This window comes from Acromyrmex echinatior, chromosome 2 (assembly GCF_024713525.1).
Source record: "Acromyrmex echinatior isolate Ae372 chromosome 2, ASM2471352v2, whole genome shotgun sequence".
NCBI classification, from domain to species: Eukaryota; Metazoa; Arthropoda; class Insecta; order Hymenoptera; family Formicidae; genus Acromyrmex; species Acromyrmex echinatior.
Genome location: NC_141853.1, coordinates 1,903,262 through 1,974,483, shown reverse-complemented (window position 1 = coordinate 1,974,483; position 71,222 = coordinate 1,903,262). Strand labels below are relative to the sequence as shown.

The 71,222-nt window shown below is 30.9% G+C and overlaps 3 protein-coding genes across 12 annotated transcripts; 2 read left to right on the top strand and 1 right to left on the bottom strand.

The window, feature by feature from the left end:
- The first annotated feature begins 24,610 nt into the window (after window positions 1–24,610).
- On the top strand, window positions 24,611–35,715 carry spoon (A-kinase anchor protein spoonbill). Of its 5 annotated transcripts, none has more exons than XM_087402650.1 (7): window positions 24,611–24,840; window positions 29,227–29,282; window positions 31,671–32,462; window positions 32,560–33,150; window positions 33,215–33,430; window positions 33,549–33,679; window positions 33,754–35,715. In XM_087402650.1, the coding sequence occupies exons 3-7, from the start codon at window positions 31,715–31,717 to the stop codon at window positions 33,850–33,852; spliced, it is 1,785 nt and encodes a 594-aa protein (XP_087258776.1). In that variant the 5' UTR covers window positions 24,611–24,840; window positions 29,227–29,282; window positions 31,671–31,714; the 3' UTR covers window positions 33,853–35,715. The 5 variants fall into 5 exon arrangements, with proteins under 5 accessions (XP_087258776.1, XP_087258777.1, XP_087258775.1 ...); XM_087402651.1 differs by having other exon boundaries at window positions 29,159–29,282; XM_087402649.1 differs by lacking the exon at window positions 29,227–29,282 and having other exon boundaries at window positions 24,612–24,840.
- Window positions 35,716–37,309: 1,594 nt separating this feature from the next.
- Window positions 37,310–53,751, top strand: LOC105145610 (transmembrane protein 19). Of its 3 annotated transcripts, XR_846093.2 has the most exons (7): window positions 37,310–37,668; window positions 43,149–43,259; window positions 45,113–45,400; window positions 45,502–45,606; window positions 45,810–46,025; window positions 51,342–51,478; window positions 51,559–52,157. XR_846093.2 is itself a non-coding variant. In XM_011055285.2 (6 exons), exons 1-6 carry the CDS (start codon window positions 37,515–37,517, stop codon window positions 53,242–53,244), a joined length of 879 nt encoding a protein of 292 aa, XP_011053587.1. In that variant the 5' UTR covers window positions 37,310–37,514; the 3' UTR covers window positions 53,245–53,751. The 3 variants fall into 3 exon arrangements, 2 of the variants coding, with proteins under 2 accessions (XP_011053587.1, XP_011053584.1); XM_011055285.2 differs by lacking the exons at window positions 51,342–51,478; window positions 51,559–52,157 and adding an exon at window positions 53,240–53,751; XM_011055282.2 differs by lacking the exons at window positions 51,342–51,478; window positions 51,559–52,157 and adding an exon at window positions 46,158–46,481 and having other exon boundaries at window positions 37,311–37,668.
- Window positions 48,787–63,394, bottom strand: EloA (transcription elongation factor elongin A). 4 transcript variants are annotated; one of them, XM_087416802.1, is made up of 9 exons: window positions 59,107–59,793; window positions 57,058–58,186; window positions 55,419–55,597; window positions 55,161–55,330; window positions 54,972–55,063; window positions 54,698–54,897; window positions 54,294–54,576; window positions 53,927–53,989; window positions 48,787–51,681 (listed from the first exon to the last, which is right to left on the bottom strand). In XM_087416802.1, the coding sequence occupies exons 1-9, from the start codon at window positions 59,173–59,175 to the stop codon at window positions 51,668–51,670; spliced, it is 2,199 nt and encodes a 732-aa protein (XP_087272928.1). In that variant the 5' UTR covers window positions 59,176–59,793; the 3' UTR covers window positions 48,787–51,667. The 4 variants fall into 4 exon arrangements, with proteins under 4 accessions (XP_087272928.1, XP_087272930.1, XP_087272929.1 ...); XM_087416804.1 differs by lacking the exons at window positions 48,787–51,681; window positions 59,107–59,793 and adding an exon at window positions 63,231–63,394 and having other exon boundaries at window positions 53,693–53,989; XM_087416803.1 differs by lacking the exons at window positions 48,787–51,681; window positions 59,107–59,793 and adding an exon at window positions 62,649–62,848 and having other exon boundaries at window positions 53,693–53,989.
- Between the last annotated feature and the right edge of the window lie 7,828 nt (window positions 63,395–71,222).

The window sequence follows — 71,222 nt, the reverse complement described above, 5'->3', positions numbered from 1 at the left end:
GAAGCATAAGTGAAGGCTGTACGATTCTAAGGCCGATATTTATAGTACATTCTTATATTTACAATCATTTCAAATACAATCTTAAGAATTATAAGTCAATTATAGGCCAATATTCATAGTTGATTTAAATATTTAAGACTATTTTACTGGCTGAAAATATCATAAACTAATCAGAGAAGAGCTGTATTAGCATCTTAAGACATTACTTAAGACGATCTTAAAATAAGAATGGATTATGAACACCGATAATAAAATTACAAACAATCTTATTCAGAAAATAGCAGATTATATCCATTTGCAATTGAATCAATAATATTGCGTTTATCTTAGTTGAAAACGGTTACGGTTTCTTTGCGCTATTTTTTCTTTAATTAAGCAAATGTCGGCGAAGTATAGTAATGTATTTGATAGAAAATTATGATGTTATTCCTTTATGAAAACACAATATTACATTCAAATAATTTAGATTTTCTATTTTAAATTTGATATTAATTTTAAAAGTCAAAATACAATTTATACATTTTATATAGATTTATAATATCGATGTATCTATTCTACTTTTATTATTAAGTATTTATAAAGAGATAGAGCAAAAGTATTGATTAAAACATTTTACAGTAAAAATACTGGGAAATAATTTCCAAATTTTGAGACGAGGCGTTTACTCAGCGAAAACAATTGGTTAGTATTTACGTCTCTCGAAATGTTTTGGATTCGATTCCCGAGATCCATCTTAAATACTGATTTTTTTCTCTTTATGACATGAGATTTTCTTGTTGTTAATAATATTAAAGATTAGATAGAAGCTAATATTATAAAATACAGATTTAAGCCTGATTGTTGAGATATTTGTTACCTTTTAAGACGGCCACTTGTTGCGTATTCGCGCAACATTGTCTCGATTTATTTAAGTGACAATTATACTGAGAGATTCTATTTATTCAAACAAAATTTTTTAATTAAACGATTTTTTTCATTAAATTTATATGTTTGTATTAATCAAAAATTATGTTATCAGATACAAATAAAATGTTACTAACCAAAATTTTTGTTTGCATAGATTTGTTTGTTCAACAAAATTTCATAGTAACGACGCATTCATCTTACTGTATTTCAAATTATTTTTATTGAGTACGAGTTAATTGTAAACGAGATATAATAATAAGACGCAACGTTTTGCTAATTATTCATAAGACGTAGACGTATTCATTATACGCTAGATGTTTTTCCAAAGAAAAACACTTATGCATAATTATAAATAAGATTATTCTTGGCTAAGATATTTTTTAATAATAATAAGTTCATTGCGGGTTTTAAAATGTAATTTTAATAGTATCGAATTAACGATCTAATTTAATTTAATGTTATTTCAGTTTGATTGTGTTACAAGTCCGAAAGTAATCATATTTCTGAGAATTGTATTAACATTTTAAGCAATTATTTAAAATAGTTTAAAGTAAAAACGTAATATAAATATCGGCAAGACACGATTGATTACAAAATTTAATATGTGTATGTGCTTAATATCAGAATTTAACAATTTAAAAGTCATTCTGAGAAAGATCAAGAAGAAATAAATTTATTAAAAACGTATAACGTTAATATTAATCATGTAAATTGGCGTTCTAATTTTTAATTTTATCTTATTTAGCCAAGTAAGTCTTCATTACATTTAAAAAGATTGCATGTAGTTGGGAATGCGTTGACGTACGTGATACTATGACCTACTTCTACGCACGCACATACTACGCTTTCTCCTTTGCACGGGTCAGCTCAGTTCAAAACGAATGAATTATCCATCTTGCTCTCTTTCTCCACACACAAAACACACACACACACACACACACACACACACACACACACACGGATGCATACACAACCTTGAACCTAGCCGAAAGTGCAAGTGGATCGGCATCGTGGTAAACCATGGCAAGATGTCAGGCAGGGAGAGAAAGTAGAAGAGATTGAGAGAGACATGTACAGTTGCTGCCGACCGAAACGGTTTTTGGTCGCCTTCGACGAAAGTGAAACGGCCTTCGGGAAGGAGCTCGCCGCGTGCATATGGACGCCATTGAACTAGTGACCTTCATATGAGAACCGGTCTTTGTTCAGGGCCCTTAGAGTTAGCGACCTAGCTCGTTGTGGGCCCTACTAGGCCTACTATTTCTGACAACGAATCATTTACATGCGGCCAATTTGGATAAGATTACCCTTTATCCTTTTAATTGATCGATCGTTTCTGAATTTGACTTGAAAATTCATATACCTAATGAGACAAAATTTTGGTCAAAAATAATTGAATCAGAAAATTCTGGTTATCTCAATTAGAATTATAATTAATAGATTCAATTAGAAAATTTTGATTAAATTTATTCATTTTTAATCAGAATTCCAATTAATGCAACCGTTTTCTAATATAATGTTTGAATATATTTTTTGGATTAATAAAAATGAAACATCGTTTGACAACTTATTATCATTTGTAAACTTATTAGTAAGATTCATGAATTTTACCAAAAGCAGTTGTTTCACTTTTAAAATAAAATTTTGAAATTGATAAAAAAGCGAGCACGATAAATTTCTTCACGATAAGGCCTCAATAAAGTCAGGGTTGGTGTCTGGAAGGTTATCTAGGATGTTTTTGGCGATTTATATCATTAATAATGTGCTCAAAATTCATCTAATTTTCTTTAAATATGATATTTATCGCGATATAAATTTAAGTAATCTTGTGATTTCTGAATAAATATCCCAATATGCGTTATTATATATAGATACATATTAAGAAAAAAAGTAGTCACTACTTTCGCTACGATTATCTGTTTACGATACATATCTGGTCTATTCTTGGTATCAGAGTAAATCGCAATAGAAAGTATCTTTTTCTACACGAATATCATAATTTGAGAAAATATGAATTATCTTTAAATCGAAATTAAAATACAAAATAACTGTATTATAAACGCATTTGTTATTTTTTAATAATTAAACGGTATTGATAAATCGTTTTACGTTACAGAAACAAACTTGCTATCAAAAGGATTGTTGAAAGCACTTTTTAAGCTTACAGATATATTCATTTATAGATATATTCATTTACGTAACTGAACTTTTTAAAAATAAAAATAAATTTTAATATTCAGTTTAAATCTTGTTTGACCCAGTATTAAATCGAATTAAATGATCGAATTAAGATTATATAAATTAAATAGATAAGATATGTTTTCAATATATACATAACGATAAGACATGTCGAGTTTAATTTGTGCAATGATGAAATATAATTAATATAAGAAAAGTATGTCGTTAAAAGCTCGATAAATTTTTTGATTAACAGGTAGCAAACCATGACCTGACACAAACTGTCTTTTCCAGATTTTAATGAGATTTAATAGCATCAATACACATTTTTTGTACACTAAATGCATGTGAAATTATTTACGATGTGCATAGAATATCATGTAATCCAGTGATTTTAGGAACTTTTAATTTAATCGTGCATCTTTCGATTTCTGCGTAGATATAATTTTTTGCAGCATTTGTCATCGATCGAGATACAAATTCATAACGACGATTAAGATATAATCTAGAAATAAGTCAACTCCGAGACATGAGATGATGTAGACGTTAACGGGAAAAATAAATAGCTGGGTGGCGCGATTACGAAACCATCGCGCCGCGCCGTGTAGACGTCGGCGTAAGCTATGTCGTATCACCTGCGATAATTTGCGTTAACATTGAGACAGCGCATGCGGACAGTTAGAGGACGGTTCGACTGATATCATATCTGCAGACATGGATGCATTTCGTATCAAGTTTTTATTTCCTTAACCTTGTGGCCTTCATCTGTTTTAAGTAACAAGTATCTCGTGGACGGTGACAATTACGACGCAAGTACGACTTAATTGCTACACAGTTCAGATTCAGAAGATATTCACGGTATATAGAGAGTGCAATTTTTATATATATTTTTAGCTGAATCAATAAGTTCGTACAAGTTTGCCTTTACCATAACGATAGACGATGCATTACAAGGAAGTTATACATGATCGCGTAAGAATTTATTTCTACATCCAAATAATACGATGTCCCATAAAATTTGTATATCTATCTGATCTTAAGCTTAAAATGGATTTTATACCTGTATGCCGTCTAATTTTTATTTATTTAATGAGAGAAGAATGCTAAAAGATATTATTGTGAGCTAAGATACATATAAATATATATACAGAATGTCCTGAAATTTTTTGCCAAGCGCTCTTGTGTAGATAGACTAAACTGAGCCGAAAAGTCCTGTATCATTTTGCAATTTTCGCAATAGTTAACAAGATATTAATTACTAAAAATTGCCGAATATCGGTCTTCAATAATTTTTTTTTCAAATACTATCAACTTTACAGAAAAACTGCAAGAGACAAAAATTATTTATTTTTTTCTCATAGAACTCTAAGAATTTTTTCAGAATTTTTATTAACTTTTTAGTAATGCATTTTCTTATGGCAATTATTTTTATCATGAAAATATATGGCATTAAAAAATTCTAAAAAAATTCGCAGAACTTTATGAAAAGAAAATAAACAATTTTTGTCTCTTACTGTTTTTCCATAAAGTTGATGGTATTTGAGTAAAAAATTATTGAAAACCAATATTTAGCGACTTTTAGTAATTAATATCTTGTTATCTATTACGAAAATTGTAAAATGGTCAGGACTTTTCGATTTGATTCGCTTTATCTATACAAGAGCTCTTGGTAAAAAAATTTCGGGCCACCCTATATATATAATACTAAAACATTAAATTGAACGTCTTGTTAATTATTGAATGTAATTTCCCGTTGATAAAAATTTCACATATCTAACTTCAGAACATTAAAGAATATGAAGGCGGAGTTTGTATAAAGTCCTGACCTACCACAAAATGACGCGTTGCAATGTTAACATAATTATACTTTTTCAAATCGCATGATATCACATTTCGACTTTGACATTGAACTTCTTATCGACAAGCTGCACAGAATAGTCTGCAAAAACAACGATGTAGCGAATATTTACTTTAGAATCGAAAAATGATAATCTGCTGGCGGAAATGCAGATGTTGAAGTTTCGAAATTATTTAAAAGTATGACGGATTTTTTTTAATTTTTTGATATATGTAATGGAAAATAGAATACGTAAAAATTTCGATAAAAAAAAAATTTACTTTTGTAGAGAAATTTTATAGAAATTGTGTATGTATGTATATATGTATGTACATTCTTTAAAAGATTGAATTTATTATTATTATTACACATTTTAAAATAATTACATTCTTATCGTTACTTCCGGAGGAATATCCTGCACACGAATAGCGTGTCCACCGACAGTGAATGCATCGACGATGAATTGACCCCTTGCGACAGAAAGTCGATGTAATTTTACTCTCATATTCCCTTCAGTTCTGATGTTCTTTTCCAGATATCATGATTGATAACGTAGCAACTAATTCGTCAGAAATTACACATGCAAATCGTCACTGTTGACTGCGTTGTGTAACAGCCGGTAATAATTGGCTTGAAATTCAGTACTAAAATTGCAACCATTTATTTGACTAATTAATTGTCATAAAAGTAGTTGGTTGAGAAAGATAATACGATGTGGCAATATGGTTGATGATTATTATCAAGTACAAATGTCAGTGAGCGGTATAATAAATGTCAAAATTTAATTGATTAAGGACGCTCTGGTGTTTGCGATGGAAATTTTGTCAGAAAGCAAATGCATTCATGGGTTTAGCGTGACGCTTTGACGATGACGTGACCGGATTCTTGTCGCGGATGGAAGTCTCGCCAAGGGTGATCCGACGTTTTAGGAATCGCTATTGTCGCTCTACCTCCCTCTACACCTCCCATCGAACGCACGAGACGACGGCGCACAATGTGCTACACAGTCTCGCAAAAAGAGCTCGCAGTATAGCCTTGACTGCACGCGGGGGTTGCTATGGCGATAACCAGGTCCACACATACACATGCCCGTCGATCGCGCGCAACAGCCACCCCCGCGCGGATATAACTTCCCCTGTCTATCCTCCTGTCGACTCCCTCTCTCATAAGCGGCGACGACCAAGAGTGTGACCCCGACCTTTCAGGTGGATGACCTCCGCTGCATCGCGAATGCGCGCGCAACGGCGGACCTCACCTAGACGTGAACTCCCTCTATTTACCGGAGACACCCTTTGATGCGGACTTTGCTTGAGAACAGGGTCGAGAAGATCCGTTTGTAGATATGTTTAAATTTTGATAGGATACCGATGCTTTTAGTCAATTGATCTAGAGAATACGTTATATTTAAAGGGAGTAAGAAAAGAAGAGGAAGGGGGAAAGATAGAGGAAAGAAGAGAGAAAGGAGAGAGAGAGAGAGAGAGAGAAAGAGAGAAATACGATAGATCAATCCATTAAATCAATCGAGCGTTGCACTTAACATATATTCATAGCTAAAGACAAATGGACTATATTGTAATTAATAAAATAATTTACAAGAATTTTAGAAAATTAAATTGACATCAACATATCGTAAAAAAATCTTTCTCGATTTAAAATGCATACAGTTCTATCTTCAATTATGGTCAGCTCAAGTCTAAAGGTGCTAAAGGCTAAAATAAAAAAAATTTTACACATACAGAAAACGTTTCTATAAAAATACTTTTCAGGATTATTAATACTTCGTAAATTATTGAATATACAAATTGTACTTAATCTTAAAAAATAAATATATTTCTCAACAGAGCTAGATATTTAAATTTTCCTTTAGAGTAATGCACCTGTGTTCGTAGTACGATCGACAGGTGCAGAAAAAAGTTTATTCTCGTTGGGTATCATTGACCCGGTCACTACCCGATTGTATACGTGGTACACTACGCCTATGCGCCAGACGCCGAGGGGTTGCTCACCCCTTCCTGTCTGCACCTTCACATAGAAACGCGGCCGAGGCTTTTGCACGAATAGTACTATTCGAATGTTCGACCCCACACTATCCTTCTCTCTCTTCTTTCTTTCTCTCGTTGTCCTCGATATCTTTCTCCTTTTCTCTAAGTCGATTTCGCATTACTTAAGGAATTAAAAAGCTTAGTGGAAATTTTCATCATCAACAAAATTATATATTGTTTGAATTATCAGAATAATTTGTTATCAGAAAAATAAAATAGGAAATAATTAATTAGGCAAAAAATTTTTGTTTCTGTATCGCTTTTAAAAATTTTATATTAGAGAAATGACGAATTGCCAGTATAACCAAGAAGAATAAGAAATAAAAGAGGAAATAAGACGTATTCCATAAAAAGAAGCCGTACACTTTGTCATAAAGAACCCCTTATCTTTTCGATGAGCCAACCATTGCACATTAACTCCGATATTTGACCTATAGTAATAGTAGTTGTTTCAGTGTTAGTAATAAAACTATTTTATCTCTTATTTATTCCTTTAAAATACTGTATGAAGAATAAATATTAAGATTGAGAAATATTTGATTATGTGCAATCATACAGCAATCAGTGTTGGCAATTTGTATTTTTACGACGTCCATTATGAAATTATATTTAAAGTTATTATTTCTAATAGGATATTTTAAATCTTTGATATGTCCTTCATAGATAAAGAAAAATTCGATGGCAAGGAACGCTTGTACATTTTCGATTTTATCTTAGTTGGGAATTCTTCGGAAATCGAATAATAATGACGAGTAACAATAAGGGAGCTATACTCGACGACAAAGGGTCGATGAATACATATGTGAATGCATCCATGAAGACGTAGCTGGTGAAGCCTGGAGCTAAAGGGAAAAGATGGTAGGTTTTTGGAGGGTGTCTGTCTAGACGGATTGTCTGGAATAAGCCATGACCGCGAATCGACGCCTTGTTGTAACGGCAGGAAGAAGCGTAGGATTATATGAGCAATGCGTAGGAAGTATCATTGTATTCAAGTTTCGAAAGAATACATTACATAGTCCTTAATCACTGTCGATTAAGTTTTATAAAATTGTCTAACGTATTGTTCATATTATTTTAATCCTTATATTAATTGTTTTATTCGAAAACGTATTAAATCAATCATTATTTTTCACGTATAAACATAAACAAGAACTTTGCTCAAATTTACAAAGTATCTTTATATTTACCACAGTATCTTTTGCCAAAGAAAAATGAAGCAACATTATAGAATTATCTGTAAATGAAAAAATATGATAATTTGACTTAGAACTCTTCTTGTAAATTCAATTAAATTCTTTGGAATAAATAACAAATTTACTTTACATTACAGTAAAAATTTTTCATTAAACAATTAAGAGAATATATTCGAAAATGGCTGTTGCTGGCCAATGCCCCTGAAGCTTAATGACCTCGTGACTGTGTACACCAGCAGCTGGCCAAAGCCCCCGAACATTGTATGTGCACGCGAAACGATCATTGCATGCATCGTTATTTTATTATCATCAAAATATAGTATCTGATCTGCAAATCTTAATTAAAACTTTTAAACCTTAAAAATAAACGAAGAAAATTAAGTTCGTATATTATTGATTAGAAGATATAGAAGATATAGAAGATATATAAATAATATTACAATTTATATATTATACAATTTAATAATATTACCATTTTAGTACTTTCCTTACAATAGATCATTAAAAATTTTAAAATTATGCAAAGAGATTCAATTTATATAAAATTATAATATTACATTTACTTTTACATATAGCATATATTTTATTTTATTATTAATTATATATTTTTATTAAATATATTTAATGTATATTTAATGAATAAAAATAAAAAGTGTGCAGATTTGAAAGTAATATATTTTTTAACATTTTATAATTTTTATAAAGAATAGAAATTCTTTCTTAACATTATAATAATGAGTTAAAATTTTCATAAAGTTTTAATTTTTGTAAAATATACCTACCGAGAAATTACCGTTAATTAGACAGCAAATCGATATCTAATTACCAACGAAATTATCGATATTATATCATATCGGTGTTTGACATCACGTTATCATCATCATCATCATCATCATCATCATCATCATCATCAATCATTTCTCGCTGGAATGTACTTTTATCAGCCCTTAATTGCTTTAAACAATTAAATAGTCTAACGTAGAACGTGGCAATGGCATAGTGGCACTGTAGTGCGAGAGAGCGAAAGTTCGCCCTAGTGCCGCCATCCTGTCTGCAGAATTTCGTCCTCTGTGCCCGGGTACCCCACCGATATTCCCTCTCGTTGCACAACTTCCTCGCAAGCTGCCTCTCTACCCTGTCGCGTATACAGAATAAGCGTTGCGCCCAGCTATCAACGTTTGTTAACATGTACTTTAAAGAAAAGAGGATTCAACTCAACACGTTTTATTTGATGATTTTATTTATTATCAAACTAAAGTGAATAAAATTTTGAGAAATATAAAACCTATAAAAACAATAAAATATATTCGGCTGTAATAGACCCACTATTCATGTTACTTCTTTTCATAAGTAAATAATTTAAGGTCTTTAGAAAAATTATCGCTAGTTACTTTATCAAAGCATACTATCACGGCACAAGTAAGCTTTTAAAAGTTTAGTCCAAAGATCCTTAAAAAAAATGTTGAAGGAAGCTCAGCTCAAAGGGTTAATGGGTCTTCCAGGTTGGCAACCGCCCTGTCTGCGAGCTCGCGGTCCTTTTTGCTCATGCTAGTCGGGCAACGAGAGAGTTATGGCTGCGGAAGAGCGAGAGGAAAGTTTGCCCCAGTACGTTGCACCCTCCTTCTCTCTCCGTCCCTCACCGCGAGCTCTCATGGTCCGGGGAGCTTTGCCACCCCCCGACGACGCCAACCCCTTGGTCCTCTAGATCTCCAGGTTCCCTTCCGCCACCGAATGTCGTCCCTCCGAGGCGTCAGCTTCCTCTCGTCCTACCTCTCGCCCGTCCTGCCCGGCGCGGCGTCCCGGTATTCCCGTATTCCCGTTTCGCCGCCCCCGAGTCCGCGCTGCATCGCCGACGAATCAATACCAGCAGACATCCTAACTCACTGGAGGTCAATGCCTCGTTCCCGTGAGCGCCGACGACCTCAACCTCCTACCTTCCCTACCCTACAACCTCCTTCCAGAAGCCAGACGAGGGCTCTCGGCCGCGTGGGGAGACGACTTCCACCTCTGACGAAGCCTCTGTCGGTCCCGATTGTACAAGCGAGACGACGCGACGAGACTACGGTCGACGCGATGACAAATGTCGAGTGCATCGCTAAATCTTCTGTTAGCCTTTTCAAACGATTGAGCTTTGTAAAATCAAACGAAGAAAATGTTTATTACATGATTTGGAACCGTGCAAATATTTAACAGATTTTTTTAATCTTATTTTTTTATTCAACTATATAAATATATATCTCTTCTTACGAATTGATTTAATCGTAATTCGTTAATTGCTGCATTATAATTTAGAGCAATTTCTTTATACGGAAGAAACAAAGATGAGAACGTATGATGCGATGTGAATACAAGCTACGCGAAGGGAAATTATTCTCTAGAATGCAATGACGCGCGGGACTAAAACAAAGATAATGATATTCAAAAGCTTGCTTTCGCATTCGTCTTCATACTCGACAAACCCCGCCTTCGTTTCTCCGGTGGGGAAAGTCGTGTAGCTGTAGCCAAAAGATGCAAAGATACGTAGGTATGCAATTGCGCACAAACACCCCATTTGATCACGCATTTCCTTCGCTTTTAATGGCTCCTGCCTATCCAGGCTCCTGCCTACGTACAGAAAAGGATATACTTTTTGTTTTTAAAAATTCACATTTTATTGTAAATAATTTCTATCGATGTGGACAGATATGTGGACAGATAAATGATAATTTTATATGCTTAATCGAAAACATCTGGGGAGACATGGTATTTGCTCTAGACCTAGAGAAAAACATTGTCGCACGGATACACGTAAAATTAGATGGTGCGTTCAACTCTCTTGCAGCCGTGCCAAGAACCGCGACGGCTCTTCTTGGTGATCAGTGGATGCTGCGGCACTACACTGCGGCATTCGCGATGGCACCAATGCCCTTGTTCCAAAATGAAATCAGCCTCTATCGTAAACGTTGTCGACGAATGTATTTCCGCATTGGCGCCGCATAAATCATAACTCATTATTAATACACGAAAAACGTTGTTTGCGATAGAAAAATTAAACATTTGATTCTCACGTTCTTATATCCATGGCATACAAAAAAAACTTAAGTAGCAAAATGTAAGCTGTAAGCGAATTATGGTCATTTACAGTAAAGGCCGTGAGATCATGATGTAAGTAATAGTAAATTCAGTATGTTTCCTACTTGTGTTTTACTGCTTAAGCTTTTTTATGTCATAGCTCTTAAGGATAGTACGTAAAAAATTTAAATAATAAGACGCAATTAATAAGCATATCCACATTTTGGATATAATGCTTACGTTATTACATTACATTCTCTACAGCGAATGACCGATTCGCTTAATTACTACTTATGTCTTACTGCTTTATGTTTCTTTTTGAGTGTCATAGCTTTTAAATTCACGGTTTATAAATCCACTTTTGTGCGGTCCACTTTGAAACTGTAAATTTTCAATCAATCTACTGTAAATTTTTTATATTTCAATATTCGAGATTAAAATGAAACTTGAAAATCGTAATAAAATAGAATTGAAGTTTCTTAAATATTGTGAAATTTCTTAAAAGTGATATTAGATCAATCAACATATTAAAAAAAAAATGTTTTATGACTTACAAGTTTTAATCCATAGTAATTATTCAGTATAGTAAATTTTTCGGATTTTTAGATCTTGCGGATGTGATCTTTGAACGTTTTGATTATTAAATTTCTTGATCATCATTTTCAGTAGATTACAACAATACAGTAGATTACTACAATTTTTGCCTTTGCAAAAGTTGATCAGACGTAAAGAAAGGGAGATCAGCTAAGAAGACAAACACGCAAAGGGTGTTGTCCTCATGAACAAAGACAGCGTGAGCAAAGTTAAACTGCGGTATCTAGCCAGCCAGGTCGTGCACCCTTGGAGGAATCTCACTGTTTGCGTCTCCGACGTAGATACTCGGACAGTAGAATGCGCGACCACAAAAATGTTTGAACGATAAGACGGCTGTCCCTCTCTCTCTCTCTCTCTCTCTCTCTCTCTCTCTTTCTCTCTCTCTCTCTCTCTCCTTGATACAATACTCTATATAATTCTATAACCAAACATGAAATGTGTTTTTCTCTCATAACTTTTTATCATCGATTAAAAACTAATGCAAGGTCACAATTTAATTAAATTGTAATTAAATAATATCAATAAAAGAAAATATTAATTTAATACAGAAAATAAATTAATAAGATTATACATAACATTACAAAATATGATAACTGACCAAATATAGTTTGTACTTATTTATCTATCCAGTCTTTATTTACTTTGTGTTTGTGCATACAAGATGTATGAAAATTCAAATTATTTTTCACAAAGGAAATCGAAAAAAACCGTAATTATTTTTATTCAATAAAGAACAGATTAAAAAGTGACATTAAGGATAACAGTGCCACAATTAGAGTACAAAAGACTTCCACAAAGAATATACATATATATTTATTTTATAATTATATTTAAAAAATACGTTTTGGTTTTATTTAAGCCATGTTCAATGATATATAACAATTATTTCCGCATTTTTTCGTTTATTATTTTTATTGCACCAAGGATCCTTGAATACTCTGCGAGTTTTAAAAACCCTCTTAGACATCGTGCTCGATAAAAGAAAACGTGCGACGAAATAGTTAGGCGAAAACACGAAACGCATCAACGACGCGAGATGCATCGTCCTCCAGGGTGACGTTCCAGAAATAACTCAGGACATCGCAGTCCAATCGTGGTTGCTTTCGTTCATCAGTTCAAGGTTAAAAGCGCGTCGCCATCGCGTAGTGGCTGCAACTTCCATGGACCGAAATACATCCCCCCTCCCCTTACTGATATATATAAATACACTTACGAAGAAAAAACCAAAAGAAAAGATACTGACGATGTGTGCCGATAACCTTCTTTCACAAGCGACAACGTGCGATGGCGACATATACAGGAAACCGAGTAGTAGTCGAAACACTTCAAAGAGAAGATCTTTCACTCAATGCTATGGATTATGGCATAAATTTTATATTTATAACGCCTGCGACAATTTAAAAATATGTTTTGACATTTTTAAAAAGGACTTTGTATTGCAAATAAATCGTATCACGTTTCAAAAATATCAACGATATCGAAACTTATAAATCAGCCAATTACAAAGTTCTCAGCATTTACGATATACGAAGCAAAGTATTCATAAGATTCGATATCATTGAAATCAATTTTAAATCTTGTTTTTTGTCTAAACTTTATAGAAAATAAAATAATTCTGAGAGTCTGCGTCATTTTTAAAAGCTACTTTAACCTAGGATAATCAAAGTACAAAGTATAATCAAAATACAAATTGTACTATGCATTGAGCATTATAAGCTCAATTGAAATGCATGAACATGTTGCGTGCCTGTGAAAATTAAACATGCCGTGATCGACGGGCGCGATGGTCAATGAGGTTATCCACAATAGATGCGTTGACCTTTACAATGGATACACCCTGTGGCGTGTCGATGACACTGTGTTCTATAAAGATATCCTGAAAAGGTATATATATATATATATATATATATATATATATATATATATATATACACAGAAAAAATTGAATTGTCATGTATGTACATTAAGTCATATATATTTATGTGCCATTTATGTGCCATTGTCGCTCATTGATTAAAAAAAATATATTTTATATATGTATATATAAGGACCTTCAGTCTTTGTCTCGTCCAGCAGTCGTTGAACTCGACCGTTGGGGACAACACACTTTGAACTATGCACAAACGTAAATTAATGCGAGTCCTTTAGTCGCGGAAGGATACGCGTCATCAGCATACAGGATATCTTTTTTGACACGAAAAATAATAAAAATAAAAATCAATTAAAGTTGTTCATAATGATATGTTAACCCACTCGTATTTATGTATCATATATCGCGCAGTGACTTTTAATATTTCTTTGTAATATACTGTTCTTTTGCAATGTTTATAATGTGGACGTTGTTGTTCATCGTTCATCCGCCTCCTGCGAAGGTCGCACGAGCTGCGTTAGCTTCTCATGATAACGCGAGAATAATGCGTTATATCTTTGTTTACGTGACGATTAAATAGATCTTAGTGCGCAATAAAAGATACTTTTGCAACTGTATCTACCACTACATTGTGAGCTAAATATTTAATTGTATCGCGCGATGTGTGCAATTAATAGTGAAAGTTTTGGACGTTCGAGAGATAGCGATAAATCATTAGAAGTAAAAGTAGGATGTACAAAATTTACAGTAAATACATGAGATTTACGAGTGACGACATATTTTGTTCTTGGTATCAGCACGAAGGTGCGATGCACCTATGTGCAGCCGGGTCAAGGTCGTGTTCCTCGTGCGCCGGGCCGGCTGAGTCATTCGTGCAGAATCGTGCATGCACAGAGCCTGGGCGTACGAGTGCATCGAACCCGAGATGACCGTTGCAGCTGCAAGCGCGACGCTGGTAGCCCACTTCGGTCATCCCCGGTGCATGTCGGCCGCCTTCGGCTGCATTCCGCGTGCATCAACCCGCGAGACCGCCCTCGAGAAGCGCCGCCGAGTGCAATGCCCAACGCTGCGCGAAGACGCGCGCCAACAGCTGCGTACAGCGTAAGGGCAAGAGACGGAGAAAGCCGGGAGAAAGACCGGACGAAGCCGACGAAGAAGCGAGGAGAACACCGGAGGAAGAAATGCAAGGGCCGCGAAGCGAGAGACGTTCGACGATTATCTCTAAGGGATGCCGCTTGACGGCGATCAGTGTTGGCCAAATGGATGTTGATACAGTCTATCGAACATAGTTCAGGAAATCTCTATTCGTTTGTAGTTGTCTTATATCATGCATGAATATATTTTTTAATGTATAACTCTTAGATCTCAGGCTCCACAGATCCCCAATCTCAGGAATCCTAACTTTCACAAATTTTACTTCCACACGATTGAGATTTATTGAGTTCTATAATAGTAGATCTTCAAAGTTACTTAGACGTTTGATCTTAGGAAAAAACCTATAAAGAATCAACAGTCACCATTATATAAGAGTTTTTTTTTTTATAATATTTCTAGTTCCCATCGTATGTATCTCAGACGCTTTTGAAAACTTGGATATTTAATCGCAGCAAGTGGTAGTCGATATATAGTCAGGTGTCGAGCTCGTGACTTTGGCGACCTTACCTAGAGACCTCGAACGTCAATTGACGGTTTTGCTTACATTTGAGAAACGCTGCGAAGGGCCGATGCACCAGTCAGGGTGAATGTTCTCCGTGTGCTAGCTTGCTCGTCGGCTTTGTAGAGCGTGGCAACGCATACACGCATCCAGGCGCGTCGTGCGTACGTGCCTACCAGCTTCCAGGGATGGCTAATGTTCCTCTGATCGAGATATATTTGTTACATATTAATTTCCAATCTCCAACAATCTGTTCGACCTGATCTTCCGTTTAGATTTCGCGAATGATTCTTTATTCTTATATTTTAAGCGTAAAGAATTTTTATCTAATGAAGAGAATTATTATTTGATGAAATTCATCGTTGAGTGTATTCCCCGATTCTTGTTTGGCTAATAAAAGATAAAATTATAACATGTCAATATTGAAAGAGAATGTTTGCGCCTATTCAATAGAAGGTCTTTCCATCTTGTTACATAAAATAGGTACAGTTTAACAAGAAGAAAAGGTGAATCTCATCCGTGTTACCAATAAATATTAAAAGATAGCAGGAGTAATACATAATATGAATCAAGAGCTACTTTAAAGTGTTGAACGATAAAAATTAATCAAGCCGGCAAGGTGAGAGGTTAAAAATTGATCAAACAACTACGTTTAGCACGAATACGGGCCAATACCTATATAACCGAACTATTATTTTACCCGGCCCTGAAAGCATTACGGCGAGTGAAACGTCCGAGAGTGGACGTTGCATATGTGCAAAATGGGTGCAGCGCGGGGGACGAAGGAAGGGAAAAAGTCCGCAGCACGTCGAAGAGAAAGAGGGAGGGAAGAGGAGTGCACAGTGTGGTGTCGGGGGCGGAGGGAGGTGGAGTGCATGGGACACCGTGTGCAGCACTCGTGGCTGCACGCGTTTCGCATGGCCACGAGGTTCACTGTCCCGAGCCAAGGCCGCAGGGGCACCGCCCCACTGAACCAATTGTGCCACTTTTATGCTCGTCGACTCATTTTCGTCGAGTTTTATTACTTGCAATGCGTGTGCATTTCTTCTTCCCCGAGCACGTGCATTATGCGCGTATATAGACGTGCAACCACTACTTGGCCAGTGCAAGCATGTTTTGCATTTTCCTGAAAAAAAAAAAAGAACGTGCGATGACCGAACGAGAAATGAGTAGCAAAGGATTAACTGAAAAAGCTGTAATCGATATTAAAATATATTGTATCGATTAACGTTAATTATAGTTAATTTACTGACATGCGGAATCTCGAAGGTCCGACATAATTTTCTTGTTATTAATTTCTCTCTCTATTGATGTTATTTCTTTTTTATATTAGGTGTTGGAATTAATTCGTAGCGTTTTACAAGTGATGGGAAGTACTTTCATTAATGTATTTTTTAATGCTCATGTGAAATAAATAACATTCTTTCATTAAAAACGCTACGAATTAATTCCAACACCTAATATATAGAGAGTTTTTTTAGACCCGATTGCACTAACGTTACTTTGACTTTAAGCAAGGCTTAAAACTCTCTAGTTCTGTCTTCCTTTCGCTTTATAACGAGACAAAGATCGGTTAGTACCTTTTCTATCTTACACTTATATATATGAAATCAATTATGAATCATATTCTTCTTTTATCTAAGAATACTGTTGATATTTCGATAGAAAAATATTTTCATTAAAAGAACCTGCCAGGTCTTGCAAGCAAGTGCATTATAGAAATGCAATAATATGATATAATTTAAAAGTATCATTTATTTTGGTATCAAACCACGTTTTCGATGGAACATTGCTGACGATCGAAAATGTGTCATGGGACTTCCAATCGTAATGCCGCGCGCGCACGGATTTGCGAACCCCGGGAAATGCGTTTGGTTTTGCGAACCCCCAGACTGGAGGGGATTGACCCAGACACCCCCTCCAGTAGACGATTCTCCCTCCATCGGATAGCTGTAGCTGCTTCTAGAACCCTATACTACAGTCGATGGAACGAGGGTGCAAAACCCTGTCTGCTTGATAAACCGTTGCACCGCCCAAGCACGATAAACGCGATATATCGTTTATCCATTCGTAAAAAAAATTTACTGTGTTTTATCCGGCGACGCATAAAGTTCTTATTCTTGCATTTCATAAATGACAATTCAAATTGAGGAATTAAAATTAAAATTGAAAAGTCTTTCGTTATTATTACTGTAAAATAATTTATATTTTTTCTATTTTAAAATTAATATACAATTATTTATCTGTTTCATATATGGTAGCTATTCCGATTTTATTTTTTATGCCTTAGTTCTGAATATTGACTATCAATATTTTAAATCTTGATGTTATTATTGTTAAATTTATTTTATTATTCTTATTTAAATTAATTCTGTATAATTATATCTATACAGAGTTAACTATATAATATATATATATTTTTTTAAATTAAAATTATAAACATTATCGTCTGAGAATCACTTGCTACTGCAGCACACACACGTATAAATAAAACACATTAATTACAAAAAAAAAGAGAAAAATCTTTAATGGCAGCATCACAAACCACAGAAAATCTTAAAATATTTATCAGACAATCAAGACAAGTCATATATTATTTCGATTGATCGACTCCGATTAGAGTCTTTTAAGCGACTTGTTGTCACAGAGATCAATCTTTAAATGTCAAAATCTTAGTATTGACTTTTCACATCGGCTGACTTATCCACACAGCTGATTGCTTAACGCAAACATAACAATAATAGAAAAAAATGAAATAATGATTCATGTTAAGATACATCAGAATGCTCGATATTCTGGCAGTCAAAGTTATAAAAAGCTATTATATTATTAGGAGTTATCAAGAATCATTAAAATTCATTAGAAACATTGTGCAAAAAAAGATGAATTTATTCGATCTCTTTATAAAGGATTCCAAAATTTGTACGACATTGTTTATTTCACCGAAAACAAACATTATTTTTCTAACAAACAATTATGAGCGTAATATGTATCAATATTTACATGTTAACGACATCAATATACATAATGTTACGTGAAACATTAAAAGTAATCAGAATACAAAGCCATCATGATACTCTGCGGCATAACATGTTAAAATTGCTCTTTACACTTTCTCCATTAATTAGAATTAATAGATGTTGTTAGAGAGAGTGCAAGGTGATCGCCCGCATTAGTATGAAAGCGATCAGTTCTGCATCGGATTTCCCTTTCGTTCTCTTTGAAATTAATGATTATTAACAAAGCATATATTTATGATAATACATAGAAAAAGTCAATATATTAAATATAACTAAAATGTAACTAGAGAGAAGCATTTACTGTGTACAATGATCGTGACAGAATCGAAATTAAAATAGTTTTTTTTTAACGAAGAGAGCGTCGGAGAATTTAATTAGTTTGCAAAAGCGAATTATTTAACGAGACGGGGAATGCGAAACATTTATTATGAGCGAGACTTTGTGTGCATAAACAATCGGTGCATTTCAGTGTCATGGTTCGTATAACGTTTGGCAAGCAGGGGTTGCGAACCCCAGGAAAGTAGCCAGCCAGACAGACAGACTAACATGAAAGGGGGTGACCCAGACACCCCCTCTACCGGGATGTTTGCAAGCGACTCGACTACCGCATTGGTCTGTGCAAGCGGTGGTAAAATATTGCGATGGAAGGGCAGCATTATAAAAAAATAATGCGACGACATTGAAGGGATGACGCTGACTGTTGCGTTTTATCATGACATCGATAGCAACAATTGTTTTATAATTTTCACAATTATAATCATTATATTTCTTCAATTAGAAATTTTTCTCTCTCTCCTTCTCTCTCTCTCTCTGCTTTCCTCTCTCTTTTCTTCTTTTTTTCTCTCACAAGTATAATTAATTTTCATTGCAAAAACAAGTTAAAAAATACCATAAAAAATTTTTTTTATACGAATTGTTAATTTAAAAGTCATTAATGAAAAGTTAATATTTTTCTTGCAAACATAATTCTTCTTTAACGAAGTGTTAAAAACAACTTTGAAAAGAGAATAGACTAGAGGCGTAGAATAGAAATGTTTATTACTTGAGTATAATTATTTATCAAATTGCAAACAATCGTGCAGTTGTAACATTTTTCCTTCTTAAATATATCGGGAAGAAGTATTGTATGTGGAAACACAAGGATTCCTTGTCGCAATAACTATTAATAAGAATATCGCTAGATTCGCAAAGATGGCACGCCCTGGTACTAGTGAGTGAGGACAAATAGAGGACAACGAGGGAGATGGGTGGAAGGGCGGCAGCTCTCTCTTTCTCTTTCTTTCTTTCTCTCTGTTTCTCTCTCTCTCTCTCTTTCTCTCTCTCGTTCATCCTCGATGAGGAGGAGGGTTAGAAAGGAAGGGCAGACGTACGTACATCGAGCGTGGCGACGGCGGTGAGAGAGGACGAGGGATGGCGGTCAGGGTGGAAAGGGAAAAGCGGGAGGGACGGCCGTGGTGTTGCTGACCCGACGACCGCTGTAACCTTGCGTCCCGACGCCCCGCATCCAGATCAAACGACCCCGCATGCATCACTCGAAGGTCTCTTCGAGTCCTAGACCAATAGATATTTTCGTACATTCCTCGTCCCTAACATAGCGCTCATAAAATCTAATCTGACGCATTCCCGTTTTTTCATTATTTTAAAAAGACTCATGGCATGAAATACCATGAGATAGATACCATTTGTAACTGTTGTTGTTATAATAATCATAAATATATAATGTGTATAAACCATTTCTATTTCTATCATTTCTGTCAAATCAGGATGCACGTAGTAATATTCTGACATATATGTATAATATAAAATAATTATTACTTCTGTATTTTTTATAAGTGATTCCGAGAGAGAGAAAGAGAGAGAGAGAGAGAGAGAGAGAGAGAGAGAGAGAGAAAGAGAGAAAGAATGAGAGAAAAGCCAACATGAAAACGTACAGGAAATTGTTTAAAGTCCAAAAATTTAAATTTAAATAAATCTAATAATTGTTTTTATCAATATAATTGTATAATAATTATTTTTATAGTTATATTGTTTATATACATTTTTCTCTTACTTACTCTAATTTCCGTGCTTTTTTCAAGCACAATAAAATTAATGAATTATGTGTGTAAGACTAATTTGACGCAAACGTCATGAAGAAGAAATTTAAATGAGATTCATAGCGCACCATCTTGTAGCAGATGCAGAAATGAAATGATACAGTGAAGCAGCCGATATCGACTCAATAGGAGAAACTATGGAGATCTCTAGTCAAAGATGAATTTCTTTGTGCTGAAATTTTATGGCTAAAATACTGGATAAATCGTATAATTTAAGTTTCAATTGCGATAATACGTAATCAGGAAAAGCTCCTGAAGGCTCGGAAGCTGCAGAGCAGCAATTTTTTTAGAAAAAATGCGAAATAAATATTATGATATCCGATATGTATTATACATAGTACAAATTTTATATTGTAGTACATATCGGATGAGATTAACATTTATTTCGCATTTTTTCTAAAAAATCGCTCTGTAAAAATCACTCTATTTGTACTACAAAAGTGTATATAATTTTATTAACAAAAAATTTTCAAGAGTCAATTTGCAAAATCGGTACAAGCTTTCCCAGCAATATAAGAAAGAAATCCCGAGAAGTTTCATAAGAAAATATTATTTCTTTCATAAGGAAATATTATTTTTTAATAGCCGAATACTGCAGAGATTATAGACGAATAGTCAAATACTACTACAGAGACTATAGACGATATACAGAAAATATGAGGCTGCTTTCACTATGCAGCGTAATTTGCGTAAGCGTAACTTGCGTCAGCTAATCAAATCGTCTCAACTAAAATAATACGTAATAACTAATACAATTTGATACGATTTGATTGGTTGATGCGAGTTACGCTTACACAAGTTACGCTGCATGTGAAAGCAGCTTGACATGTCAAATACATATAGCTGAATTCAATTAAATGAGCATGGTTAGTGCACGGAGTAATAAAAAGGAAATCAAATTTGAAGTTTGGAAGTTAGAGAACCTCACAGAAAGAGAGAGAGAAAGAGAGAGAGTGGCAAATTGCATCACGTGAATGCCCACGTCCGATCAGAATGGGGATCACATGACCAGTTTTCTCCATTCTTTTTCATGTTTATGGAGCTTTGATGCCCATGTCCAATCAGAGGAGACGGATCACGTGATGTAAGTTGCCATTCTTTCCCAGTAAGGGGCTCCACACAATAAAAGGAACAGGGAATAGAGAACAGAGAATAAGAATTTCAATCTATCAGAAATTATGTATTGTAGAATACACAGTATTGTAAAATACACAGTTTCTGATAGATTAAAATTCTTATTTTCTGGAGATCAATTCTGTATCTTGAAACGAGATGAAAATTACAAAAGTGAACAAATTTACTAGGTGTCGATCAATGAAATTATCAGTATCCTAATAAATTCGTTCACTTTTATAATTTTCACTTTGTTTCAAGATACAGAATCGATCCCCTGTTCTCTGTTCCCTGTTCCTTCTATTGTGCGGAGCCTCTTCGACTTCCTATTCTCTATACTCCATGGGTGAAACGAAAGTGACATTTTGATCGAACTAATCTTCAGATGGCCACTTTTGATCACGTTTTTTGACAGCCTCATCCATGTAAATTTGGCTTCCTATTCTCTATATTTTATGGTCTTGATGGACCTAAAAAGAATAAGATAGATATTTGGACACGAAATTCTCTTTCTACTTTTGTCCTATTGGCTGAATTATGTTTCAGGAGAGGCAGGAGAGTAGTGTATTCTTTAAAGTCAGGAACCATCACAGAAGTATTGACTGATACTAACACAATGCAATAATTCTAAACTTACATTATTAATTATTAAATACAAAATAAAATTTGAAATATGGTTTCTACGTGTATTTTGTGTAAAAGTAACACTCTGAGCACAGATGTATTAACTTAATGCTTCGGGATCCTTAATTACATGATTCACTACTACCCAAGTATCGCTCTATCTCTTTTTAGATCTGCCAAGATGGTTTGGATGCTTAAACATAAAGACTTAAACACAATAGGCACAGGCAACAGGGAATAACAAGCCGTCCAATCAGAGGTCTGGGATATAATATCGAATTTATACACTAAAGCTCTGATTGGACGGCTCGTTATTTCCTGTTGCCTGTGCCTACTGTATTTAAGCCTTAATGCTCCGTCCAGTACTATATGTCGATGTATGTACCATCGATAGAGAAACCTGAAAGAGGACATGATAGTCCAAAATTAATAACCGCAAAATGCTGACAAGCTCTACTGCCATCTGAAGAAATGAATGTTAATTACACAACAATATCTATCTTTTTGCGGTGCTCTTGATGAAAATAGATAGTTGAAATCGCTAAAATAACTAAAATCTATTAAATTAATAAAAATTTCAATGATTTCAACGATTTATTTTCATCAGGAGCATTGAAAAAAGATGGATATTGTTGTGTAGTTAACATCCATTTCTTCAGGGAGCGGTAGTGTGCGGCAGCATTTTGCGGTTACAGGTAAAGTCACTATCTATAAAGTACCTCGCATTTTAACGCGGCCATTTCAAATTAATGGATTTGTATATACGTACTTTATTTGGGAAAATGAATCCGTCAAGTATGTAAATTAATGTTTTTGAATTGTAATTTTATTTATGATCAAAAGAATATGTACAAATGTTTAATTTATGTGTTTTTTAGTTTACAGATTTATTTGCTGTAAAAATTTAATGCATAAAAGTACACAAAGGGTACAGGTTTTTGTTGTATTAACATCACCAGATGGTAAATTTGTGCTTTTATCTATTCAACTTCTCCTCAAAATTAATACTTAAAAATGTCTCAAAAAGCACGATTAGGTTAGCGGCATCCAATTATATTCAATGTGTACTTGAAATTGTGAAAAGCGGTTCAATTATGCACTGTAACAATTGCCCATTCACAGCGATTTCTGCCTAGGGAGTTTTTTTATTTTTTTTTCTAATGCTGTGATTGGCTTGTGCGCAATTTGGATCGTGGGCAATTCCAAGCCTCTCGAAATCGTGTATTATATGCACTTCGATCATTTTGACGCATCAGTTATGAAATCAATTGCAATATTTTATAGATCTAGTGACTTTACGGAAGAATTCGAGCGCTCCTGTCAGAGAAAACTATCAACTTAGAGGATTTGATAAATATTTGTTCTCCCATTTTTTTATAATTCTGTAAATTTGTATACTTTCATGTGTAGAATATAAAGAAGAAAAATTGCTTAATTTTATTTTTTTTTTAATTTAAAAGGTTTTTGATCAGTAAGTTAAAAAATAATAATTTAATGATAATTTACATAAATCTTTGCATAAATCTATGTATGTATTTACAAATTCACTACCACACATTCGCGACGTTTAAAGGCACTTGAAATCTGACCAATTACGAGATCAACGCTTTTCACGACTTGATTCTCATTTTAGGTTGCACTAACGTTACTTTAATTTTAAGCGAGACTTAAAACTCTGTTCCTGTCTCTTTTTGGTTTTAAAACAAGATAGAGAGAGTTTTAAATCTCGCTAAAGTCAAAGTAATATTGGTGCAACCGGTTCTTAATCAAATAAAATGAAATTTTATACAAATTGAAACTTCTGCATTACAAATAAAACATGTATACATGTGTATTTTGTATACGTTATCATGTATATACTTCCAACTTTTCCCACAACGGCACTAAAATCGCATTGTCCTAATTTTCTATTGGTTTTCCGAAGTGCATTGGTCTGTTTTCTGTTCCTGCACTAAACTGTTCTAAAACTCTTTTTTGCTTTCGACAAATATCAAATATATATCTATCTCACTTTAAGTTTTAAAAGTACACTAGTTCAGCCACAGAAAACAGGGTATCAATCATGAAACTTTTTTCTTAGGATGAAAAGTGAAAAGTGAAAAATTTCTCCATTAACTTCAATGGTTAAAATTTTCACCTTTCACTTTCCATCCTAGGAATAAAGTTTCATAATTGATATCCAGAAGGTTGATTCTGTATTTTCAAACAACAGGTGAAAATTACAAAAGTGAGCAAATTTTTCTAGGTGTTGACCAATAAAATTATCAGTATTCTAGTAAATTCGCTCACCTTTGTATTGTAATTTTCAAGATACAGAATCGATCCTCAGACCTCTTGTTTCTTCCTCTCAGAAGTTTGCTCTCCTTCTTTTTACTCCGTGGCGGTACTTTATAATCTAGCTACTTTAGCTATGACCGATAGGGTGCGCGTGAAGCGGTGACATGGAAATTCACCAGCATAGAGTGGAAACCAGAATTAACGGAGTTGTCGCCATATCTGTTACTCGGAGAAACATACTTCTAGCACCGAGCACGTGGCGTGTACTCGCAGAAATTTTGCCGTAAGTTAGTCATACGGTGCGCCGAAAAGATTTTCAGGGGCCTTTGAACAAAGTGCACGATCGATCGCTAATCAGTCACATCTTCGCGAAACGTCACTAACATTGGTAAGTAAATAATTCTGTCTAGGATCTCGTCATACATACTTTTACTCGGTTCACCTCTATGCGGCGAGTCTTTTGTTACCTTCCTTCTTCCGGCTATTTACATACAGGCTTAGAAGTATGGAAATATAATGTGTAGTGATGGCAAATAGCCATATGAGTAGCGAGTAGGAATCGAAAAGCGATATAAATGCTGAAAGCATATGCCCGTATGTTTCAACTTTTTTTCCTATGTGTATATAATAGCCAATAATAGCGGATTTTTCCGTCTTCTCCCTTTCCCCCTCTTCTTTTTATTCTGCAATGTACATATACAATGTGGAGCTGTTCATATGTTTATTTTTCAATTACGTTTCTAGTTTTATAATTATTGAGTTGTATGTGCATAGGTAATTTTGCTTATTTATTATATTTAATTATTTTAATTTTATATTTCATTTTATCTCAAAATCAAAATTTTCTATTATTCTCTTTATATGTATTAGAATAACACTAGTCAAACACTTTGTCTAATATGATTTTGTATATAATTTTGTGATAAAAATGTTATAAAATGGTTTTCTCTATTATATATCCATGACAATTTAGATGTTCTATATATAGACTATATAAAGAGGTTATATATTCAACTATATGCAAGTAACAATATTCTATTTCTATAAATAGTTTATTTAATGTCTTTTTATATATGTTTAATAAAAATATCTATGCAGCTTATATTTTTTAATATTTTTAAACAATTTATTTTAGTTTTTAATTAATTTTTTATTGACCTTCTAATTCTATTATTATTTATTTAATATTGTTTAACATTATTATTCCACTGACAAAAATTATAATTAACAAGTCGATAAAAATACATAAGAATATAAAAATTGTAAGAAAAAAATTTGTATGTGTATTGAGGAAAAGTATAGAATCTATTTCTTTATAAATTGTTTGTATTGTTTCATTGTAATATTGTTTCTTATTTCCCTTGTGTATTATTTATGTTATTTGTTATTTTTTATTAGGTGTTGGAATTAATTCGTAGCGTTTTACAAGTGATGGGAAGTACTTTCATTAATGTATTTTTTAATGCTCATGTGAAATAAATAACATTCTTTCATTAAAAACGCTACGAATTAATTCCAACACCTAATATAAACACCTATTTAGTACATAATTATTTTATATTTTGTATTTAAAAAATGTTTATGGAAATAGTCCACCAATTGAAAACTTTTTTCGAAAAAGAATTGACCTCTTATTTTTTCTTATGATATGTTAGGAAAAATGAATCGTTTGTTCTTTTTCGAAGAATTCTGAACAAGTTCTGAATTAGTAAAATATGTTAAAGTGAAACAAACCATATCTGTCTTACACTAATTGCATCAATGTCCACCAGTTTTGGTGTAGAAAAAGAACAGTGGTAAATAATTGTTTAAGATTCTATTATCTTGCATTTTATAATTTAAATTATCTATTAATATATATATTTAAAGCATTGTCTTTTACGTGTAATCAGATTTGGAAATGTTAAATCTGCATTCGTTATTGAATAAAAATAAATGTCCAAATTTTATAATTTTATTAATCTTATTCAAATGCATTTTTATCGCTTCTGCAAAAATATCTATGCATTTTGTTCTTTTGTGACTATATTTTTTTATTTTCCTTTTTGTTATGTGATCATTCTTAAAAATTAATATAAATAAATAAAAAAAATACTTTAAACGTTGTTTAGTTTAAAGTATTTTTTTTTATTTACATTAATTTTTTGCATTAATTTTAATGTTATAACAATCTCAAATTCCAAAACTCACACTGAAATAAATTGTTATAAAATTAACGCAAATAAATAAAACAAATGTTTTAAACAATCCATTTAAAGTATTTTTTTATTTATTTGTGTTAATTTTCAAGAATAACCAAAATAAAAAGGAAAATAAAACAAATTAGAAAAGAACAAAATGTATAAATACTTTTGCAGAAGCCATAAAAAATGCACATAAAGAAGTATTTAAAAATAATATTAATTCTTTCAATACTGCACACGCGTAATGAAATTTAATTTATTGTGAATGACTTATATATATATTCAAAATTTTCAATTTATATGCTACTAAATTTATTCACTATATTTTATTTACTAAAATTTATATTTGTTACAATTTTTTTGAATTTGTTTCTTTTTTAATTTCATAATTAACTTACGAATTGAAATTGACATTCTATCTATTAAAATTGTTTTAAATTTTATTTATCTCTCTCAATAAGAAACTAATACAAGATATTTGTACTTTGTTCTAACATTTACGTCGTATTATTTTCATTTAAACTGAATGGTAAGACTTATTTAAATATGAATTTAATTTAACTTTAACATATTTGTGCATAAAAATGAAAAATTACGTGTGTATGTATATATATACACACGTAATTTTTCATTCCTAACACGTATCTTCAAGTGCAACAAATAATTGTATTTACTTAAAAAATAAGAAAGATTGTTTCTCTCTCTCTGGACAATTCTTTGTGATTACCACTTTCATTAATATTTATTAATTCTTTATTTAAACTTATAGAACTAATGCAAAGATGTAACATGACTTTTTAATTTGGATCATAATATGATTACGATCATTAAGACATTAAGAATATAATTTTTTTTAACGATAAGTTGAAGACTAAAAGTTCGAGATTTATTGTAGTTTATCAAGTTACCGCAATTTCCGCCTTTCCTTTTGATGCTTTTATTAATAAGCTTTGCTTATACCGGTTACCTCATTTAATCTCACGCAGCGCAGATTCAACATTCCGAGAGCACGTTGAACCAGTATGCGTCGTTTGACCTATAACGCTTGCATGTTTGTTCTGAGGTGATAATTTTTTAAATTCAAAAACAGCATATCATCAATGCTCAAAAAATAGATAAATAGATCTTAAATGATAATATACAAGTAATATTCGACAAACATGAAAAACGATTCTTCTTTTTAAAATAACATAATTATTAAGAACTATCATTTAAAAACCTATTAAAATATGATCAATAAATTATTAACATTTTTTAAATAAAACATTATGTATAAATACATTTGTTTAAAAAAATTATTGCTTCTTCTCTATATGTATAATAAAGTTTTTCAATTATTATAATAGCTTTTTAATGAAGTTAAAAAAATACATAAAAAGAACATATTTTCTTCTATTTGTATGATTTATTATGTAACGCAATGCAGTGCGATATAATGTAATGTAATGCAATGTAATGCAATGCAATGCAATGCAATGCAATTTTTCTGTGTACCAGTTTCAATTTATATTGAACGATTCTCTATACGTATAATTTCAATTTTTTTCCTTTTTTCTTCGCACTATAAATGCTGTAGCATAGTTTCGTTCATATTTGTTTTTTTATTTCCAAAATTAATTATGATTTGAGCTGTTTTCGTTGCTTTTTTAAAATTTAAACCAATAGCACATAATTTCAAACATTTTAAACATTTTGCTCCTATATAATATATCTACTCTCTGTTTAACATTCAAGAAACTTTTGACTCGATATCTTGAAAAATATGCCAAACTATTCAAAATTTCGGCTTATTTCAGAAACTTACTTTTATCCGTCTGATTGTTTAGTTTGATTGCGATTTACAACTGTGAATTGTATCTTGTAATTGAATTATATTGAAATTTCGATAAGTTTTTAACGTATATTGATATTATTATCTGAAACTTTTGACAAAAGATTAGTAATTTCTTATCAAAATCAGTTTAATCTTTCTATTTCGGATATTATCGTGAAGGTTGCAATTATATACAGAATAATTCTCTCTATGCGGATTTATTCATACATATATTTTTTTTCATCGATTGCATTAATTAGTAGAATGTATCAAGCATTTGGTCAAATTTTGAAAACGTGGTCATACATATTCCGTTTTGAATATTCGTATGAGAATTTCATGTGTGATTTAAATATGATAATTTTTTGTTTGTTTCTGTTGACCTAAAAATCATATCGGCCGGTTCTTGTATATTCGCTTGAGATAATAATAAAATCGTTAGAATATTTTTCAGAAGTTTTTACTCGTATTATTTTTGCGTGGCCCTATATATTATCGAAGATCTTACTCTCTCTTACGGTGTGAATGCCATCTTACATAGCCATGCCTCCGTAATCGACGAACAGTTCCAGTCCAACTGGTCCTCATGTACTGGTGTATGTGTTGAAAATTTTTGCGAGTCGTAATACAACTTCAGTTAGCATCGACAGTGTATTCACGTAATCGATCTTCGATTAATTTCGACGCGTGTTACCTCAGCCTTATTTTAGGATATTGCGTAGTGTTACTATTTACATATCCCTTGGCGATTATAATGAAATATTTCGTATGTATGAAGAGAAATTTATTCGACCAGCTGGGAAATGTTTGATCTTGGATCGATCATATGTTAATGTAAGTAAACAGCACGAAATACTTTAATATCACATTTTTAATTATCACAGTTTAGAACTTTTGAATTTCTAGATTTTTATGATTTTATTTCGTTATATATATCTGTAAGATAACATTATAACGATGACATAACAAGCTTCGCTTTGTTGCTTTGATGATATAATGCGAGACTTTAATTATCTCGCTTGCTGGATATCATGAAGTATTTTGACCTGTGTCCTGCGCTGTTTTTATCATCAAATAAAAATAAAGAATATATTTAATTCTTATATATAATTTTTAAATTTCTATATGATATCGATATGATATCAATAGATTGAAAACTATTTTTTAAATAATCTAGATTTAAATATTTTTAGATGACTCTACGAATATAGCGTTTATTGTATACATTATCAGACCTGAAGATATCTTGAAGCAGTGTTGTTAGACGGGCCGGATTTCAGACGCATGCGCGTCCAATATAGCTTCAGTAACGTACCGATCACTAGTAAATAGGAGATCATTAGTCGCCTATGTAAAATTTTTTCAAAAATGTTGAAAATTTTAATATATTTTACATATTTTACATACGTATACATATATATAAATATATACATATTTCTATATATATATATATACGTATGTAAAATATGTAAAATATTGTACATTAAAACTTTCAACTCTAAGCGACTAATGATCTCCTATTTACTAGTGATCGGTACATTACTGAAGCTATATTCTGAAACCCGGCCCGTCTAACAACATTGTCTTAAAGTATAAGTGTTACTTCGTTATGTACAAAAACTAATCCTACATGCTGGTTTATAGAAATAGAATAATATATCGAAAAATATTAGAAAATTATATAAAATTTATATGATCTATAAATCTTATTTTAATGTGTATGATTAATTCTGATAGAAGATTTATATTATAAAATTAGAATTTCTATTTTAATTTTAATGGAAATATAATATTTCATTAAAATAAGCTTTACATATATATTCCGTAAGAGTAGAATTTTCATTATGATATATAAATAGAAAAATTAATTGCTGTGCGCGGAAGAAAATTCATGGAATTCCGCGTCGGCATACCGTCTCGTTTTACACAAACTGTTTTCGCTGATCAGCAAGCGTTCATTTAGCATTAAGCGGAATAAATTTTAATTCGTTATTCATAATATTAATTTTTATATAGAATACTTTGTTTTTTATATAATAAAATATAATTTTTATACTGTTGGTTAAAAGATTCCGGACACTAATATTCCGATTTCAATTCTCCGCCACATCGTTTGTCAGCTGGAACGTCTAGTGAAAAGAGGATTTATCTTCCAGCAAGACAATGATCCAAAGCTATATCGAAATTATTTACTGAACAACGAAGCATCTGAAGATATTGAAATTATGTAATAACCGCAATCTCCTAAATTAAATCCCATTGAATTAAGGGATGAAGTGGATTGCGAAGTGGAGGAAACATTAACTGATATCAGGCTTACACTTATGAGAGATGTTGGAAACAATTTGGAAACCATTATCCCAACAAAAGTTGAAAAAACTTATAGAAAAAAATGTCGCGATTAGTTAAATTTGACTATAAGTGGAAGGTCGTTTCTTTAATGAAAAGAAAATTTAGGTTTTACAAACAGAATAATGTATATTTGATTAATTTTTATATTAAAATAAATTAAATTTGCTTTAAGTTTATGTTGCTTTTCAATTAAATGTCATTTAATATAGATATTGAATTATTAATTTTGGTGTCCGGAAACTTTTAACCAGCAGTATATATATATATATATATATATATATATATATATATTTTTATATATATATATAATATAATATGTTTTATTTACACCAATTGATTCATCTTATTATTCTGTTCATAAAAGTATTAAAATACGATTATCAAAAAATTAATAGTTTACGAGTTATTTAATATTTTATGTCAATATTTATCGGAATAAAATATAAAATATATCGTAAACTATTGATTTTTGATATCACTACCTTAATACTTTTATATGCAGAATAATTAAAGTGTCAAATCATATCGTGTAAAAAAATTATACAATTAAATTTAAAAAAGTGAAGACGACCTTTGTATCTTTTTGGCGCCTTCATCTAGAAGAAAGACAACATGACCAAAATGCGATCCCCTCTAAATCATGCAATTTTTATCTGAAACATTTTTCCGTAGCTTTCATATTTTCTGAGATATTCGGTTCATTACGTTTGAAATTTTTCACCCTGTATATATATATATATACATACATATATAGGGTGAAAAATTTCATACAATTTTATATATATATATATATGAAAATTGTACTAATCATCGCTTAGTATTCATTGAAATAATGTTCTAAAAAACTATTGCCACCTTCTTTAATTTCAGCATCAACGAATTTTCGGTAACGGCAGCTACCGTGGATTCACACTATGAATTCTTCTATTCATGTACCACTTGTAAAGTGGACAGTTCCGGCGGTAGCTCTTGTCGTCGCTCTCTTTTGGTACAAACGCCGTCGGATAGACAGAGATGAACTTCAATGGAATGATTCAGGAGGAACTGCAAAATCGAACTGTATAGAAAAAGCGATTTCGAATAATACGCAGAAGGTTGACACTAACATTTATGATTCCGGCGTTCAGAAAGAGATCAATCAGGAATCTTCAATTGACTGCTGTTACATACAAGAAGAAGAAGAAGAAGAACAGACTCGCATCCTAAGAAAGGTCAGCGAGACCATGGATATTCCGTTAAAAAAATCAGCGTCGCAATTTGCTTTTTGCAGCAGCAGCCAGAATATGTATAAAGATGTTGAAACAATATGCAGTACAGAAGTAGAATTTGGCAGTGATAAGTCGAATACAAGCTTATTTGAAACCGCCACGAGCGCATTCTCCAAGTCTAACAAGAACGATGACGACGAACCGAGAATATTTCAAAATGTTGCTAATAAGAAGCAGACTATGCATTGCGAGACAAAGTCGCTTAAACAAAACTATATGGACGAATATCATTATAAGGAGGATGAACAACAATCTGAGGGACACACTATCAAAACTCAGGGACAAGAGGTTGATGAAAGAGACTCGGCCAATCACAGCCCGGTTTCTGTAGTTCTGGATGGTAGTGTCACGGACGAAGCTGGGAGTGAAGGAAGCAATACAGATAGCGGAAAAGGTAAATATCGATAATCATTAATGATGAAATTCCATATATTTAGATTGGTAGAATATTGATTTTAAGAAAATATAGTTAATGAATTGTTATTTCCTAGAGATCTTTGGGTGGGATTTAGATGACAACAACTTCATCCGGCTTGAATACAATCAATTTTTATGTCTTCATACAGGTGGAAGTATTAATGGATGCAGAAAAGACAACATTGCATCATCCACGTACGATTTTGCTATACCGCAACATTTAGTGGGCAGATTGATTGGCCGTCATGGTAGCTTTTTACACAACATTCGTACAAAAGCAAATGTCGGCATATATGTCAATGATCACCCTTGCGATGGCGATCATAAGATTTGCTCGATACGAGGTAGTGTTGAGGGAATTAATGTCGCGCTTAAAATGGTAAGGCAGAAGTTTCCAGAGAAAAGATTCCCGCAAGTAACATTAGCGGAGATCTCAACAATATCCGAGGTGAATGAAGAAGTTGCATACAATGTCTTTATACAACGACCTCTGTCCCTGGTTGATGGCGTTAATAATGACATTAATATTTGTCACATTGTCAAGCCAAATTGGCTCTTTGTTCGTCTTCCGACTCATCCATCATTTCCCCTTTTACAAAATTTAGAAGACAGCATGCAGTATTGGTATAACACAGAATCGGTACCAGTTCCGGATGTATTGAACAGTAAGTGATATAAATTTAATTCATATAAAAAACAGAAGCAGGACTATAATGTATTGTTTCGTAGAGGGTGATTACGTAGCTGTATATTGGATGGAGAATTGGGTTAGAGCATATATTGAATGGCCAGATCCATCAGGAGAGAGAAGCGTAGTGCGATTACTCGATTACGGTGGTTATTGGTCGGTTAACAATTCGGAATGTAGACCATTGATATTAAATTATTTAAGCTTGCCCTTTCAAGCGATTGAAGTCTTTTTAGCAAATATTCAGCCAAAAAATGGTATGTTGTATAATAATTATATGTTGATGTGTAATGTATATATTTTGCAGATTATAGTTTTATATCTCTATTCAAAATTATTTCGAATACATTATATACTATTATATTATTTATATAGGTAAATGGTCATCAGAAGCTTACAATGTGGTACAGAATTGTTCTTCAAAGGGAGTTGCACAAGCGCAGATTGAAGGTCGTATTCAAAGCAATACCTATGCAAACATTTATTTTATCATACAAAATTACGGGGTAAGTTACTGTTTCAACTCTGAAAATCTTTTTGCAGACGTTTTTGATGAACAAATTAATTTAATTTTTTGAAGGTAATTTCCCTTACTGAAGAATTGATAACAAACGGATACGCTGAAAGAGTAGTATGGGAGGATATGAAGCCAGAAACACTTGAATCCATATGTACATAAGAGTTGTAAAAAACTCTAAAATTTTCAGATTTCCTACCGAATTATCATACATAATCTACAGTTCTTAGTCAGTATGGACTAGAGTTTAGTACAATCGCGTCAAAATTGATTTTGCTTTTTGACTTTGTTGTTCTGTACTAGTATTTCTTAATTTTTCATTGAAGTCTGTGAATATTCTGACATATATTTCCTAGTGATTGATTATATACATAGAGAAATTAATAATGCAGTATATATACATATATATATCATTCTAATAATGAATAAGGCTATATTTCGCTGTACAGAAAACAGATATTTTTGTCGTGTTTAAGTAGCATTTAGTACTCCCTTAACATTGCTCAGAAAAAATGCATTTTGTAAGTACAAAACTCGTTATTTCAAACGAGTTCTGACAAGTACAAAAGATTTAGTCCGATAACGTAAGAACCTTTTTTACAGTAAGTCTTTAAATTATATTTCTCACTTGTGATATCTTCTCTCTTTTATCTGGAAAATTGAACTTTTCATCGGTAAAGTTATTTGCAGAACAAATTTCTTTCAGATAATTTCACATAAACATTCAGAAAAGTGCTTTCGTTATTTAAGCGCCTTAAGACTGTTTTAAAGAAGATGCAACTGTGCTTAACTCTTCTATATCCTTGTACTCTTGTATATATTGTAAAATAATTTTCCGATTGTAGAATATTTATATTTAGGAAAAGAGAAATCATAAAGATTTGCTATGTAGCTCGTAGAGTAGAATAAATAACAATTTTGCATTTTACAAAGTAGCGTCACATCCAAACTAAAATTGTATTGAATAACTCAGACGAATTAGGAAATTCGTTTCTACGTGACTCATATTCATTTCTGATTAGGGACGATTCGAGAATCCATTGAAATAACTTAAGCTTTCTTTTTCACGTTAATTTTAGATCATCTTAGATTAAACTTGTTACTGTATTTGTTATATTTCATTGAATGTCCCATGTTATCTAATCAAAGTTATTTAAAGGTTATTAATTCATATAGAGATTTATCTTTTAAACATTATTTTTCAGTAATTTGTATTCTGTGTAACTTCACTATCGTAGCATAAAATTATTTTTATTTTATACTTGCTATTTTTCTAAGATGATTTTTGGCATTTCAAAAAGACTAAACTTTTGGATTAATCCAGACGTACGCATGTAATACTGTATATATTTGTTTACTTAGAATCGATCATTTTTGCGCAATATGTTAACACTAATCTTTTTCAATGCAGTAGAAACTAGTTAATTGAATAAGAGTCTATAATGATTTGTAACTCGTACATTGCGTTCAACTGTAACGTTTGGCAGTTATAAAATGTTAATCTTTAATATTGTTGATTGAACGTAATATAGAAATATTTTTCTAGGAATATATACATATATATATATATATACATACATGTAAGATTATGATCATTAAATCGCTCACAGTATACATGCTTTCTCGCGCGCTGCGATTAACTCAATTTATTATAATTTATTAGCGACAATATGGCGCAACGAACGTTGTTACGTAATAATCAATCGTAATTCATTTGTGTATATAAAATACGTAGCTGACTGCAATTTTTGACTTTCAAATTTTGTACAACACTTCATTGTATTAATCATTATATAAGTAAAATTTAATAACTTTTGTATATTCATCAATATAATCTTTGCAGTTATTACACTTGCATCAATTTTTACCGCAAGTTTCTCTTACACATCTTTTATACGTCTTCTGTTAAATTATAGAATAATAAGAACTTCTTTTTCTACAGCAAAAGAGAACAGTGTTGTGCTAAGATTTAAACCATGTTTTGTATTGTAAAACAGAAATAAAAGATGTTTGTAAATAGCCAAATTTGATTATATCAAAATTTTTTCTCAATTTTCCTAATTTATGAAAGAAACATTTCTGAATCGAGCATATTCTGAATATCGTATTTATGTTGATTAAGATACGCAAAGAGTTATATTTTCATCAATTTGTATTTTTAAGTTTTATCCTTGTTTATCATTTAAAAAAATTTTGTACTGTTGAACGCAATTTTAGTCTAGGATAAAAAACGCACGACGCGTTTCATTCGAAAGACGAAAGACATTAATGATTCAGTTATAATCAGAAATCTCGAGAAAAATTTTATGTATACATAATGTTACAAATTATGTAATATTTTCTTTAACTGTGTACGCAAGTATGTAAAAGAATTGAAAGATTGATTTCTATAGATCTTTATATGTACAAAAGTATGTTTTCACTTTTGCACTTTTTATATTCGAAATGAAACAAGTGTATAATTAATTAATCATTAGAATCTCAGATTGATTGTGTTTAAATGTCCGAATGTTTCGGCGCACAGTCACATTTGAGATAAATTAAATTCATGAACCAAGAATATTATATTATTCGAAATATCTAACTTTGATTTTAGATGCTCTCTATATTTATGTTGATAATTAATTAAATATGAAACGAGAGGAAAGATGAAGCATACAAAAGTGCTTTCCATTTAGACCCAGTTGCACCAACGTTACTTTGACTTGCAAAGCTTAAGACTCTCTCTGTCTCTGTCTCTCTTTCGCTTTAAAATGAGAGAGTTTTAAGTCTCGCTTAAAGTCAAAATAACGTTGGTACAATCGGATCTTAGTGACACAAGTCTACACAAACATTATTTTATCCTTCATAATATTGATAGAATATAGATAATAAAGAATAACACTCGTCAACTTATGTCACCAAATGGAAAGCATCCAATGAGTGTGATCCACTTAACGCTGCAAATACTTCGTTGACCAATCAGAAGAAAGAATTTTACGAATTGACCAATCAAAGAATGCTTTAAAGTATTTGCAGCGTGAATGAATCGCATCTTATGGCTGCGTTCGGAAATGTCGCTCGAATGCCTTCAATACCTTGGATTCTGTTGGATTCAGAGAGAATCAAGGAAGAATGGAGCGGAAAAGTGATTTTCTTCTCTGATTGGTTCCGCCATGTCTAGTGCACTTCATTAATACACTGCACTGTACGTATATAACATACACACAATACTATTGCGGTACAATATTAGTGTGTGTATCACCGTATGTTTCATTACACTCCTACCATGACTGCGTTTCGCTTCATATATGATGCGCATGATGTATTATTTTATCTTTTTTTAATATTTTATATATTAGATGAACAACAAGGATAAAACGATATATCATGTGCACCAGAGAGAATCAAAGGAAAGTGGAGTGGATTCATCCGGAAGTCGCCATGTTTAGTGCACCGTTAAAGTGAGTAGGAGATATAGTAGTAGTGATGTGTGTGAAACATACAGTATTGTACCATACTAGTATGTATTGTGTGACATATATGTACTTACATTTGCGGAAGTACAGTATAAATGGCGGAACCAATCAGAGAAGAGAACCACTATCCGTTCCACTCTCCTTTGATTCTCTCTGATTCTCTCCATCTTACTCTTGCTTTATTTATGACACGTGCTGTGAACGTGTTGCAGGTCAACAGCTGACTCGATTGTTGACGCAGAAGAGGATTGATGTGTCGCGTATTTCGAGACTTTCGCCTCTCGGCGGTACACTCAGCTTTCTAGTCGACCGCTCCGACCATTACGAATGTCGCGATCCGAATGTATCTGATACGTGTGCTCTGACATGGTCTCTCTTGGAAGTTACAAGGAGAGCCGGCACTCTCACGTACTCATGCCAGTACTTCTAAGTGCCTGCGCTATCCCGATTTCGATGTTCTTTTGGATAGTCAACGTGGTTTACTCGATACTGTGGCCAAACACCGTCAACTCGATAGAAGGTTTCATGTATACGACATATGATTTTAAATGCGTTCGTGAATAATTATATTAGGGATTAGAATAAAGAAATATTTATAGTGTACGTATATATTGGTACATACACGTGACATTGCATGAATAATTAGATCCTTATGGGGGGATCCTAATTTGGAGCACTAAGAAATAGGAATTTAGGAATTTTTTTTTTAACTATTACTCCTAAAAACTTTAAATTTTAAGGGCATTTTTATACATATTTATTAGTTAATTATAAATTTTTTCAAATGATTTTATTAAGATTTGTCCGAGATATATGCCATATTGCACGAGATGTTTTGTGTAACCATAATTTGCCGTTGACATTGTAGAACCTATTCGACGATCTGAAACAAAAAAGTAAGGTATATTTTCATATGTTATTAATTCCTCTTCTGTGTAAATCTCGTTCTGGGTTTACTTACTTAAAAAATTGCAAAATTTTTTTAAGTAAAACTTGTTTGAAAAAAGATTTTTTTCATTATTTTTTCGACACATTTTTAACAAAAAAAAGAGTTTATTATTAATATTTTATTAGTTTTATAGGTTTACACAAAAGATATAACAGTTATTTCGAATTATCCAAAAGATGAAGCCAATCCGGTATTGGTTTTTGTATGATGATGACAACGGATTTGAAAAATACGATTTCGAGAAAAATACGTTTAAAATTTTAGATTTATTTACACACAGTTTTTTATACTTACAGTTAATTTCTGGTTAATCTGTTATTCCTGATTCATAAAATAAATCTTCTGCTTCCTCAAAAAATTTAAATGTTAAGCACAGTTGACGCTGTATTTTTTGCAGCCGCATTCCTTTAGTCTTTGTTTAGGAGACACATACTTTTAATTATAAGTATTTTTTGTATATTAAAAGGATGAAATTCTTATTCAGTTTTTTTTCTTGAATTGTGATGACTATTAATTTTTATATATAAAACCACACATTCAACGTTTATTTACATTTCATATAAAAATATAAAATTTAAATAAACGTGTGGTTTTAAGAGTATTTTATAACAAAGATGAAATAATTTTGTAAATAAAAGTTTTTATTTATAAAAATTATAAAGATTTTTAATTATTATTATAAAATATTTTTGAAACTATTTTCAACTTTTATTTAGAACATTTTTTTACATCTTTGACGGTTTAGACAATATTCACTCAAAGAGAAAAAAACTGATTTTTTTTAAGAAAGTGTTTTGTCCCCTTTAAATATGAAAAAGCATTTAAAAAAAAATGTGTTTTATATTTAACATATCTATATTTTAATATATTTGAAGACCTCTGTGAAGTTGGCACCTCATTTTTCAAAAAATGAAATTTTAGTCACAGTTTCGAATGCATCCCGAAGAGTTGTGAAGTTCCTGTTCAAAATTAAAAATAGTTTCCGATAAATTAATACAAAAAAATCGAAAATTAAAAATTTGGGGTGCTAACTTCACAAAATGCAGAACGAAAAATCGCGATATTTTCAAAACCATTAGTCCTAGCGTTTTAAATGATAATAACTTTTGATTGAACTCTTGGAATGCTATTCAGAACTGTCAACAGAATTGCCGTAGCGTTCAAGTAACTCGGTGAAAAATTATCGCAGACAAAAAAATCAAAAAAGCATTTGAAAGGTTAAAATCTCTTTCGAAATCAGTAATTGGCAATTCAATCTGACTAATTCTTTACGGAGATATACGGACACAAATACCCGTCAAATCTGAAAATTTTTTACAAACTTTACCAAGATCTATGGCGTGAAGTAAAATTCACAAAAATGCGGTGCATGGCAAAAGTGATCATTTTTGCTTTAATGTTTAATAACTCGGTGAAAAAAAAGCACTTAATAAAAAAGTAAATGGAAGGTAAAGATTCACTCTTTCGACTGCTGTAAACCGCATTTTTGTGTGATTTTTACTTGACGCCATAGACTTTTATAGAATTGGTACAAAATTTTCAGATTTGACGGGTATCCATTTGCGTCCATATACGGTAAGTCAAGTAAGATCGTAGTCGGTCTTACTCAAAGCTAATAAAAGATATCGCCCTAAATCTATCATGAATCCATAAAGGGCACCTTTGTCCTTGATGCACTATCAAGGAAGATTCAGTTGTCATTGAACTTTCTTAAGAGAATCACATTAAGCGCCATGAGCATCAAATACGCATCACGCTATGAAGCTGTGTTCCTCTGCACACTCCTAAAAATGTCACAATTGACTTCTGCTAAATATATGAAAAAGTCGAAATCATTCGTACAGAAGTGGGTACAGCGATATAATGTGGCAAAAAATATCGATAATTTACCAGAACGTAGCTTGTTATGCAAAGTAGACAAAAAAAGACGATAAAAAAATCTGTTTTTGTGTGACGATGAATCTGCGGAATGACTTAACACTGCGTCAAGGACAAGCAAAATTAAAACAAAAAGATTTAGATATATCGTACGAAATTATTCAAATCTATCTCAAGTCTAATAATATGAAATGATGTAACACCACGTGTCGATCATACTCTTACTTGACTTATTGTAGCTCCGTAAAAGATCAGTCTGATTTAAATATCACCGATTTCAAAAGTAAAGAGTTCAATCTTTAACCTTCCAGAGGGCGCGTACGTATTCTCCATGCACACCGATTTTATGAAAGGGATACAGGTAAAATCTATTTTCTGGGTCTCGGCTTCTCAAGGTATTCCTTCAATGTTTTTCGGGCCGTCAATTCATTCAGATCGCGTATTCATTCTGTTAGCGTATATTGTTTACATATAATCAATTTTTAAGATATCAGGGAATTTTTTCAGAAAAAATGTTCCTGTGGAGGATACACAGGAATCGCTCAATGTCGGTGAAAAGCGAGGGAGATAAATTGTGCAAAAATACAACCACCATTTTAAAATGCAACAAATATTTTCATTTTACTTGCAAAAAACATTTCGACGACAATTATTATTTACAATAATTATATTATGAAAGCGCATAAAACTTTTTTTTTATTAATGTACATTTTCTAATAAAAGGTAACACTTATTTTTTTAAATAAATGATTATTTATATATCATAAACTTTCATTGCATAATGCTTATTTGACGATATTATGCTTTAATCTCTCAAATTTCTCAGTCTTCTACATGTTCTCTGTACACGGCGTGCCCGCTCCCATTATGAAAGGGCGCGCGGCCGCTGGAAGGTAAAATACTTTTTTAAAAATCTTATTACGATCATTTTTTACGAAGTTATTCTATCTTGAAGTAGAATCATTTAAAATTAAAAAGGTTACGTATCAAGGTTCACGTATCTCTGAAAATGATTACGAAATGTTTGAAATAATCGTTTTAAAGATTAAAGCTATAACTTTCGAATGCTTCAAATCATGTTTCTGTGTAAAAATTTTATTACAAATGATGCTAATTTGAAGTCGACCTTTTAAAATTAAAAAATAAACTTTAATTTTGACGAGGTGCACGGAATAAAAAATCTTCATTGGGTAACGCTAATGTAGGTGATAAATAAACATTATTTTTCAAGAAATGGTAAGAGCACTTCAAAAATTTCTATCAAAAAAACATTACATAATAATATAAGAGATATGTTTTACAAAAAGTGTTGTAAGAGATATGTTTTACGAAAGTGTTTTTTAGTTTTAGACATCTGTATTAAATTTCAAGAAAAATTTTTTTATTTTATAGAGTGTCAAAGGTATGTTATGTTAGAAAGCAAAATATTGTTCTCTTTTCTTCAGGACACAGAAGAACTGAGAAGAATTTTTTATTCCGTGTACGTCATGAAAGTTGAGTTTAATTTTTTAATTTTAAAAGATCGATTTCAAATTAGTACCGTTTGTAATAAAATTTTTACATAGGAACATGATTTGAAGCATTCACACAAGTTATGATTATACTTTAAGCTTTAAAACGGTTATGTTGGATTCTTCTGTTCTTATCGCTATTGATATTGCTATGTCTATCGTTATCGCTGTTGCCTTCGTATTGTGTTTACATAATCCCACGGAATCGTATATACATGAGTTCAATTGAGTGAAAGTGTTAGTTAAACACAAAATTATTCATCCACGATTTGTACCGACGAATTATCAAAACGGATGATTTTATCATGTAATAAAGAAGACTATGAAGATGTGCGGCGTATATCAAGATATCGACATCGGCAAAAAATACGCAATATTAAAATACGAATATTAATTTAATTTTTTGTTTTTTTTTAATGTTATACGAGACATATTATATAATATAGATATATTATAGTTTTGTGAAATAATCTAAATTTTTACATCTATGTATAATATTCGCATGGATTATTATATTATTAATTTTCGTACTTTGATCAATAACTTTATTGCTCAATCATTCTTCAATTTCTCTTTTTCTTAATTTATGGCGGTTGATCATAAATTAAAATGATCATAAATTGATCATAAATTTAAATTTTTTAATTTCGCTCATATTTTTCTTGATTATTCTATTACAAAACCTATTACGTAAATCTTCTTATATATGCGGCGTCGTTATAAAAAAGGATCAAATGCGCAACAGCGAAAATATCTGCTCAAAAAAGAAAATGAATAATGTATATATATATATTAGGTGTAGTAAAAAGAAATCCATTATTTTTCCAATAGATGGCTTTAGTAATCTGTATCTCGCGAACGCGAAATATTGGAAAAATAATGGATTTCTTTTTACTACACCTAATATATATATATATATTATTGTATTGTAAAATTGATAACATTTTTTTTTTTAACAAATTGAATAATAAAGGCAGTGAGTCAATGCAGGATGTTAAGTGCTAATAAATTAATTTTAATATTAAAATTTTAATAATACAATGCTAAACGTTTATGATCTAATGAGGGTTGAATCGTTTCGCATTGTACTATTGAAATTATTTTAATATTAAAATTCATTTATTAGTACTTAACATTCTGCGTTGATTCGTAGCCTTTATCATTCGATTTGTTTTAATCTTTTTGGGTCTAAATATATTGATTTTTATTTTTTTTTAATTAATGATAGAAGAGAATTTGCAAAAAAATTATTGTATTATAGGTATTTATTACTCAATCTATAATGCTGATTACATAAAAGTCTGCAATCTAAAAAGAAAGGGGGAAAGGGAGAGGAAGAGAGAGGGAGGGAGAAGAGAGAGAGAGAGAGAGAAAGAGAGAGAGAGAGAGACGTAGCATAATATTAAAAAATTTATCTATTTTAGGGCTGATTTTAATAAATACTTCGTAATAATTAACATAATTTCTTTGATTGATATTATAATAGAAACTGAGAAGAAAAACTCTAACGACGACAATATTTATTCTGTGAAATATATAATTTTTTATAATCTGTTTATATTTGGTAAAATTCTAAATCAAATTATCTGTTTTCCATATAATTGTAATTGAATTTACATGGTGACACTTCTCAATATTTAATCAATTTTATTTTCATTTTAGAACATTCAGTGATTTCGCCATGGAGATGGTTGGCTGCAGTTGTAATTCCACTTATATTCTTATTTTGGGGTATACGCAAGAAAAGTCTGGACATTAGCGGTGGAATTCTTGGTAGTGAAAATAATATAATTTGTTATGATTATACATACAATATAAGGCATCAATGTCCGTATCTACTAATGTAGATTAATTTTAATCTCAGTTTAACTTATTCTTCATCTTTTTTTTAATTTTTAGAGCTAGAAAAAAATGAAAAATTAGTTAAATCAAAATTAAAATTAAACTACATTGATAGAAACGGACAATAAGTAATATAAAGACCCGGGAAAAAATATTTCACATGTACAATTATATATAATTTTATATATATATTAGGTGTTGGAATTAATTCGTAGCGTTTTTTAATGAAAGAATGTTATTTATTTCACATGAGCATTAAAAAATACATTAATGAAAGTACTTCCCATCACTTGTAAAACGCTACGAATTAATTCCAACACCTAATATATATATAATATATATAATATATATATATATAATATATATAAAATATATGTCCATGTGTATAATATTTTTTTCCTGGAAAATGTTTAATTGCGTATGTATTTATTATGTATTTTACTAAATAAAGAAAAAATTAAAACAATACTTTTATATTCATATAATTAATTAAAACAAAATTTATATTAATAAAATTTTTTGTTCTCTTTGAATTACATTTCAAATTTGATAAGTTCTGTTTACTATCAGAATATGATTAATTAAAACATAAATAGAAATTAAATTTTAAAGAACAAAAATCAATAAAAAAAAGAATCCAGTTGTTCGTGTGTTTTATATTTATATAAAATATATTTATTAAATATAAATTATAATTTCAATAAACGTTTCAACATAATTCTGAGTTATTCTCAGCATACATATATAAATGATAGTCTACTTAAGGTATTTTTCTCCGGTTACAATTGCGATTTAGAAAGTTAATTCGCGTACAATCTATGAATGTCTCTCCGCACGTTTTGTCTGAAGAAAGAAGCTTTTGAGGCGAGCGTACACATACATGCATAAATGTCATATCTGTGTGCATGAACATTAGTCCGCATTGAAGACATTGAAATATAGCAACAGCATATCCTTGTCTCGCCGCTCGGCGTTTGAGAAAGAGAATTTCGTCAAATTACAAATTTAAATTATTCTAATTCAGAAACGGTACCGCTAGGCCTCCATTTTTTAATAAGATTCCTATAATATTTCTACATTACATATTTATTTTTTTTTTAAATCTTTAAAAGATTTTCGTCGCAAAGTATTAAAACATTACTTCAGCAAGTCTTGATATAAAAGTTTATGTATTAAAAGCTGAAACTTTGAAGATCTCCATTAAAAATCTCCAATTAAATATCTCCATTTCGGCACCGCTAGGGTCTTTGAAATTTTAATCATATATAGATAAAATTATTTTAAACATAATCTAAATTTCAAAAATTTCGTAAAAACTCAATTTCTCGAAGAAATACCTTAAGAAATACCTGCGTTCCATAACACTCACGAGCGTTGTTTGTCCTTATTTAATATTTGATAAACGGCAAGAATGAATTGATAAGCATTGTTAGTGTAAGTGGAACGCAGCCTTCGTCGCATGTGTTACTGCATCGCAGAATGAATGTAACATTAGGGTTGTCAACAAATTAAATTCCTCGCGTCGTCAGAAGTAGGATATAATATTATCTATTACGCTGATTGATTGTAATATTATAATATTCGTAAGAGATAATATTATATAACACAGAACACGGAAATTTAAGACGTCAATAATCGGAGATAAATATAGAAAAATTTTGTGGAAATATATTCTTCTAAACGAATTTTTGCATTAGCTTTATAAGATATAATAATTATGTAGCATCAATTTGTATAACATATAATAATGATATTTAATTTATATAATTAATTAATTTTTATAGGTTTTTTTATGGGTTTTATCCTGACACTTTCGAGTTTTGCTCATTTGATGGCTCTTATAACGTTCTTCGTCACTGCATCAAAGGTGACAAAATTTCGGTCTGTGCGAAAAAAGAAAATGGAAGCCGATTTTAAGGAAGGTGGCCAACGGAATTGGATTCAGGTTCTGTGTAATGGTGGCATGGCTACGCAATTAGCCTTATTATATCTATTGGATGTTGGGAGCGGAGAACGACCAATTGACTTCGACAAGGAATATCGAAGTTCATGGTTATCCATTGGAATAATAGGTAACAGTCAATATTCTAATATTCTTTTTATAGAAATTAAAACGCTATTGCAAACAATTTTATTGAATTTTAAATACAATTTACAATTTTGCATTTTACAGGGGCATTTGCGTGTTGTAACGGTGATACATGGGCCTCTGAGCTTGGTACGGTGATTGGCACGAGTGATCCTTTCCTCATTACGACGAGGAAAAAAGTTCCAAGAGGTAAGAATGAGTTTTGTGGGATAAACGAATAAATTTTCTTTTTATTTCAAATAAGAAATCCTATACAATGCTAAGTTCTATACTAATCTAATTTGCCAATTACTAATAGAAAGTTAATTGTCATTTTTCTTACAATTACATTAATGATTTATTAATAATAAATAAACATATTATTAATATGAATTTTTCATATTTCGTTCCAGGAACGAATGGTGGTGTATCATGGACAGGTCTGGTATGTTCTGTCGTTGGTGGTTTAGTAGTTGGACTTTTTTATTATATTATGGTATTAAATACCGTTGACACAGCTGTACTGCAATTAGCAGCACCACAATGGCCCATCATAATCGTCGCAGCATTCGGAGGTCTCTTTGGCAGCATTTTAGATTCTATTCTTGGTGCGACTTTACAATATTCAGGTAATGTAAATGTACTTTCCGATTTCGTATGTTTCTTTATCGTTTTAGGTTCAGAAGAGTTTCTCGATAGTTTCATCAAATTAGATTCAAATTAAATCTTCATAATGTGCTATAATTAATACATTTTTTTAGGAGTAGACGAAAAGGGTATTATAGTCGAACGGCCAGGGAAAGGTATAAAATACATTTGCGGAAAACAAATTCTAGATAATCACAGTGTAAATCTCCTTTCTACTATTGGTGTCGCACTCATTCTTCCGAGAATAGCTAATATCTTCTGGCCATAAAGTCTCTTCTAGATATATTTTAAAAACAGAATATTCTTCTAATATTACATTTATTATTCTTACCTATATTCAAATAAATCGAATTGTATAACTTGTATATTAAAAGATAGGATTATGATGAATTTTTACAAATTGAGTTTAAAACTTGATACTGATTTTCTGAATCTAATTCATTTCGATTTCATTTATTTTAATATCCTTCTTCTTCCTCTTCCCTTCTTTTTATCTAGTAATGTGATAGAGAAGTTCATATCCCCCCTCTCCTCCAAGAGAAAGAGAATACTTACATATTCGGTGCTCCCTTGCACTTTCATTGTAGTTTGCATTTGACTTTCACGTTAAGGACGATTCAAATCCAAAATCGAACTTATATCGGATTTATAGTTAATTTTGTTGGTAAATGTTAGGGATATGCAAAAGTTTATCTCTTTTTCTATTTTCTTTTATTTTCATATAAGTACTATAATCAATTTTCATACAAATCTATCTTTAAAATTTTTTTTCTCATTATAACCTTATACCGATTTTTTGGCAAATTTCGAATTTCGTTGCGAAATCGAACTATTCATCATACAAGGACCAGAAAACTATCGTGCGTATTATAAACGAAATTCTAAAATAGTAATAATTTAAATGTTGATACTTTTTAGTAATGTACTATTTTATAAATTGCTTATAATGTTCAATTTTTAATTAAGCATTATTTATTTAATAAATAATGTATTATTAACGTAACTGTACTATTATGTTGTGCACTATTATTTAATGTAATTAAAATATGAATTGTATAAAAATATAAAATTCATATCTTTAATATAATTTACATGCAAATGTCACATTATATTATTTGCTAAAGCTATAGATATTTCTGTCATTGAAAGTAACATTGGAATAAATTTCTAGATTTATTTTTTGCATCTATAATATAGAAGCGTTTTATTATTATAGTATTCTAATAAAAGCTTGAATGATTTTCATAATTTGCATTTTTAAGTATAGAATATACGTGTAATATATATATTTTAAGATATACAGAATTATCGCATTCTCTTCTAGTTAGAAACAAAATTGCAAACAATTTTTATCAAACAATAACTTTTACATTTTTTAATTTTAACAATTTTAATTTTGAATTAAAAGAAAAAAGCATACAAGAAGAAAATTATATAAGGTACTTTTAAATTCTAATAAAATTGATTTTTAAATATATATATATATATATATATATATATATATATATATATATATAATGAACCTAGAATTAACTGAAGTTAAATATTTTCAACTATTTTCTTTATACTTTTTAGGATTAATAGTTTTTTCACTGTTATTCAGTTGAAAGAAAGTGCGATATTTAATCTATTATAATGCCTTTTATGTTTATATAATATTAAAGCAAATAATATAGTTATACACACATATTATCAGAAAAAATTAAACAATAAATAATTATGTATATGTACATATATAAATTCGACCTCTTTAATTCACTAATTTATTTTATTAAAAATAAAAAATAAAAAATTATAAGTAATTTCTTTAATTATCTAATCTTACGTTCCAATAAAATATCAATTTGAAAATAGCAGATTTTTAGAAAATGTAAATACCGCTAAATGTCTCACTTTTGCAATTAAATAGAAGTTCAATTTTCGTCTTTTGTATATTATTAAATATTATTCGATGCGTAATACAAATAAGTATATTACAAAATTAAATATTATTCGATGCGTAATACAGATAAATATATTACAAAATTTCGAGATGATTGTATATGTATATATATATATATATATATATATATATACATATATATATATTAATATAATATAATATAATAAGTTAAATTTTAACTACGTATATAAATCAATTAAGTTACGTACAAGTAAAGTGATCTACATACATATTTTAATAATGAAAATACAGGACATCTCACACTTATTGATTTAAAATTGCGCGCGCACACGTTAATATATAATAGCGTACTATAATAATTGATTATTATAATACTATTAAAATTGATTACTATAACATTAACCAATATTCGCGTTAATATTATTATAGTAATCAATTTTAACTCATTTTATATGTAAAATAAAACATTAAGTAAAGTCAATGAGATATCCAGTACGTTTGCCTTCTATTAAATTTATAATATCATAATATCAGTGAAGTAAAAATTTTTCATAATGTAATTGTACGATTTAAGTTAAAATAGATTGTTTAATTAACCAACTGTTGCTCATACCTTTCCATGATATAATATTTACAGAATACATAGAATAAAAATATACCTAATAAAATCGAAAAATCACAGCAACATTTAAAACACACTAACGTTTCAAGCAATAATTCAACGTTGTATGAACGTCCAAACCAAATCCCGTAAATGTTTATCATACGGACAATGTACTGTCCAAAAACGTCTAATAGACGTTAGTACGTCCAATCCCGAATGGCACATAATTCGGAAATTATTCATTTTTTCTGATCTATGAGTTGTTGAAAATAAAGAGAAGGACATCGAACAATTATTGGGCTCCAAGATGAAAGTATATAAAGTTGTTTGATGGTTCTCAGACTTTACTGACGACAATTATTTGAGGACTGCTTGTTGCGGAATATATTAGCAACCAAGTATCTTGGACATCCCAAAATATTTGTGTAAATAACTTCATTAAAGGATGTCCCAGCAATGTCCTTGGAATTTATTATGATATTTTAGGCATCTAACATATAGCAACATAAACGGGACTTTTCAGGGCATATTTCGGACATGCAAGAATATCGAATTGTTGTTTGGAATGTTTCTCTTGAATTAATATTCGATTTAATGATGACTCAACTAACAATTTACTGACAGGCAATAAATTTGATCAAATTCTTATACATTCTTATACAAATTTGTTGCCTTTCTATCATGAAAAATTGGTAACATACTTTATCTAAAATCTGTCTTTGAAAGCTATATGAAATAAAATTGTCAAAGCAAAATTCAAAATTTAATTCCAAAAAGTTCAAGATCGAGAAAAAAATTAAATCCTTTTTCAGATTAAGAATTTAAAAATTAAATATTGAAAAAATATACAAGCTCATAATTCGATATAAAAGAAATGATCTAAAATTTTGTCTATTTAATCTATTTATAACTTAGGATTTAAAAGTTTAGAATGCCCTTCCCTCAAAAGAAAAAATTATTGTCAGCTTTTATAGCTGAGCTATTGATGCAATTTCTTACTATAAATTTGATCATAATTATGTTTTAATATGTTTAACTGGAATGAATAAAATTATAAAGTTTCTCTGTACAATTATATGATTACATGTAATTATTTTATCGCTTTATGCTCTATTACAGGGATTCCCAAAGTTGAATCGCAAAAATTTTTTAATGTTAAATTACACTTCATCACTTCAGGTAGTTATAGCACGAACTTGCGTATACATGCTCTTTCACTTTGTATATATGTGAAATTATATTTTCAACAATGATGAGAATTAAAACTGAATTCCGAAACAAACTATACAATTATCAAATTCCTTGTGTCTAAAAATGCCTCATATTTGATGTCGATCAAAGTTATTAACAAACAAAAAGAAACAATAAAAAATTGAAAAGTAGAAGCAAAGTACAAATGATACAATTAATTTATTCTTCCCCCCTTCCTACTTTTTCATATCTATTAAAGTTAGATAGGTCGCGGATGTATATAGTTTTAAGAAATGGGCATGATTCACGTATAAGTTTGGGAAGCCCTTTCTATTAAATATGAATATTTTTAAAAATATATGCAAAATTCATTGCTACATTAACACATTTCCTGCCAATTTTTAACTTTTCATTTGAACTGTGTGAGTCACATATGCCCAACAATGAGACTAATAATTTTGCTTACACAATACATATATGTTTAACATATGTAATACTTTCATACATAAAATTATAGATTATTATTATGAAGAAAACTAATAATGTTTCATAATGTAATAACTACATTATATATAATATTTAAGCATCAATATATGACCTGAGAAAAAATATTTTATATATAATTGTATATAATTGTATATAATTATATACATTTATATATAATTATACAGAGTGTTTCATTTTAAATGATATGGTCGATTATCTCACGAATCGATGATTTTATTGAAAAATTTTTCAAACGAAAGTTGCATGGATTGAAAGGGGACACATGATGGAAATGTGATCTTAAGCGATCTTGTCAAAATCAGGTCAAGGTCATTAATGGTTTTTTAAATGGAAACCTCTATTTTTTATTACATATTCTTATATCTCTAGAGCTTTCCAAAACATTATAATAAAGTTACGTTTCATTGAGTACTTTCCGAATTATGGAGCTTGAAGTTACAGTACCGCCGGCGTTATACATATACGCATGCACGTGTGAGCGGGATTTTTACGCTCCGCGATCTATCCACATTGCTTGACATATGGTATGCTCACGCACGCGGAATTGAATCCTTCCCAATTGAACGATTCAACTTTCCTCTTTTTTTCGTATAGCTTTTTCTTTCAATTTTTTTACATTAGGGCTTTTTCAAAACTTTTTTCAAAATGGCCGCTTACAGTTCAAATGAAATCGTTGATATTATTCTTGTGCTTGGTGAAGCTGGACGAAACTATTGTTAGAGCAGAAAGATTGTATCGTAATAGATTTAGACGACATTCAAATGTAGATAAAAAGAATTTTATTACGAGAGCGTAGAAGAATCCGTAAGATAAACCGCAAGCAAATAAATACTGAAGATGACATTAATGACATTAATGATCTCGCGTGTATTAGCAGTGCTAGCAAACTTGAATCCTCATATTTCGATTAGAGAATTGCAGCGTAATTTAGGAATTCCTTATGCCATTATGTGGAGGATTTTACAAAGATATAAATTCCATCTCTACCACATTACTTTAACCCAAGATGTAAATAAAAATGATATAGGGCTAAGAAAACAATTTGATCGTTGAGACTTACAAATGATAAGAGAAGATCCAACTTTTTTCCAGTATGTTCTCTTCAGCGACGAAGACTCATTTCATAACAATGGACAACTTAACAGGCATAACTATCATTATTGGTCCATATACAATCCTCACTGGACTCAATATGTTGATAATCAACATCGTTGAAGTTTAAACACTTGGTGCGGAATTGTAAATAGATATTTGATTGGTCTATACTTTTTTGATAACCGCTTAAAAATCTTATCTTTCTTTCTTGCAGAATAAATTGCCTGAGCTTTTAGAAGAGGTTGATCTTGCTACTCAATAAAAAATATGATGGCAGCAAGATGATACGCCATCTCATTCTCATCGTATTGTGACGGAATACCTTAATAACATCTTTCTGAAAGATAAATAGAGAGATATGGATATATTCGATGGCCTCCATGGTCTCCTGATTTAATTTCATGTGATTTTTTTTGTGGCGCTACATAAAAAATATTGTTTACAAAATTCCGACATCTGCAGAAAATATGAAAAATCGAATAATAACTAATGTTTGTCATAGCATTCTTCAAATATTTTAATTTCAACAGTAAAAAATTTTGAGAAACGATTGAGACTGTCTGCAAGAAAATGAAGCTCCATTTGAACATCTTATCAACAGCTAAAGACATCGAATTGATTTTGCCTTAGTTGGCCGGATCAGTCCCGATATTGCCTTAATCGGCCGGATCAGTGATCGATTTTGCCGGATCAGTGATCAGTCTTGCCTTAACAAGTACTTAACGAAAAATAACTTTATTATAGTGTTTTGGGAAGTTCTCGAGATAAACTACAAGAATATGTAATAAAAAATAAATTTCCATTTAAAAAAAACATTAATGACCTTGACTTGATTTTGACAAGGTCACTCGAGGTTAAATCCACATTTCCATCATGTGTCCCTCTTCAAGCCATGTAACTTTCGTTCGAAAAATTTTTCCATAAAATCATCGATTAGCGAGATAATCGATTATATCATTTAATTTTTTTTTAAATGAAACATATATCCTGTATATAAACTTATGTATAAAATTATATATATCTAATTATAAAATTGTATTATTAATTATATATATTTTAATTATATATTAAATTATATATAATTATATAAAATATGTCAATATAAAATATGTTAATTTATATACAAATATATTAAATTATATATAATTTTGTATAATTATATAGAATATTTTTTCCCAGGTATAAAATATTTTATGACGTTTTTTTCATGCAGTAGGTAATACAATATCATAAAATATTAAATGAAAATTTAAAAAAAAAATATTAAAAAGTAAAGCGGGAAGCACAGACTCTTGCATAACGCATAACACGTAATGCATAAGAAAATGTAATCAAAGTCTTTCGTTTCCTTCTTTTCCATAAAATAAAGAACTCTGATGGCCATTCTACAATAAGCCATTAGTCATAAATCAAAAGTTAGAAGCTGGAAATTGACCACAGTCGTCAATTTCCAGCTTCTAACTTTTGATTTATGATTAATGGTTTATTGTAGAATGCGTGTAATTGGTTGATTTTCTTATGTCTTATGTGTTATGCGTTATGCAAGAGTCTGTACTCCCCGCTTTAGACACGAGGCGCATATGCGGCAGGGAACGTGTTAAATGAAATGATCGCAATGAAATGATTAATATACATGTCTGGAATTTAAATGTCAAAACTTCAGGAGCGTGTAGGGGATCAACAAACTAAGAAAAAAAGTCCTGAGAGATATGCTCGTTTTTGTTTCGTTTTGAAGAAAATCGCAAAAAAGACAAAACGTAGTTGCTTCGTTCTTGCACTGCCTCTAAATATTATCGTCACTAAAATCGTACATGAAATCAATAATAATAATTCCGTTTTCAAGTGAAAACTTTTTTGTTTGTTTTTGTCTAATGAACTATTTTTTTACTTGACAGATTAAATGCAGCAAGATATACAGATTTTTTGGAGACTGGCTTCTTTGATTATTTATAAGACATCCACCTGCAACCGGATTGAAATGTGGTTCAACTCGATGGTGTCCAGCTCATTATAACAGAACTACTCGAGCTTGGCTAAACAGACATTTTTCACAACGATGGATTGGATGTGGAGGAATAGTACCTTGGCCACTCCAATCATCTGATCTGATTGAACTTCTTTGTATCCTGAAGCAAGAAATTTATTCATCGTCAATTAACTTAAGAGAACAATTGAGAAATTGAATCGAGGCTGCAGTGCACTACATATCGCTAGATTAGCTACAACGTGAGCTGTCCTAGATGCAACGCTTGCGTTGCTGCAAGAGGCCAACATTTTAAACAATATCTATATTAAGCAAGTAAATAAATACAACATAAATAAGTAATAAGAAAGTATAAAAATGAAAATTATTAGTTTTATTTTTTTTTGCGATTTTCTTCAAAACAAAAACGAGCATATGGGAGCATATGGGATTTTTTTTCTTAGTTTATCGATCCCCTACACGTCTCCCGAAGTTTTGACATTTAAATTCCAGACACCCTGTATAAGAAATGATGACAAATATACAGTTTATTAGAGCTAAATGATTAATGATTCGTAATATTCGTAAAACTACTGCTATCACTACCGTTTATAACGACCTTTTATTAACTGCAATGCCTTTGCCATAAGTGGTGCCTTTGTCTTCTTCATGCCACTTGATGCTAACAAAAATAATTATTGGTTAACATATTATTGGTTATCATAATATTCAGGGCCCGGTAAAATAATTTATATGACTTATTTAAAATGAAAAACATAAAATAAGTTCCAAGAACTTATTTAAAATATTAAATAAGAAATAGGTCAAAAGAAATTATTTAAAATAATAAATATATAACTTTTTAATTTTTTCATTTAAAATATATATTTTAAATAAATATATTTGAAATAAGACCGAGCCCTGAATTAATATTAATATTATAATAAAATTTTAATTATAATGAAATTTTTGAAATAAATACATACTTGATGCTTTAAAGCGAGACATCGGCGGTGGTGGTACAGCAATATTCGTTGCATTGTTAACTGCACCACCGCCAGTTAACTTTTTCTTTACACTGGAGATAGTAGCAGGAGTGGCATTAGCTGTACCATATTTTGCTTGTTTTTTCAATACATTACGTGGTGGTTTCACAACATTATCTACATAAGCAAGTTTAGTCGATCTCATTGGGACGGACTTATCAATAGATTGTTTGATATTGGCGGTGAGTGTTTTTAATTTTGCTTCTCTTTCATCCAAGCAGCGCTATTTAATGTTAATATGCATTACAATGTTAATATAAATAAGGCAAATTATAAGTCTATTCTATAAAATTTTAAACACATCATTGCATACATTATTGTTTTATAATTCTTAATTTATTTACCATGTACATTTCACGCCATGATTCCATTTCCTGTCTGTCTTTATTCTTAAACTCTCGATTACAATGATATTTCCATAATACGTCTGTGTCTTCTATGAGGTATGGATTATGATGCTCTAACATAAATAATTGATCACATGTGGCACGTTCTAGGATTGGCTTTAATATATCATATGGTACACCGCCAGTAAACTCGAGTGCTAGCAATAAAAACATTTATCATTAGAACATTGGAACATTCGACATAATTTCATCGGAATCAAGAAAGACTTACCATCGATATTTTCTATCAACACTCTGATGCATATTTCATATAATGTCGGCACGCTTGTGTAACCAACCTTGTTACCAGAATACACTTTTGTTCTGGAACAAGAATAAATAATGCATAAAGTAAACAGTACAATAATAGATATATTAAGATATAAAATATTATTTTATCATTTGTATTGCAAAGAACTACCTTTGATTCTTGATATAAATGATATCATCAACAGACTTTATTTCTTCTTTGCGTTGCATAGGATTAACGTATGGCAGTGGTTTGTAATTGGGACTAATTTCAGGTAATGTAGATGCCAAATCCACATTTAATGGTTCCAATTTTACATTTGGTGCTAGAAGAGATGGTGGCTAAAAATAAAGTTTTTAATTGTTAGATTTAGTTCTTTTAATAATTGAAGATAAAATATAATAGAATATAAAAGAATATAAAAATTACATTTGGATTGTCATCGCATTCTGGTTCAATTTTCACAGCTGGCAATTTTTTATTAGTAACAGGAGACGTCAGTTCTGTTTTACTTGACTTACTGGGATTTGAATTAGATGAATTACTCTGACGTTTTTTTGATAGCTGAGGCATGGAGCACATGCCAAGTGCTTCTGCGAAACTTGCACCTGAAAAGAATAGAAATGTGACATGGGTGTATCCAATATTCATTGAATAAACTTTCATGTAAAATTACAAATTTTATACAAACGTTTTGTATAAAATTTTTGTACAAATTTTTAAAAATATTCTACATTTATTTTTTTAAATAATATTAATTAATTTAACTACTCAGTAATATTATTTATCTATTAATAGTATTAACATTGAATAGAATCGAATTCAATATAAGAAATTTCAAAAGACAAACTTTATTAAACATAAGAAGTGTTGGTTTAAAATATTGTGTGTACAGTTTGCTGAATTTAATTATTTTTTTATTGCATATAATTTTCTATCCTTATTTTATTAACTATAGACTTTGTAAAAATTAGATATTGATTCAAGATAAAATATACGTTTATTAATATATAAACAATAACTGTGTTCAAAATTCATTATCAGTGCTGACAAATATATAGTATATGTAACGTAAACTGTAGATTTTCAGCGCTGTTTTGAAACACAGCCAACATGTATCAATGTATCATTTATTTGTTATATTATAAAAAGTAATGTAAAAAATGTAAAAAAAACTTTATGCAAAAATACGTGAGAAATTTTGGATGAAATTTTAAATAAAATTAAATTCTTATTTTTTTTTTAGTAAAAGCTATAAATTTAAGAATATTTAAGAATATTTTGATTTTATAAAATAAATAAGCTTTTAAATGTATTCTATGACATTAAATTCTACAATGTTCATAAAAATTAGTTTAATTTCATATATAATTTATTTTACAATTAAAAATAAAGAATGAAATAAATATAATATATAAGAGATTTAATATATGTAGAGTACGACAAAAAACTGAAACTGAAAACTTTTTCCGAAACTGAAAACAAATAATATGTCAATTTCGACTGAAATCATATTTCTTCTTCATAAATATTATTTTTAATATGTGTAATTATTGTTTCAATAATTAAATTATGATATTTATGAAGAATAAGTATTTATATTCTTCGGTCAAAATTGACACAGAACCGAAATTTTAGTTTTTTATTTCGGCTGAAATTTAATTTATTGTTTCAATAAATTAAGATGTTTATGAAGAAAAAGTATATGATACAGGCATGTCTGTATATAATGATCTTTATAAGATTCCTAATTTTTTAAATTTTGGTTTTGGTTTTGGTTGAAATTGACATATAGCCAAGTGTTTCGGTTGTTTCGATCAGACTCTAAATATACGATAAGCAATATGAATTAAGATAATATAATATAATCTAAGAAAAATAATTTTAAAACGAAATATGATTTTATTTGTAAAGTTCTGAAAATTTATTTATTTTTTAATTATAAGTATTTAAAAATTATATTTTTATAAAAATTGCTCTCAGATTATTGAATTTTATTTATTTATATTATATATTATATTATTACTTTTAAGTACATAATGTGACATAAATGATTCTTTTAACACACCAGAATTGCAATCTATTCCTTCATCACCATTTATTTCTTGCATTAACTTAATTTTTGTCTCTTTTTTCTTCTCATATTTACTCTTATTCTCCTTATGCTCCTTTCTCTTATCCTTGTCTTTGCTCTTAATATAATCTTTACTACTACAGGAACTGTCTCTTGATTTAGAAGTTTCTTTGCTAGAATGATAATTGGAATCTTTTTTTGTATCATGTTTTTTATGACTAGTATGTTCTTTTTTTTTATGTTTTTGTTTTTCACTGCTGTTCTTTACTTTACTACTTGATTCTTGGGACTTAAGCTTACTGCAACTGCTCTTGGATTTTTCCTGTAAATACTTCTCCTGTTTAATATTTTGTTTGTTATCAGTTGTTGAAAATTGTTCATCTTCTACTTTAATTTTCACCTCTATCTGAATTCCAGAAGATTTCAGATGGGAACGATTATGTTCTGAAACAGGTGGTTGAGATTTTTCATCATTACTTTTGCTATCTGATAATTTCGTTTTCTTATTTTCCTTCATCAGGGAACTGGAGTCGTTTGCTTTTCTCTTTCTATTATTGTCTTCATTTATCTGGGTAATTTTATCATTAGTTTTTTTCGAATCATCACTCTTGCTATGATTATATTTTGTCGAACTATAACCTTCTTTATTTACGGTATTTTTATAACTTTTTGATTCTTTGGACCTTTTTTCGCTATGAGAATGATGTTTAGAAGAATGTTTACTTTTTTCATGCATTTCGTGTTTTTCCTCTGACTTGGACAAATGCACTACACTATGTTTCATAGAAGTATTCTTGTCTTTTTTATGTCTATATTTTGATTCTGATGACTGTTCAAATGAAGAATCACTTTCTTCTATATCCTCTGGTACTGGAGATTCAGGAATATCAGTATAAGTTTTAGAAGCATCAATTAAACATGTTTCATCCTCATCTTCTCTATCACTGGAATCTTCAATATCATCTGCTACCATAGTTTTCCATTTGCAAACTAGAGTTTTAGCAGCATCACCCACAGCACCATGGTATTTCCTTAAGCCGTTCACAGTTCTTCCTACTCCTGTCTGTTGAAGATGTTGTACTGTCACGGGTAGATTATATAATTTGGAAATGTAATGTAAAATCTGTGGAAACACACAATATGTAACAAATTTATATTCTTTTGATATAGATTATAAAGTACAGTAATATAAAAAAAGAAGCAATAAAAAAGATATGTTATTTATATATACACACACACACGCACACGCACACGCACACGCGCGCGCGCACACACACACACACACACACACACACACACACACACACACACACACATACCGTGTATCATAAAAATCATTTTCTTTAACTTATGTTACATTATTATTTTTAGAAATATCCTATAAACGCACAAGATCTTTTTATGATTTCTACTAACAATAATATGACAATGAAATATAAATTAAGTAATATGATAACGATACAAATAAATATTTATACAATATATCTTTAAAAAGATTTTATACACTTTTCTTATAAGAATATTAAGAATAAAAATAATTGTTATTAATAATTGTTATAAGTTGATATTTACAAGTAGACATTATTCAAAATTCTATTATGTATAAATATTATATGTATATGTATAAGATAGAATTTTGAATAATCTTTATTTGTAAATATTGTAATCTTATAATAACAATTATTTTTGTAATTATTTTTAATCTTTCATGAGAGACAATATAATCTATCTAAGGACATATATTGTAAACATTTATTTGTAGCATCACGACATTGTTACATATAGTTTAATGATACACATGCACACACGCATACATACACACATATTATCACTAGTAGAGATTGTTAAAAGATATTTATAAAAGATTTTCTAAAAAGAACATAATATATGTCCAAGGAAATGGTATTTGCAAAAATAGTATTAATGTAAATATATAGATAGTTGATCTATGATTACAAAGAGTTTTGCATACTGGTTAGTAATCATATAAATTATTGAACTCGAATATCTTGTTATAGCATTATCGTACTATAATATACATACCCGATCCTCGTTATCACCACAAGTCTCTAAATTGCGTTGACAGTGAGAAATTTTATCTACAATAGACATCCTGCAACTATGACTACCAGCTGTTAACTATTAATATTACTTGCAAAAAAGACTAGATACCCAAACGCGAATGAATACAAACAATTCTCTGAGGCACTCCGAAGGCAAGATAAAAGGCAATAAGTGAGCATACGTGTGGTTTAGTTACAGCACACAACTCTGCACACAACTGCACACCTCATGTAAAGACGAATTTGCATAATGCTATTCTCAGAAAAATCGATCGATCACCTTAACGCTAAAGAAACAATCGGAAGCACTAATATCGCGTTTCTCGTATGCAAGATTGGTCTATTTCTTCAAAGATTAATAAAAAAAAAGAATTTACGCTTATGCCAACTTGACTATACACAGCTTTTTATGGTCACAGCACAGACTCTGGTATAACGCACAATGCATAGTGGATAAAGCCTATTCTGCAATGTGCTCTTTGTTTCTTATTTTTTTTACCTTTTGCTTTTTTCTCCTTTGCAATTGTTTTATCAATAATTATATTTTTTGCTACATATTTCTTGTTTCTTTCGAAGTTCGTTATCTTTTATCTCGGGCGATATAAAACAAAAAATCGGATAAGAAACAAAAGATGTAAAAAATAACAAAAGGCAAAAAACAAGAAACAAAAAGTACATTGCGTTTCACGCATATTATGTATGATACATCATTTAGGGTATATCCACACAACTTGCATAGTCGCATAAACGTATGCGTAAAGAAAATTATCCAATCACATTTTACGTGCATTTTTATAGAAGAAATATGATTGGATAATTTTCTTCATGCATTTATGCATACGTTTATGCTAAGCAAGTTTGTGTGGATAGCCTTAAGCGGGAAGCACAAACTCTTGCATAATGCATAACATGTAATGCATGAGAAAATGTACCAATCAAAATCCGTCTTTTTTCCCTTTTCCTTATAAAATAAGGAACTCTGATTGGTTGGATTTCTTATGTTTTAGGCCAATATTACATGCGTCCGTTTTTTGTCGACAAATTTTTCAATTGGCTGCACGACAGAGAGGATCTCGGATGCCATTATTATAGCTTAAGGCTTAAAAACCTATTATTATCAGGTTATTATCGGCTTAGTTTCCACCAAAGATTTAATCCGAATAAAAATGTAAGACCCATCCAACTACAGTCGAGTATTCCCCTGTTACAGTCAAACGACAGGGGAAATACTGAATTGTAATTGGTTGGTTCTTACATTCTAATCCAGATTAAACTCTCGGTGGAAACTAAGCCACCGACGATATATAATGGTGGAAGTATTGCGCGCGCGCGCGCGCGTGTGTGTGTGTGTGTGTGTGTGTGTGTGTGTGTGTGCAGTTCTGCCAAACCACGCTTACTTTTGCTCTGCATTGTGTATAGTGCATGTGTTACCAACTGTGAAACGCGAAACGTGGGACATTCAAGTTCTTAAAATCGTCTTAAATAACTGTCTTAAGATACCCATACAATCCTAGGATTGACTTATTCACTCATATTGCAAACAATCCATAGACGAAGAAATTTAGAAAGAGACAGTGGCCTAGTTTCCACCGAGGGTTTAAACCGGATCAGAAGAATCAACCAACTACAGTCGAGTATTCTCTTGTTACAGTCAAATGACAGGGGAATGCTCGATTGTAGTTGGTTCTTACATTCTGATCCGATTTAAACTTTCGATGGAAACTAGGGGTGCTTTCCAATTGCTTAACACATCCTAACACAAATGTACGCAGTATAGGAATGCACAAAGTGTAACATTGTTAGTTTTTTCTGCACGATTCAATTGGAACAGAATGTGCACGGTTGAGATCCATTTCGGATAGAATTAGATTAAATGTAGCTCTTTCTGCCTATATTAACAAAAAAAAGTAAAAGTGCCGGTCACTTAATGTCTTCCAATTTCATTTATAGCCGCAGTTAGTAATATGCAATTGTCATTAGAAAACACAGGCTTACATAGCCCTCGACTGAATACAGATGTATAGTGTTGTGTCGACGATAATGGACAATTGGAACGCAACTTGTGTCGCCGTATGCACGGTGTCTAAGGATATTGAAGTTGGAAAGCATCCTAGGTCACTGGGTGTATTCCGAATCGGATTAGCTTGGTTTATTTTTTCCCTTAGATGTTGGCAATTTCGTAATTAAACCGAAAAGTGTTCTGAACCCATCAGTCGTCAAACTCGCGATTCCGTAACTTTTACACGCCTATCGATGTTAGGTAAAGTTAGTCAGGCCAGAATCAGACTATGCATTAAAGATTGAGATTAAAGATTAAAGATTAAAATTTCACCAATGAAGACAAAGAAGTTTTAGCTTCTTTTGTTCTGATTGAGCAAACTTCAATCTTTCAAGCTTCAATCTCATTTTTCAATGCGTAGTCTCATTCCGATTTTAGGATGAAATCACATAGTGCGGAATAGAGAATCAGCGTTATTGAAATAACCGCTCAGCGCTATTCCGCATTTGATGTTGCGGAATAGCGAGTCATTGTTCTTGTAATAAATCGTCGTATTTTGAGAGGTTAAAATAATTTGATGTTGATTGGTATGATGAAATTGCGTAATGTCGAGATGAATGAAGCAAAATGACAAAATTTGAGTGCATAAATATAAATATCAAGATCAAAAAAAACAATGATGCATTACGTGCGATTTCAGTGTGCACTTTTCCATCACGCCAGTTTTGTGTGCTATGTTCATGATGCGGAAAAATGTAAATGCTGAATACATTTTTGACGCATCATGTGAATAGCACACAAAACTTGCGTTGGAAAAGTGCAGAATAGCGCTGATTGGTTGCTTCAATGACGTATTCTGTATTCCGCAATTCTATTTCGACTGTGTGATTTCACCTTTAGGATGAAATCAGATGGTGCGAAAAACGATTACGGAATAGAGAATGCATTATAGAAGCAACCAATCAGCGTTATTCAGAATAACACAAAATAGCGCTGATTGGTTGCTTCAATGACGCATTTTCTATTCCGCAGTCCTATTCCGCACTGTGTGATTTCCTTACAGAATCGCGCCCTGGTTTCTATTGGTTACGAGTTATGACAGACACTTCTCGGTTTAATTACAGAATTGCTAACATCTAGGAGAAAAAATAAACTAACCTAGATCAGAATACCCATTGTCCAACTGCACACACCATGTTATCCTTTCCACCATCCCAATCAGAAACACAGACTTCTATATATACTACTAGACTGTTAATTTGTTTGAAAAAGTGGCCCCCAATTTTGATGTAACATTATATGCATTTGTCGAGAACCGCTCTGCGGTTATGACGTAATCCGTACATGCGCACACATCAACAGACTATTTTGACAGGTTAATCTAATTTAACAGTATTAAAACCACCAAATACTTATTTTCATAATGCAACTATTATAAATTATTCTAATTTATAAGAAATTGAATAAGATCGCATCTTTTATACACATTTACTAATATTCAATTGTCTTTTCAATATTTTTACCTTTTTACTTGAACTTTTTCTCTTCCAAAAGAAACAAAATTTTTCGCTATGAGATCACATCACTTTCTCTTCCAAAAGAAATAATATTTTTCGCTATGAGATCACACCACTTTCATAAGGTTATACGTTTAGCATATGAACAGTTGATGTAAAATACAGCCATACTGGGCTGCGTTCAGGAATTACGCCCAGATAACTCTAAAGTATAGGTTACGTTACGTATACTATAGCAAAAATGCACCCTAGAGTTATCTAGGCGTAGTTCTTGAACGCAACCCTGCATTCTTTTGGGTATATTCGTGAAGCATGCGCAGAATTACCGTACAATTTCGGGGTCCATTTCATAAGCTTGTTTCAAGGAGTTAACAGTCTAGTAGTATGCCTATATAAAAGTCTGTGATAAGAAATTTTATACTCGTATTCATAATCAGGCCTTATATTTAAGGCTTTCTTAAATTTATTTTTAGATATTCTATGAATTATTTCATAGACTGCTGAGCATCTAAAGATAAATTTAAGGCTCTGACTATGAATACGGGCATTAGAATATACTTAAATAGAAGAGGCATTGCCTATACTTGCCTATGACTTGTGCTAATGCAAAAATCTCTGCGAGAGAGAAAGGTAGTACGGGATAAATGTTCTCAATGTGCCGGTGTTAGTTCCGGTGTTCCTTGTTCAAGTACTGCGTGTGGGGTCGGGAAACAGAGATTCAACCACGGGGCGATGGACAGCAAGAACGAGAAGAACAGACGCATGCGCTTTACCAATATTTACCTGTTACTGTCTTTCTCTCTCACACAGATTTTTGCATCAAGCTCAATGCTCTATTCCGCTTCTGTTTATGTATGTTCTAAGTCAGAAATGATAATGGAATTGACATCGAATCGACGTCGATTCGATGTTGATTTGATGCTTTCGACGTCGAATCGACATCGATTTGATCATTTCTGACTGAGATGCGACATACTATTAAAGACGGTCGGCGTTTATGAAAGTTTGCGTGACTGTTAAAATTTAAATAATTAAGAAAATTTAATAATACTCGAGTTTTACTTAAAACTATAATTTTAATGTTATCAGTGAGTCAAATTTAATGTTATTATGTTAGCTCTTTGAGTTTGATTATCAACAGAGATGATAACTGTAGAGAAAAAAATTGTAATTTTTCGGCAATATATAAGATATTTTAGCATTAAAAATTTACGTTATTATTTATACAGTATTTATATAATAAAAAAAATCACAAATTTAATAAATTATCAAAATTTATGTTAATAATGATAAATTTTTATTAATTGTCGGTAATGTCATTGTTCTTCAATTATCCCCGAGCCTCCGGGGCCCCATTGATAGTCACGAAAATTTACCCAGGGTCACCGGCGAGATACTATTTAAAGACCATCAATCCTAAGCAAATTTTCAGCGGTATAAAAAGGGCCCCAAGAGCTCGGAGATAATTGAAGAACGCTGACATTATCGACAATTGATATAAATTTGCTATTATTAATAAATATTTCCAGATAACCAAATATGCGATATCTTACGATACCCGTTACGGTATTGATCCTGCCACGAGGTGACGGGGTACGGCGTAACTATATGATAGCAGTACAAAAAGTGTACATGATATTATAGTACAGCGTATCAACATTGTACCTGTATTGTTTAGGTATATCATGGTACATGACCCATATCGCATTAATACGGCGTATTATCGACAGGAGAGAGACTGTAGAGATCTCTAATCGAAGACGATATACATGATAATTTACTTATACTGCGAAAGTACAGCGTATAATTTCCTAACCTGAAAATACAAATCGTTACATTAAAATTAAATATTAGATAGTACATAACATTAAAATTAAATATTAGACAGTAACTGGATGTTCAGTTGAACTGCACAAATTTCTATTAGGATCATATGTATCATAGCTATACATCTATGATTGCATAGGTGTTCGTGGATCATCGAAGTGCAGCGGTTTCTAGACGATTTCAGAAGTCAAGGATAGAATCGGTATGCAATCGGATGACCGCTTCGAAGGACTATGAAATTATAGTTCCCGAATTCAAGGAAAAACGTTTTTTTTTAATTATAATTTTATAACGTGCATTCTAGAATAACATATTAATTAATAATACTCATTTTAGTAATAAAACTATAAAATTAATTAATTTTAGTAACATGCGTATCTAAGGCGTACATTATCGATACGGCGTATCAAAAATACGGTGTACCGGTACTGTAAGCTTTAAGTACGCACGTACGACAGATATGGTACCGGCACACATAGTACGCTGTACGCTCACCGTACCAATATCGTGAAGGTATTTTGCTATCTAGGTTTGGTTAATATTTTTAAATTTGATTTTTTAATCATGTTTAAAAATAAAACTACTACGTATGGGTACGTAATTGAAAGAGTTACAAACAAGTCTCGGCATCCCAATGTGACGTTATTAAGTCATTAAGGATCACTATTGAGGCAGCATTTGTCGGCATGGACAGCGCTATATTACAGCATGCGTGCGAACGCTTCAGACCGAGAAAGAATAGAGGTTGTCATTCAAGCTAATGGGGAATATATTGAATAATTATGCTCTACAGGGATCTCCCAAGTGCTATGTAAAAGGATTTTTTTGTAATATTTAATTTTTCATTAAAAACATTTTATTTAAAGAAATTGTTCAATTTGTCCGGATTTGATACGCACCCTATAGAGAATACATCATTAAATTAATAATTTTTTATTATATAAATGTTCTAAGTACTCAGAAAACATGCATGTATGAAAGACGTCTTTAAAACTTTTTCAAAAGACGCTTTTTAGACCTTCCAAACATTTTCGGAAGATATCAGAAAGTTATTCAAGTTTTGGAACATGTGTAGCAATTTACATTATCGAACAACTTTTATTTATATATAATGTCGAGGGCATAACATGGTCAATCTGAATAGGTGAAAGTCGCCGATACTGACAGCATTTTTCATTGGCAGAACTAGTGCGCAGTCAGTGCACATTAAAGTTATTATACATTACTCCAATCTGAATGTAAAATTATTTCAATTGATAAAATGCCCAATGTATACTTTATCAAATAACATGTTAAAATGTAATGAGGATTTCGCAGTTTAATTCGTTTCTATATTTTTTTTAAACATATATCTTTACGTCGATTTGTGTACACGGCTTTAAAGAGCACTGAGTGCGCACTAGTTTTGCTAATGAGAAACGCTATGATATAGGTCTCCTAAAGCGACACCCCCTTTTCCAAAAAGTAACTATTACACTTTACACTTACAATTACATTACACTACTACTATTACTTACTTACACTTACTACTTTACACTTTATACTTCATTAATATTAATAAAAACATGACTTGTTTAATTAATTAAAAAAGTATAAACGCATAATTCGCATATTTGTGGCTCGTTTCTACAAAATCAGCTGAAAATGAATTCTAGGAATACGAAAATAAAATTCTTATGATTTTCTCTTGCAAAATGTGTAATTTAAATAATTTAAATAATAGTGACTATATTATTAGTAATATTACGTCATTTTAAATGCTTTTAGTTTCCTAAATCAATTTTATTTATATTTTTTCTTTCTTAATTTTTTCATAATACGATTTTAAATATAAAATCGGGATGCAGCATAAAACACTTGTTCGTAAAACAAATCATGAACTAACTTAATCGTTGTAATGTTGCTTTATAGTGTCAAATAACTTTATCGAAGCTGAAAGCAATGATACATATATGAGAAAGCCTTTGAAAAACTATCGCGTTACATATTTGCATCTTGCAGAACAACATAAAATACACATATAATTCAACAAAAATGTTTCACATTGAAATGAAAAGATTCTGGAAAATCTTATATACAATTCATTTGTAGATATATTTTGTACAGATAAGTTCTGTAAAAGAAAAAGAATAGGAATATGTGGCATTACTGCCCACAATGTCAGTTTTGGAGCCTTGCGTCAGACGCTCCATTTTTGTTAAATTATGCATTATAGAAATATTTTATATTATCTGCTTGTGTTATCTGATAGAAGACACTTTTTAGTTTGTATTTATGTATTTAAAGTTTTATTTTTATCTTTTGTTTAAGAAATATTCTCTAAAAACAAAGTAGTATATGTCAGTATCAGACAAGTCTATAAGACGTCATAAGAATAATGTCTTTAGGATGTCATAAATCGACTCACAAGACATCTTAAAGACGTTATATAGACATAATTTTATATATATACTTCCCAAAAAATATTTCATAAACACATATAAAAAATAAGAGCATAAAAAACTACAGCACAAGTTATAGTTTGTGATATTTAATTATTATTACATTCATTAAAACATTAAACGTTTCGGCCACAATCTGGCCATCTTCAGTAATTCAATAATATTCTTAAAACGCAGAGTTACATCTAGTTGACATTAAATTCAACAGTCGAGAGTTGTAATTAAATAAACATGTTCTTTTGTATGTGAAGATGCTTCATGCAGTAATGTTACACGGTCAATTGTCATATCAAGAAAAGTGTAGAACAAGAATTTCCTGATTCTAAATAAAATTGTATATATTAAAATCTTCTAGTCAGAATATAAAGAAAAAGAATCATTACCTGTTTTACAGCAAAAAAACCAGACGATAAATCTCGAATATTTCTTTTACACAGTTAGAATTTTGTCGTGACATTATGTGTTGTTATTTGTCCTATCATATATTTTACCACTATTTATATATCTGAGTCAAAATTTTTAGAAAGTTCTAGAATTGTTTATTAACAGAAAGAGACATCCTTTTTTAGAAGAGGAAAATAAACCTCAGGCAAACCTTCCGTGTCACTTTGCTTATTGATACCACTTGTTTGTCTTTTTATATGTATCATTTCCGAAATTCTTCTTTTCGCTAAAGATTGTTCTTTATCTAAAATTCTTATATTATCCCAATCTAATTCATGCATCTCATTCATACGGTGACGTGAGACCACAGAAATTTCGGAAGAAGGTTTTCTTATATCAGCCTTATGTTCTTTAATCCGAGTTTTTAATTTCCTTTTGGTTTGGCCAACATAAGAAGATTCACAGTTTAAGCAATTAATTTTATAAACTACTCCGCATTGGTCATCCTTAGGCAAAGCATCCTTTCCTGTTTTAATAAATGTATTCAATTTATTCATTGGTTTATAAGCTATATTAAAACCGTACATATGTGAAAGTTTTTTAAATTTTTCCGAAACTTTGCCCAAATATGGTAACGTGAAAAATTTTTTAGAAGTAACATTAGAGTCACATTCATTATTAATGTCTTTAAGATTTTTATCTAAATTAGTTCTGTTTTCCAACGTTTTAATTCTATTATTTATTGTAGAAAATATAAACTTTAAAGGATAACCATTACTCAGAAACGTGTGAATTAATTCAGAGATGTTTTTTTCATGAAATATAGGATGGGATAAGAATAGAATTCTATCAAATTGCTCAATAATAACTCCCCTTTTATGTTCTAACGGATGATTCGAAAAATATACCGAATAATATAGCTTATTCTTTCTTTCGAAGACAGGAATTTAACTTTGACATTATGTGGCAAAAGGAACAAGTTAGAATCGGTAAAAAAATCTCTAATCTGCGGGCTAAATACATTCGCCAAGAAAATGTTAGGAATGAAACTGTCCAAATTCTTAAAGCTATTAAGAATTGTAATAGTAAATCTTGTGAAAATTCAATTTTATACGAAGGTGTAAGAGAGGTTAAGCGATTCATCTCAGAGAATCCTGATATTTTGATTACTAGAGCGGATAAAGGGAATACCACCGTAATTATGAGTCGTGATAGCTATAAAGAAAAAATGTATGAAATTCTTAATGATCATACTACATACGAGTCAATCAAAAAAGATCCCACGAAGAAAATAACTGTTGAAATTGGTAAATTATTAAAAAATTGGAAAAATAAGGGGTACATTGATTCTAATTTATATAAAAAATTGTACGTTTCGGACGGCGAACTTCCGAGATCTTACGGTTTGCCAAAAATTCACAAAGAAGGTCACCCTTTGAGATTGATTGTCAGTTGTATTAATAGTGCTTTTTATCCACTGGCGACTTTCTTAAAGGAAATCATTGACAATAATAATATAAAAAATTTCAGTTTCGTTAAAAACAGCTTTGATTTAGTAAATAAACTCAATGGAAAAGCAATTGATACAAATTTTAGTATTGTATCATTTGACGTGGTCTCCATGTACACGAATATTCCGACCGAATTAGTATCAAAAAGCATTGAACGCAGGTGGAATCTTATGGAGAATAAGACTTCGATTCCTTTACATGAATTTATCAAAGCAATTATGATTATAATTAATTCTACATTTTTTAGTTTTGATAATAAAATATTTAAACAGATTTTTGGCATGCCAATGGGTTCTCCTTTGTCCCCCATACTGGCGAACATTGTTTTACAAGATTTTGAACAAGAAATCATTACCAAGAATAACATTAATTTATCGTTTTATTTTCGTTATGTGGACGATATTGTATTAGCTATACACAAAGAAAATGTTGAAGGAGTTCTAGAATTGTTTAACTCATATCACGAAAGGCTTAAATTTACTGTGGACTTTGGCGATGATAACGGCATACATTTCCTAGATGTTAAATTAATGAGACAGGAAGGAAATATCATCTTCGATATTTATAAGAAACCTACCAATTCTGGGAGATATCTGAATTATTTTTCGAATCATCCGTTAGAACATAAAAGGGGAGTTATTATTGGGCAATTTGATAGAATTCTATTCTTATCCCATCCTATATTTCATGAAAAAAACATCTCTGAATTAATTCACACGTTTCTGAGTAATGGTTATCCTTTAAAGTTTATATTTTCTACAATAAATAATAGAATTAAAACGTTGGAAAACAGAACTAATTTAGATAAAAATCTTAAAGACATTAATAATGAATGTGACTCTAATGTTACTTCTAAAAAATTTTTCACGTTACCATATTTGGGCAAAGTTTCGGAAAAATTTAAAAAACTTTCACATATGTACGGTTTTAATATAGCTTATAAACCAATGAATAAATTGAATACATTTATTAAAACAGGAAAGGATGCTTTGCCTAAGGATGACCAATGCGGAGTAGTTTATAAAATTTATTGCTTAAACTGTGAATCTTCTTATGTTGGCCAAACCAAAAGGAAATTAAAAACTCGGATTAAAGAACATAAGGCTGATATAAGAAAACCTTCTTCCGAAATTTCTGTGGTCTCACGTCACCGTATGAATGAGATGTATGAATTAGATTGGGATAATATAAGAATTTTAGATAAAGAACAATCTTTAGCGAAAAGAAGAATTTCGGAAATGATACATATAAAAAGACAAACAAGTGGTATCAATAAGCAAAGTGACACGGAAGGTTTGCCTGAGGTTTATTTTCCTCTTCTAAAAAAGGATGTCTCTTTCTGTTAATAAACAATTCTAGAACTTTCTAAAAATTTTGACTCAGATATATAAATAGTGGTAAAATATATGATAGGACAAATAACAACACATAATGTCACGACAAAATTCTAACTGTGTAAAAGAAATATTCGAGATTTATCGTCTGGTTTTTTTGCTGTAAAACAGGTAATGATTCTTTTTCTTTATATTCTGACTAGAAGATTTTAATATATACAATTTTATTTAGAATCAGGAAATTCTTGTTCTACACTTTTCTTGATATGACAATTGACCGTGTAACATTACTGCATGAAGCATCTTCACATACAAAAGAACATGTTTATTTAATTACAACTCTCGACTGTTGAATTTAATGTCAACTAGATGTAACTCTGCGTTTTAAGAATATTATTGAATTACTGAAGATGGCCAGATTGTGGCCGAAACGTTTAATGTTTTAATGAATGTAATAATAATTAAATATCACAAACTATAACTTGTGCTGTAGTTTTTTATGCTCTTATTTTTTATATGTGTTAATATTAGAACCACGTTAGTTTCAAAATATATTTCATAAATTTTAAAAGGTTTTATGTCTCAATGTTCTCTGGGTCCCGCTAAGAAATTTTTCATACATGAATGTGTATAAATACGTATAAACATACATAATTTTAAATGAAATATGTTTATATATTCATATATGTTATGTTCATATATTCTTTTTTTGTAAAATTAGTGTAATAGAAATAATAATAATAATGTGAAAACATTAGAGGAAAGCCCCCTATTATGAGATAGATGCCTAATTATGAGATAGCAGCGTTTCCGCTAAATTAATAAACACTATCTTTTGATTCCACCATGAATTTATTGTTCTTGGATTGAAAATTATTTAGTGGAAAATTCATTATTAGATCATGCCTCGTTACAAAAAAAGATTTTAGAATTTGGATCTTCAAGTTTCTGAGATGAGTCTTTAAATCTTGTTTATTATTTAATAAGTAAAAATATTTGACAATAAATTCTTTGTGTAGTAATAGAGTAAGATCGTACTAATAGAAAAATACGGGATATGTTGAATTGCTTAATTATAGAAGT

Excerpts from the sequence above, each read along its gene's own strand:
- spoon (XM_087402650.1), top strand. The coding sequence starts at position 31,715 with ATGAATTCTTCTATTCATGTACCACTTGTAAAGTGGACAGTTCCGGCG. Across the intron at positions 32,463-32,559 it reads CAATACAGATAGCGGAAAAG|AGATCTTTGGGTGGGATTTA; the intron begins GTAAATATCGAT and ends GTTATTTCCTAG. Across the intron at positions 33,680-33,753 it reads TTATCATACAAAATTACGGG|GTAATTTCCCTTACTGAAGA; the intron begins GTAAGTTACTGT and ends AATTTTTTGAAG.
- LOC105145610 (XM_011055282.2), top strand. The coding sequence starts at position 37,515 with ATGGTCTCTCTTGGAAGTTACAAGGAGAGCCGGCACTCTCACGTACTC. Across the intron at positions 37,669-43,148 it reads CACCGTCAACTCGATAGAAG|AACATTCAGTGATTTCGCCA; the intron begins GTTTCATGTATA and ends TTTTCATTTTAG. Across the intron at positions 45,607-45,809 it reads GAGGAAAAAAGTTCCAAGAG|GAACGAATGGTGGTGTATCA; the intron begins GTAAGAATGAGT and ends ATTTCGTTCCAG.
- EloA (XM_011055281.2), bottom strand. The coding sequence starts at position 59,175 with ATGTCTATTGTAGATAAAATTTCTCACTGTCAACGCAATTTAGAGACT. Across the intron at positions 58,187-59,106 it reads GTGGTGATAACGAGGATCGG|ATTTTACATTACATTTCCAA; the intron begins GTATGTATATTA and ends GTGTTTCCACAG. Across the intron at positions 53,990-54,293 it reads GTCTCGCTTTAAAGCATCAA|CATCAAGTGGCATGAAGAAG; the intron begins GTATGTATTTAT and ends TATTTTTGTTAG.